The sequence below is a fragment of the Ovis canadensis genome, chromosome 9 (genome assembly GCF_042477335.2).
Source record: "Ovis canadensis isolate MfBH-ARS-UI-01 breed Bighorn chromosome 9, ARS-UI_OviCan_v2, whole genome shotgun sequence".
In the NCBI taxonomy this organism is placed as follows: Eukaryota; Metazoa; Chordata; class Mammalia; order Artiodactyla; family Bovidae; genus Ovis; species Ovis canadensis.
The window spans coordinates 77,485,558-77,557,646 of NC_091253.1; the positions used below are offsets into that span (position 1 = coordinate 77,485,558).

Consider the following 72,089-nt stretch of genomic DNA (forward strand, 5'->3'; position numbering starts at 1 on the left):
AACCAAGGGAATGAATAATATGCATTACTAAGTGATTAATATAACAATTTTAAATATGTAAGTAGTAAATCATAACATGAGTATAGCTGGTGTTTAATCCTATAATTATCTAGAATTGGAAGCCTTAGTATTTGCAATTGCCTCATTCTTATATCCTTGGGATTAAGCACCTTAAATATGATAGAGGACAGCAAGGTAACAATACAGAAGGAATCTGAGCCCTTTAGTGATTTTATGATACAGAGCTATCTCTGCATGCTGCTGGACCTACCTACATAATGTGACAAAAGAGAGATAAATTTTCCTCTCATTTGAGCTTCTGTACCTACTAAATATATCTTAGTCAATAAATTAGTACACAGAGGTGGAATACAGCAGTAACAAAACCTATCCCTGGGTCAGGAAGATGCCCTGGAGAAGGAAATGACAACCCACTCCAATATTCTTGCCTGGGAATCCCATGGACAGAGGAGCTTGGAAGGCTACAGTCCATGGGACCACAAAGAGTTGGACAAGACTGAGCACACACACACACACACACACACACACACACTCACAATATGTAGCACAAATACAGATGTTGGACAACACAGTGAGGAAACAGCTACTGTAGGCTGGAGACCTGTTAAACTGACTTTGACATGGCAAACTATTCGATAAAATGGTCCTCCACAGATACCTGAAAAGCCAGTAATGTATTTCCTGAGTCTCAACATGTAGGAAACAGTGTTGGAATATTTCGGGGAATTGGTTTATGATACTTGCTGTTGCTTTTCACAACATACTGAAGGGATAAGGTGAAACTAAGCAAGAATTAGCCAGCTTACAAGCAAAAAGGGAGTTCTGCTAAAAGCAGTTTTCTAAGTATTAATACTAAGTGCAATAGATATAAAGGCTTCAGTAACAAAGGGCTTTGGAAGACTGGAAAAGTCAACTGCTTCTATAGCTTAAATATAAGATAAGGCTCGAGAGTGACCTTTCTTAATCATCTTACATTAGGATGTCTCTGTCAGACTGTGAAAACTAGGCTTCTAATTAACTAATACTAAATTATTTCTGCTGAAAGAGAACTGCTGAAAGGTTAACTGCTGAAAGAGTGACAGGCCAAGCATCAAAACAAGGACACAAATAAGAGATTTTCTAGTCTCACGGTCACCAGATAAGATCCTTGGTTATTGTGGTTACTTTTTCACATAATTGACAAGAACTGAATAGACCGAATGTTCTGTGTTTTTCAGGAAATTATATTATAAAGGAACACACAAGCCTCACTTGCAAAAGCAAGTAATAACTAAACTTTAAAGCAACCTCATATTCTAAACCAGTCTAACAGAAAGGGATTTCTAATACTTCTCCAGATTCTCTATACCAAGTGTGGCATAATTCTATTGTCAAAGAATAAGTGAAAAGAATTTGCTTGTGTTTACTTAAATAAAGGGCTTTTCTGGTGGCTCAGTGGTAAAGAAACCGCCTGCCAATGGAGGAGACATGGATTCAATCCCTGGATCAGGAGGATCCCCTGGAGAAGGAAATGGCAACTCACTCCAGTATTCTTGCCTGGGAAACCCCATAGACAGAGAAGCCTGGTGAGCTACAGTCCATGGGGTCACAAAAAAGTCAGACATGACTTAGCTACTAAACAACAACAGGAACTTAAGTAAATATAAATACTCAAAAATCACTGATGTCTGAAATTATTAGTAATAGTAAACAGTAATTCCTTAAGCCTTGCTTCAATAAAGCCAGAGGACAATTGCTTCAAGAAGCACAGTCTATGACAAGTAATGCATATTAACAACTGAGCATATAAGCTGTAATAATTGCTCCAAGAGAAGTATGTAGGAAATGGTTTGAGAGCTTTCTAAGTGAAAAAGCTGAATGAAAGAGTTTCTTTTTAGAAGAAACAGCATGAAGAAAATCAGAAGAAATGTATATATATTAGGGGAAAACTAAAGATAGGAACTAGCCAGGATGAGATTATAACAAATCCAGCAGGTCTTGAAATGGGAGTCTGGGTTTTATCTTTTAAGCCAGTGTGTCCCAACATGCAATCAACATCCCGGGGATGGTACACAGAAATCTTTATGTGTGATATAACAATTTTAATGATGATTTATTTTAATAAATATTATAAAAACTTAACCAGAACTTATAATGCTGTAACTTTGTACATATTGATACTTAGGATAGCATTAAATTGGCTACTGCTATTATAATCCATTGCATGCAGAAATAAAGGCTGTGGGAAGCAACCTAGATGTCCATCAGCAGATGAATGGATAAGAAAGCTGTGGTACATATCACAATGGAGTATTACTCAGCCATTAAAAAGAATACATTTGAATCAGTTTTAACGAGGTGGATGAAACTGGAGCCTATTATACAGAGTGAAGTAAGCCAGAAAGAAAAACACCAATACATATATATACTAACGCATATATATGAAATTTAGAAAGATGGTAATGATAATCCTGTATGCGAGACAGCAAAAGAGACACAGATGTAGAAAACAGTCTTTCGGACTCTGTGGGAGATGGAGAGGGAGAGGGTGGGATTATTTGGGAGAATGGCATTGAAACATGTATAATATCATATATGAAATGAATCACCAGTCCAGGTTCGCTGCATGATACTGGATGCTTGGGGCTGGTGCACTGGGACGACCCAGAGGGATGGTACGGGGAGGGAGAAGGGAGAGGGGTTCAGGATGGGGAACACATGTAAACCTGTGGCAGATTCATGTTGATATATGGCAAAACCAATACAATATTGTAAAGTAATTAACATCCAATTAAAATAAATTAATATATAGAAAAAAAAGAAAGGCTGTGTTCACATACACTTAGAAATATTTCACATTTTCAGTAATTAAAACATCCACCGCAACTACGTGGAAACTATTACTAGCTAATCAGTTACTAGATTGTGAAGAGGTAATTTCTATATAAACTGATCAATTCAAAATTTTCAGAGCGTAATGGTAATTTTGACAAGAAAATTTTAAATTCTGATGTGTCTCTCTCTGTATTCAGTAATGTCCAACTCTTTACAATCCCATGGACTGTAGCCTGCCAGGCTCCATTATCCATGGAGTTTTCCAGGCCAGAATATTGGAGTAGGTCACCATTTCCTACACCAAGGGATCTTCTCAACCCAGGGATCAAACCAGAGTCTCCTGCATCTCCTTCGTTGGCAGGCGAATTCTTTACCACTGCACCACCTGGGAAGCCCTCTGATAAGGATAAAGGCAATTAAATAGATGACATAAAAAAAAGAAAAATTATTTACCATTTACCATTTACCATTTGTCAAAATCAATGAATACTGTACGTAGATTAATTCTAAAACCCAGAATCATAAAAAGAAACAAAGATGGGCAACTGAATCATTCAGTTGTGTACAAAAAAGTGAAAGAGTTTGTCACTCAGTCATGTCTGACTCTTTGTGACCCCATGGACTGTAGCCCACCAGGCTCCTCTGTCCATGGGATTCTCTCGGCAAGAATACTGGAGTGGGTAGCCGTTACCGTCTTGGGATCTTCCCGACCCAGGGATCAAACCCGGGTCTTCTGCATTGCCGGCAGATTCTTTACTGTCTGAGCCACCAGGGAAGCCCAGAAAGCACATTTAAATAATCCAGCTCTCAAAAGCAATGCAAGGGAATTACATGACAGTGACAAAAAAAAAGAAGTTGCTTTACTGATTAACTGGATTTTAAATGCCATAAAGTTTCAATTGTCAATAAAAAGTTTCTATGTCAAATATCCATATGGAAAAGAAATAAGAAGTAGTTCCCTAAAAGGCTGAAAATTTGACATCATGCAGGAAAACACTATTTTTCCAAATGACTAAACATTTCACACAGAGACGAAACAACTATCTTAGCTGTAATTCATTTAACTCAATGTTTTGTTCATTTGAGGGGGGATAGATTGTACAGCTTGGAATGAAATCTTACCTTGCCAATAAATTTCTTTATATCTTGACTAAATATAAAATTTAAACTGAGAAGTTCCTGGTTGCAACTGTGCTTTCAGTTCTGCAAAAGCTTACAAATCTTCCAGCCTTAAGGGAATAAAGCCATATCATTTTAGGAATATGCAAAGCCAAGTAAATATTAGGGAAAACAGAATCCTCTCTTCTGAATCTAATCTTTGAAGGCTACAGATATAAATATATCTTTTAATTTACTATTCCAATAAAATGATGTAATGCAATTGTATATAATTGAATGTTCTCTGTATTCATGGAAATTAAGCAATATCTTAAAATAAAATGTCTAACTTGCAGTTTATGCTGCTAGAAAATCTATGCTGGGTTTCTGGATGAAGATGAGCATATGAGACCATTGCCACAGCAACCAAATCTGTAAATAATATTGTGTTAGTCACAGGGAACACAATGTATGCTGTTTTTAATATTCTGCCTTTACCCTTTGTCACTGCTAATTTATGCGCAAGCTAACTCTAAATTTAATATGGGAACATTGTCCTCTTTGAATTAAAAATTAAATATAAGACAATTCTTTTTCAAATAAACTTTCCCCAAGTTTATTCCACAAGAAGCCACCTAGTGACCTTCACTGATTATGATAGTTTATTAACACCGTAATTCAAGCTCACAAATCATCATTGAGATGCAACTTGGTACACTGGAAAGCAACAGTCTTGAAGTCAAGATAAATCTGGATTTTGATTATGATTTTGCCATGATGACATTTTTCCTCCTCTTAAAATAGGAATAAAAATGGAATCCACTAGGTTTGTTGGGAAGGATAATATATACAAAAGGCAGGACACATAATAGATGTTTCAGTTCAGTTCAGTTCAGTCTTTCAGTCGTGTCCGACTCTGCGACCCCATGAATCACAGCACGCCAGGCCTCCCTGTCCATCACCATCTCCCGGAGTTCACTCAGGCTCACGTCCATCGAGTCAGTGATGCCATCCAGCCATCTCATCCTCTGTTGTCCCCTTCTCCTCCTGCCCCCAATCCCTCCCAGCATCAGAGTCTTTTCCAATGAGTCAACTCTTCGCATGATGTGGCCAAAGTACTGGAGTTTCAGCTTTAGCATCATTCCTTCCAAAGAAATCCCAGGGCTGATCTCCTTCAGAATGGACTGGATGGCTCTCCTTGCAGTCCAAGGGACTCTCAAGAGTCTTCTCCAACACCACAGTTCAAAAGCATCAATTCTTTAGTGACACAATATATCCCATGATATTGAAGAAAATAGGTCTGTATATTTTAAAAATTACATGAAACATTTTGCTGGTGTTATGATTCAATTATGTTGTTCTGATATAGGATTTATAAGTCTTGAACTAAAATTTTAATTTTTCTATTTTCTTTTTAAACCTGAATGGTTGGTGTTGCTTCCCTAGAAAAGAGGAACCACTCTCCCACTTTTTACATCATCCCTATGGAACAATCACAAGTCCTGTCTCCATGGGAACATAGTTTAGGCTGAGCCTGACAAGGTCCTTCCCTCAAAGACATCACTATGGATGCATGAGTCAAACCTAACAGTTAGTACCCAAAAAGTCCATCTCTTCTCAGTGGAGTTGCCAATATCTGGCACTGCTGGGGGCCATCTTGTCCACTTGGAGGAGACCTCCTGTAATCAGGCTGTTCCTAGGAGATATCGTGGGTTCGGTTCCGAAGCAGTGCAATAAAAGGAGTCACCTCAATTTCTGGCTTTCCAGGGCATACAAAAGTTATGTGTACACTATACTGTGGTCTATTAAGTGTGTAATCACATATGTCTTTAAAAAAATAAATGTGCAAGCCTTAATGGAAAAATATAAAACAAAAAATTACAATAATAACATCCAAGATCACTGATCGCAGATCAGCAAAACAAATACAATAATAATAATAAAGTTTGAAATATTGCAAGAAACACCAAAATATGACACAGAGTCATATAGGGGTAGTGCTGATATACAAACCTTCAATTTGTAAAAATACACTATCTGCAAAGCACAATCAAACAAGGTTTGTCTGTACACAAGATGAAACCACGCATGGATTAGTAGAGCAGTCATGAACAGGAAGATAGTGCTTAGGGTACTTGAGGCCCATAATCCAGATTTTCCAATTAAATTAGCCAGTAAAGAGCTTTTGGCTCATGTTCATTTGAGTTGAATTTCTATCAGCCACAACGTGTGCTAAATCACTTTAGTTGTGTCTGTGCTATTACTTTTCTTTTGACATAGATACACAGCTAACTTGGAATTAATGTTTACATGGTGTAATGTAGCATGAGTGCCTGGTGGTTTCTTTCTTTAAAAAAAAAAGTACACAATCATTCAAAACCATTATTGAAAAGAATCCCGCTGCTCTGACTTTGTCCTAGAAGCATGACTTAGCTTCTCCACTCCCTCTTCCAAGCTGTGGGGCTAATTTGCCCATCTTGTGCCACGGTCACACTGTCTTAATTACAACAGGTTTGTAACAACTCGTTAAATCAGCTAGAGTAAGGCTACCCATTTTCTTCTCCCTTAAGATTATCTAAAAAGCCTCCTGATGAAAGTGAAAGAGGAGAGTGAAAAAGCTGGCTTAAAGCTCAACATTCAGAAAATGAAGATCATGGCATCCGGTCCCATCACTTCATGGAAAATAGATGGGGAAACAGTAGAAACAGTGTCAGACTTTATTTTGGGGGGCTCCAAAATCACTGCAGATGGTGACTGCAATGAAATTAAAAGACGCTTACTCCTTGGAAGAAAAGTTATGACCAACCTAGAGAGCATATTCAAAAGCAGAGACATTACTTTGCTGACTAAGGTTCGTCTAGTCAAGGCTATGGTTTTTCCTGTGGTCATGTATGGATGTGAGAGTTGGACTGTGAAGAAGGCTGAGCACCAAAAAATTGATGCTTTTGAACTGTGGTGTTGGAGAAGACTCTTGAGAGTCCCTTGGACTGCAAGGAGAGCCAACCAGCCCATTCTAAAGGAGATCAGCCCTGGGATTTCTTTGGAAGGAAAGATGCTAAAGCTGAAGCTCCAGTACTTTGGCCACCTCATGCGAAGAGTGACTCACTGGACAAGACTCTGATGCTGGGAGGGATTGGGGGCAGGAGGAGAAGGGGATGACAGAGGATGAGATGGCTGGATGGCATCACGGACTCGATGGACGTGAGTCTGAGTGAACTCCAGGAGATAGTGATGGACAGGGAAGCCTGGCATGCTGTGATTCATGGGGTCACAAAGAGTTGGACACGACTGAGCGACTGAACTGAACTGAACTAAGATTATCTAAGCTATTCTTGGCATTTGGTATAACCATAAAATGTTTTGGAATTGGCTTGTCAACTTAAGTATTTTCATTTCTTGGATTTAATGAGTATTACACTGAATTACCATATCAGTTTGTAGAGAGATCCTTCAAATGTTGAGTTTTGAATCCATGCACAATCTCTCCAATTATTTAGATCATTTTTAAAAATTTATACAAATTTTGTTCCATTGTTTTCTAAGAGGAAGTCTTAGATTTACTCTTCAGTTCAGTTCAGTCGCTCAGTCATGTCTGACTCTTAGTGACAACATGAACCATAGCAGGCCAGGCCTTCCTGTCCATCACCAACTCCCAAAGTTCACCCAAACCCATGTCCATCAAGTTGGTGATGCCATCCAACCATCTCATCCTCTGTCGTCCCCTTCTTCTCCTATCCTCAATATTTTCCAGCATCAGGGTCTTTTCCAATGAGTCAGCTCTTCACATCAGGTGGCCAAAGTACTGGAGCTTCAGCTTTAGCATCATTCCTTCCAAAGAAATCCCAGGGCTGATCTCCTTTAGAATGGGCTGGTTGGCTCTCCTTGCAGTCCAAGGGACTCTCAAGAGTCTTCTCCAACACCACAGTTCAAAAGCATCAATTCTTTGGCGCTCAGCCTTCTTCACAGTCCAAATCTCACACCCATACATGACCACAGGAAAAACTATAGCCTTGACTAGACGAACCTTAGTCGGCAAAGTAATGTCTCTGCTTTTCAATATGCTATCTAGGTTGGTCATAACTTTTCTTCCAAGGAGTAAGCGTCTTTTAATTTCATGGCTGCAGTCACCATCTGTAGTGATTTTGGAGCCCAAAAAATTAAAGTCTGACACTGTTTCCACTGTTTCCCCATCTATTTTCCATGAAGTGATGGGACCGGATGCCATGATCTTCGTTTTCTGAATGTTGAGCTTTAAGCCAACTTTTTCACTCTCCTCTTTTACTTTCATCAAGAGGCTTTTTAGTTCCTCTTCACTTTCTGCCATAAGGGTGGTGTCATCTGCATATCTGAGGTTATTGATATTTCTCCCGGCAATCTTGATTCCAGCTTGTACTTCCTCCAGCCCAGTGTTTCTCATGATGTACTCTGCATATAAGTTAAATAAGCAGGGTGATAATATACAGCCTTGACGTACTCCTTTTCCTATTTGAAATCATTCTGTTGTTCCATGTCCAGTTCTAACTGTTGCTCCCTGACCTGAGTACAGGTTTCTCATGAGGCAAGTCAGGTGGTCTGGTATTCCCAGCTCTTTTAGAATTTTCCACAGTTTATTGTGATCCACACAGTCAAAGGCTTTGGCATAGTCAATAAAGCAGAAATAGATGTTTCCTGGAACTCTCTTGCTTTTTCCATGATCCAGCGGATGTTGGCAATTTGATCTCTGGTTCCTCTGCCTTTTCTAAAACCAGCTTGAACATCTGGAAGTTCACGGTTCACGTATTGTTGAAGCCTGGCTTGGAGAATTTTGAGCATTACTTTACCAGCGTGTGAGATGAGTGCAATTGTGTGGCAGTTTGAGCATTCTTTGGCATTGCCTTTCTTTGGGATTGGAATGAAAACTGACCTTTTCCAGTGCTGTGGCCCCTGCTGAGTTTTCCAAATTTGCTGGCATTAAAAAAAAAAAAGGAAAATATGGTGGGGAAACTGGAGAAGGAAATGGCAACTCACTCCAGTATTCCTGCCTGGAGAATCCCATGGACAGAGGACCCTGGAGGGCAAGAGTCCACGGGATTGCAAAGAGTAGGACATGGCTGAGGCAACTTAGCACATACACACGGTGGGCAAAGTGTGAAGGAAAAGGAGTGAAACATTTGAAAAAAAAGAAGAAGAAGAAGAAGAAGGAATAAAGAACCAATTTAGATTAGGTATAACTGGAAGTCAACAATTTAAAGTCATTACCAATTCTCTTGAACATTTTAATACTGATAACTTTATAGTTGTCAGGTGCAGTGATTTAGAAAACATAACATGTCTCCATGCAGCTTTCATCAACTGTCTCTAAGCAAAGATTTTTGATCATTTCAATTACTACATTCCAAAATATGTAGTAGGGTCCATATAATCCATCCAAATAGGTTTATGAATATACTTAAAGTCACAAAATCAATCATTTTTTCCTAATATTTTTCATCTTCATTTATCTGAATCACATTTTCAACGGTAAATTTTTCAACTAATTTCTCTCCACAAATTAGGCTAAGTAACTGTGGTAGCCAGTTTCCCAGATGGTCACCCATGATCCTCACCTCCTGGGTATTTATACATTTGAATGAGGCTGACCCACTTGCCCCACTTACCCACCCACATTAAAAAAAGCTGATGTATATAATGAATAAGATATTTTAGGAACTAATGGTAAGTCATAAAAGATATCCATGCCGCCTCTTCTCTCCCATTAAATCACTCACTCGGAGGGAAGCCAAGCACCCGACTGTAAGGTGGATGAAGCAGCCTATGGAGAGACCAGGGCCTTTGAAGCATCTTGCCAAAAGCCACCACCAATTTGCCAGCCATGTGAGTAAACCATTCTGGATGTGGCTCCCCCAGACTCACTGAAGCCTTCTGAAGATTCCAGCCCCATCCAACATTTCGATCATAATTTTATGAGAGACTCCGAGCCAGAACCACAAAGCCAATCTGCTCCCTTCTTTCTGATACACAGAAACTGAGATAATGAATGCTGTTTTAAAGTCACTAAATTTTGAGGCAATTTGTTACAGAGCAACAGATAACTACTACAACATCCTTACTATCTCCTACCATCAGTTCAGTTCAGTTCAGCCGCTCACATGTCCAACTCTTTGTGACCCCATGGACTGCAGCACGCCAGGCCTCCCTGTAGATCACCAACTCCCAGAGTTTACCCAAACTCATGTCAATTGAGTCACTGACGCCATCCAACCATCTCATCCTCTGTCATCCCCTTCTCCTCCTGCCCTCAATCTTTCCCAGCATCAGGGTCTTTTCCATTGAGTCAGCTTTTCACACCAGGTGGCCAAAGTTTTGGAGTTTCAGCTTCAACATCAGTCCTTCCAATGAACACCCAGGACTGATCTCCTTTAGGATGGACTGGATGGGTCTCCTTGCAGTCCACGGGACTCTTAAAGAGTCTTCTTCAACATCAAAGTTCAAAAGCATCAATTGTTAGGCACTCAGCTTTCTTTATAGTCCAACTCTCACATCCATACATGACCACTGGAAAAACCATAGCTTGACTAGAAGGACCTTTGTTGGCAAAGCAATGTCTCTGCTTTTTAACATGCTGTCTAGGTTGGTCATAACTTTCCTTCCAAGGAGTAAGCATCTTTTAATTTCATGGCTGCAGTTACCATCTGTACTGACTTTGGCCCCCCAAAAATAAAGTCAGCCACTGTTTCCAATGATTTCCCATCTATTTCCCATGAAGTGATGGGACTGGATGCCATGATCTTCAGCTCAGTTCAGTTCAGTTCAGTTGCTCAGTCGTGTCCGACTCTTTGTGACCCCATGAAACGTAGCACACCAGGCCTCCCTGTCCATCACCAACTCCCAGAGTTCACTCAGACTCACGTCCATCGAGTCAGTGATGCCATCCAGCCATCTCATCCTCAGTCATCCCCTTCTCCTCCTGCCCTCAATCCCTCCCAGCATCAGAGTCTTGTCCAGTGAGTCAACTCTTCGCATGAGGTGGCCAAAGTACTGGAGCTTCAGCTTTAGCATCTTTCCTTCCAAAGAAATCCCAGGGCTGATCTCCTTCAGAATGGACTGGTTGGATCTCCTTGCAGTCCAAGGGACTCTCAAGAGTCTTCTTCAACACCACAGTTCAAAAGCATCAATTCTTTGGTGCTCAGCCTTCTTCACAGTCCAACTCTCACATCCATACATGACCACTGGAAAAACCATAGCCTTGACTAGACGGACCTTTGTTGGCAAAGTAATGTCTCAGCTTTTCAACATGCTCTCTAGGTTGGTCATAACTTTTCTTCCAAGGAGTAAGCGTCTTTTAATTTCATTGCACTCACCATCTGCAGTGATTTTGGAGCCCCCCAAAAAATAAAGTCTGACACTGCCTCCACTGTTTCCCCATCTATTTCCCACGAAATGATGGAACCAGATGCCATATCTTTGTTTTCTGAATGTTGAGCTTTAAGCCAACTTTTTCACTCTCCACTTTCACTTTCATCAAGAGGCTTTTTAGGTCCTCTTCACTTTCTGCCATAAGGGTGGTGTCATCTGCATATCTGAGGTTACTGATATTTTTCCCAGCAATCTTGATTCCAGCTTGTGCTTCCTCCAGCCCAGCGTTTCTCATGATGTACTCTGCATAGAAGTTAAGTAAGCAGGGTGGGAACATATAGCCTTGATGTACTCCTTTTCCTATTTGGAACAGTCTGTTGTTCCATGTCCAGTTCTAACTGTTGCTTCCTGACCTGCATATAGGTTTCTCAAGAGGCAGGTCAGGTAGTCTGGTATTCCCATCTCTTTTAGAATTTTCCAGTTTAGTGTGATCCACAGTGCCAAAGGCTTTGGCATAGTCAATAAAGCAGAAATAGATGTTTTTCTGGAACTCTCTTGCTTTTTCCATGATCCAGTAGATGTCGGCAATTTGATCTCTGGTTCCTCTGCCTTTTCTAAAACCAGCTTGAACATATGGAAGTTGACAGTTCATGTGTTGCTGAAGCCTGGCTTGGAAAATTTTGAGCATTACTTTATTAACGTGTCAGATGAGTGCAATTGTGCGGTAGTTTTAGCATTCTTTGGCATTGCCTTTCTTTGGAATTGGAATGAAAACTGATCTTTTCCAGTGCTGTGGCCACTGCTTAGTTTTCCAAACTTGCTCCTACCATATATACTAGCAATGTCTTTATTAAAACATTTTCTTTTTCCATTTTTTAACTGTATTTTCCCCACAGACTTAAAGCTATATGAGAACATTCTTTTTTTTTTAACAATTATAAACCTGGGGTTATTATGATGGCTGTCTCTTGCACGCTTGCCTGATAAGCTTCTCCAGCCATTTGTGACTCTTTGTGACCCTATGGACTGTAGCCCACCAGGCTCCTCTGTTTATGGGATAGAATACTGAAGTGGGTTACCATGCCCTCCTCCAGGCAATCTTCTCAACCCAAGCATCCAATCTGAGTCTCCCACATTAGGAGCCAGGTTCTTCACCCCTAACACCACCTGGGCTTACTCTGTTTAAGTTCTGTCTACAAGTATCAAATAGCCAAATTTTAAAGGAAGATTACCTTTTTCTATAATAAAAAAGAGAAGTTCCAAGCAATTGAAACAATCAAACATTAAACCCAGGAATGCATTTGATTTGTAGCTTTGGGAACAAGTTTTCATATGCTCTTCTTTCATTGTAAGCAACAATCCACATTATTAAAAGGATTGTAATCACACCAAGTTCTAGCTAGTATGCCTGTGGATTTCAAAGTTGTCCTGGAGTATAAACAATCTAAGAGCCAAGATATTTGATTGCCATAGTGCTCTGATTTCATGAAAAACTCTTCTTTAAAAAATATACTTTATCCTGTAAGATATTCTAAATTCCATTAATTCCCTTCACATTTGTTTCTTTTATCTTCACAATTTTTATGTTAAACCATTATTCATTTTCATTTGATGTTCAGAATAATGCTTTCTATGGAGACAAAAGAATAAATATTTTAATCCAAAGGTTAGCTTTGCATCTGACAGACAGACACAGTGGTGTATGGAATTTTCTAAGGAGAATTTTATCATTATAAAAAATAAGGGCAAAATAGCTGAATTATCTTTACATTAGAAAACCTGACATTCTGATCTGATTTTGCTCAAATCCCTGTTATTACCGTCTTGCTTTGTGTGATTAGGATCCTTGCTGTAACTCAGCAAGGGTATTTGAACACACTCCTGAAAATGAAGAGACCCTGGTCAAATGAAATAAAGAATATAAAAATAATTCTACTTCTGTTTTACTTAGCGTGCCCTTAACTAACACATTTCCATAAAGTCGATTTCTGTTTTTCTAACGAAGTGCCTTCTCATCATTTCCCTTTTACATGTGAGAGCTTTAGGGGAGAAATCAGGAAGGGAAAAAATAAATAAATAAACTACATTAGAGGAACAAAAGTAAAAATGAGAAACTAACAAAAATGCTTCTTTGCTGTCTGAAAGTCTAGAAATTTATATTATAATCATGCTAAGCATTTTACTCTACTTGCTTTTTGAGAAAGTTGTAACCTTATCTCTGCTGCTGCTGCTGCTAAGTCGATTCAGTCTCTAGATCATGACAATTAAGACTCTCTTTTTTGATGAAGGAAAGCAATTTACATGCAAATAATGATTCTAAAATATCAATCTTACTTCCTGCTCACATCTAGTAATTAAAGACATGATTTCTCCCTCTTCTATACTCTGTAATACATTCTTTTTGGTGGGTTGTTTTTCCGTTTTTTGACATTTTGTCCTTCCTCTCTTAAACTAAAAAGGCTTTGACCTAATTACTTCTAAGGACTGAACATAAAGCTATCTCCTCACAGAGTTGACTTTCTGCTGGAATCCCAGAAATTCATTTCTAACCCTCTCTAGACCATTTGACCTCCTGTAAGTTTCGTGCATGCATCAGGGTTCTTCCCACCTTAGGGCCTTTGTATGGAATAGTCTCCCAAGCCTCGCTCAAGGGTCTCCTCAGTGAGTCCTTCTCTAGCTTCACTGTCTAAAAGTGCACACCCTCCCTTTCCTCTACCCCACCTCAGCACTCATTACTCTCATTCCTTGTTTTCTTATTCTTTCTGGTACTTCATTTTCTGTGATTTGCCATAATATATTCTATTCACTTAGCTGGCTAACGACCTGTAGTCTACCACCAGTGTGTGGTCCCATGGCAGCGAGTTTGTCCTTTTTGTCACATATGCTTTCTCAGTTCTTAGAATGGTGCCTGACACATAGTAGGTGCCCAATTAATGTCTGTTCTATGGATGAGGACCATGGAAGCACTAAAATGTTATTACAAATAGTTCTGAAGTCTATGTGTCCTCCCTGGATTTTCTGTGAACTGAATAATCATTTTATCATCACATGGGAGTTTGTGAGATTGTTTAATACTAAAATGATTTTCTCACAGTGAAAAGTTTGGACTCGAAAACTCTCAGGCAGAAATCACACTCTTAAGTGTTTATGAGGACCAGGCATGTAAATAAGCTGAGGTTATGTGGGTCAGGTTTGGACTGTGGGTAACTAGATGGAGTGTGTCTAAGACAAACAAACAAACAAAAAATTGAATAAAAATAAAATTATTATATCAATTTGAAAAAAGACAAATGAGTTGCAGCTTTTCCATATCATCAGGTACTTCCCATGGGACTTATTGCCCAGAGCCACTCAACTATCTAGTTCTTTCAAAGTAGAAAATTTGAAATTTTACTTGCAATTGCCTGGCTCTTGGAAGTTAGCCATTAAGCCAGTTATGAGATATGCCTGGTGGACTGCAGAATGCTACACAAAATCCTGTCCCCCTAGAGTTGCTGCTGTTGAGTTTGCTAGGTCTCCTCCCTTGGAGGATTAAGTTGAATGACATTAAAACTTAATTAGAACACAGTTCAGAGCCTTGAGCATACACTCTAAAATCTAGAGCGAAGCAGAGTCAATCCTAAATAGCCATTCCATGCTCCTTTTATCCTCCATCCTATTCTACCCCTGCTTTGGTTTTCTAAGAATATGGATACTTTCCAAACAGAAAACACTTACCACACCATCTTATAATGCAAATAATGAGAAAAATAGGAAGTTCTTTGACATCTCTAGATTGTCAACATCCTGCACTTTAAAAGTGAAATAAGGTGACTTGAACAAGGACTGTGATATGGTGACTGTTGATCTTATAGCTGCAGACCCTGCTGCAAACCAGGGTCTCCTGAAAGAAGGGATGATTCATATCAGATGGGTCATGTGTGGATTTAGATTCATACTTAACAGATAAAGTAATGTTCCTTCTTTTTTAGTTCTTTCAGAGCCGATTCACTGTTACCTCGTTGTACCATCTCAACCACTCCATTAGACTTCATATCACCTTCTTAGAATTCCTTTATTCCAATTATCAGAACTGTGCCAGGCTATTTATAGTAAGAAACTGTGTGTAAAGTCTTTCTTTTTGCTGCACTCCCCCCTTGAATGATCTGAAAATTGTCACTCCACTGAAATGAAGTCATGTCTTCTTTCAATGTACAGCTTACCTACTCTGATATTTTCACTTGAAAATTAGTAACACTGACTCCTTGTTCCTACAAACATGAAAAATAGAAAACAGCAAATAAAGGGATATTTAAATAAGAAAGCAAACTCATTCATCTGAGCATTTTACTGACAACTTGTAAAAAGAAGTTGAACAAATGCAGTCATTTCTTGCCTAAAGACTGTGTTTTAAAACTAATGGCACCAATAGATGTCAATATAAATGAGTAAGAGTTAGGAAAATTGGACAGATAATAAGCAATTCTGTGAACAAAAGGATGTGGCAAAATGCTGACTGTTTAAGAGTATGGTCCAAGAAATTACACAATCAATAGAATTGCCAGGCATTTTCCATCTTTGGATCAATTAGGTTAAGAACTAAAAGTATCCACATTATGCTAATTTCAAAAGGCAATTAAGAGAAAGGATATCAAAAGAATAGAATTAAAGCTTCCATAGAAAAGAAAACAGAAAGAAAGTATAGCAAATTGTAATTCAAGCTGCAAAAAAGGCAAGAAACATTCTAGGTGACTTGCTTGGACAAAGAAATCAAACAGTCTAGTAAAATAAAGACAGGGAGACAAATGTAGTTACCATGAATAACACAACTGGTGGCGGAAAGTTTTCTGCATATGAAACTAAAAAGAGACAGATTAACAAATGGAAACAGAGGAGAGGAAACTGAAGCCACCCATGAAATGAAACCCAGTGAAAAACTCTTTGATATTTTTAAAGGTAATAAAATCAGAAAAATATCTTTGGTATTTTTAAAGGTAGTAAAATCATACCTTTAAGTATACAAACCACTTTACTTAAAAGTGGAAGTCGCTCAGTTGTGTCTGACTCTTTGTGACCCCAAGGACTATATAGAATTCTCCAGGGCAGAATACTGGAGTGGGTATCCTTTCCCTTCTCCAGGGGATCTTCCCAACCCAGGGATAGAACCTAGGTCTCCTGTACTGTGGATGGATTCTTTTCCAGTTGAGCCACCAGGGAAGCCCAAGATTACTGGAGTAGGTATCCTATCCTTTCTCCAAGGGAGCTTCCTGACCCATGAATCAAACCAGGGTTTCCTGCATTGCAGGAGGATTCTTTACCAGCTGAGCTATCAGGGAAGCCCAAGTTTTACTTAAATTTTCTCATTTTAGCCTCATGAGAAATTGGGTAGATAAAAACTCTCATTTTGTATGTGAGCAAAAATAAGTTTAAGTGACTTTATGATTTTCCCAAAGTCTTCCAGGAATTTAAAGAGTCAGAGCTCAAACCCAAACTTGTGTATATTATTTCATAACCCACAAAAAGTTAATTTTTCCATATTGAGTTTTTCAGATACAATATTACATGCTAAAGTAAGTGTTAAAAATATAGCCCAAATCTTTCCATCTAACCTAGACTTGGCCAACCATTTCCATTCTTTCTGCTCTGGGAACTACCATAGGAGAAACCTAGATTACCAGGATGATTGACTGCAGTACAAATTTATGATTTCCAACCTCAGCTGGGCCTCTCTTGCAAGCACAACAACCATTTTGCTCATCTCTAGTTGGCTCCTTGGGGCTTCCCCAGTGGTTCAGTGGTAAAGAATCCACCTGCAGCGCAGGAGTAGCAGGTTTGATCCCTGGGTTGGGAAGATCCCCTGGAGAAAGAAATGTCAACCCACTCCAGTATTCTTGTATGGGAAATGCCATAGACAGAGGAGCTTGGCGGGCTACAGTTCATGGGGTCACAAAAGAGTTGGACATGATTTAGCAGCTAAATAATGTTAGCTTCTTATCCCATTTCTCAACGTATTAACCAGAGTAGTTAACAACTTTTCTCCCTCCTCAGCCCTCCCTCTCCACTGCCTGCTCTACTTTCAGCAAATTAGTTCTCTCTCTGCTCAGTTGGGACAATGGGTACTGTTTGATATCAACTGTTTCTCCACTAAAAACTTAGTAATCTTTCCCCTATTCTTTCATCTTGTTTTCCACCTACCTCAGAGGAAGGGAAACTCTTTCCATCTATGCCTCTGATTTTTATTTTTCAACTTGTTCCTTTAACTAAAAACACCCTTTAATTTTTTTTATTTTATTTATTTGGCTATGCCAGGTCTTAGTTGTAGCACTTGGGATATTTAGTTATGGTACAGGAACTATTAGTTACCGCTTGTAGGATTTAGTTCCCTGACCAGGGATCGAACCTGGGCCCTCTGTATAGGGCACATAGATTCTTAGCCACTGGACCACCAGGGAAGTTCCTATTTCCTGCATAGAAGCACCATTCTTCTGTCTTGCAGATCCATTCTATTTCCCTCCAATTTGCCTCCATTTCACAGCCATCTCAATTTTCTCCTTCGCCTTACCATTGTTCTCACTGAACAGACAGACAGTGAAGTCACTCAGTCGTATCCGACTCTTTGTGACCCCATGGACTGTAGCCTACCAGGTAGCCTACCAGGCTTCTCCATCCATGGGATTTTCCAGGCAAGGGTCCTGGAGTGGGTTGCCATTTCCTCCTCCAGGGGATCTTCCTGACCCAGGAAACGAACCTGGGTCTCCCGCATTGCGGGCAGACGCTTTTACCCTCTGAGCTATCAGGGAAGCTGATGACGATCCTAGCTCAGCTTCCTCATGGGTACTACTCACATCTGGCCCAGAGAATTGGACCTTGTAGCCATTATGCAAAACTTTCTCAAATGAATAAATGAATGAATGAGTGAACTTCTACTTTTTAGTTTCCCTAAAAGGATTTATGAGCAGATTCCTTTGAGGAAAGTGGTGATTAGAAGCAACTTTGCTGTTCAAAAGGATTTCTTACATGAAGAAGTGTCATTTACTGCTTTGTGCTGTGTGCTAAATTGCTTCAGTCACTTCCAACTCTTTGCTACCCTATGGACTATAGCCCGCCAGGCTCCTCTGAGTGGGTGGCCATGCTCTCCTTCAGGGGCTCTTCCTGACTCAGGGATCGAACATGCACCCCTTATGTCTCCTGCATTGGTAGGCCTGTTGTTTATCACTAGCACCACCTGAGAAATCTATTTACTGCTACTTGTTTTTATAAATTACGCATACTTTCCATGCCTCCCTTCCTTCTTCTCACTCTACACCATCTCCACCCTCTCCCACCCCAGATGGGAACTGGCATTCTGTACTCATCACACTATAGTATACTGTTACATTGTCTGTTACTGCATAACAACTAACCTCAAAGCTTAGAGGCTCAGCTAGACAATCCCTGCATGGGCTCCTGTACACAGCTGGGTCAAATGATAACTGAAAGCTAGAAAAACTAAGGCAGAGCTGCAAGTGTCCTTCTGACCTGGACTTGTAGGATATACAGCATCATTTCTGCTGTATTCTGCTGGTTACAAGTAAGTCAAGGCCAGTTGTAATTTAAAGGGAGGAAACTATACAAGCACATGAATACTGGGAGGAAAAGTTCACTGGGAAACTATGCTAGATGAGAAGCTATCTTTGGAGTTTGACTGCTACATATATTCAATTGTGTATGTGTAAACCTTCGAACTTAGCTATTAAAGTACAAGAACTGTGTTTTTGAGTTCCTGCTGCTGCTGCTGCTGCTGCTGCTGCTGCTGCTGCTGCTGCTGCTGCTGCTGCTGCTGCTAAGCCGCTTCAGTCATGTCCGACTCTGTGCGACCCCAGAGATGGCACCCCACCAGGCTCCCCCGTCCCTGGAATTCTCCAGGCAAGAACACTGGAGTGGGTTGCCATTTCCTCTTCCAATGCATGAAAGTGAAAAGTGAAAGTGAAATCACTCAGTCGTGTCCGACTCTTCAAGACCCTATGGACTGCAGCCCACCAGGCTCCTCTGCCCATGGGATTTTCCAGGCAAGAGCACTGGAGTGAGTTCCTACTGAATAGTAAATGATTGCTGAAGACATCATTATGTCAGTCATGCACCAAAAATACAACTGACCAAATTTATACAAAACCATTTCTAGAGGTTCAAGACCATTTTAAGCAATGATGAAATGTGTTGTATATGTAGAACAGTTATGTTAAGTAGGACTTTCCAGGTGGCACTAGTGGTAAAGAATCCACTTGCCAACACAGGAGACATAAGAGAAGCAGATTCGATCCCAGGGCAAGAAGATCGCCTTTAGGAGGGCATGGCAACTCACTCCAGTATCCTTGCCTGGAGATGCCATGGACAGAGAAGTCTGGCAAGCTACAGTCCATAGGGTCGCAGAGTCAGACACAACTGAAGCTACTTAACATGCAGGCAATGTTAGGTAAGCCTGTAAAGCAAACAATCCGGATTGAGCACAGTTTAGCAAACATTAATTAATATCATCCATGGGCCCAGCACTGTGCTTGCCATTGGACCCAGGTGCCTTAAGAATGAATTACAGGACTTCCCTGGTGGTCCCGTGGTTAAGAATCCACCTGCCAATGCAGGGGACACAGGTTTGATCCCTAGCCTGGGAGGATCCAACATGCCTCAGGGCAATTAAGCCCATGGGCCACAATTGTTGAGCCTGAGTGTCACAACTACTGAAGCCCACACGCCCTAGAGCCTGTGCTCCACAACAAGAGGTGCCTCCAAAGTGAGACGCACACACGCTGCAACTAGAGAGTAGCCCCCTATCGCCTCATCTAGAGGAATCCTGAGAGCAGCAACAGAGAATCAGCACAGCCAAATATAAAAAGAAGCGAATGAATTAATTTTTAAAAAGAATTAATTACAGTTGGCCCTTCTGTCTTTAGGTTCCACATCAACAATTCAACCAACCATGAATTAATTTCATGTTGGCTGATTCTGCAGATGAAGGCTCCACCTACGGCAGAGGGCCGCTCTACTATGCATTTTATGCCGTGCTGTGTTAAGTCGCCTTAGCTGTGTCTGACTCTCTGTGACCCTATAGACTTTAGCCCACCAGGCTCCTCGGTCCATGGGATTCCAGAGGCAACAATACTGGAGTGAGTTGCCGTGCCCTCCTGACCCAGGGATCAAACCCATGTCTCCAGTGGCTCCCCCACTGTAGACAGGTTCTTTACCACTGAGCCACCAGGGAAGTCCACACATTTCATACAAGGAGCTTAAGCATCTGTGGGTTTTGGTTTCTGCTGAGGTCCCTGAAACAAATTCCCCATGGATCCCAAGGGACAACTGTAAATGCAAATTAACCCCTTATATGCATATGCTCTCTATTAGCTAGCCGTGCTGTGCTCAATTGTGTCTGACTCTTTGCGACCCCATGGACTGCACTTTGCCAGGCTCCTCTGTCCATGGGATTCTCCAGGGAAGAATACTGGAGTAGGTTGCCATTCCTTCTCCAGGGGATCTTTCTGACCCAGGGATTGAACCTAGGTCTCCTGAACTGCAAGAGGATTCTTTACCACTAGCACGATCTATTAGAGCAATAAAATATTTATCATTGAAACACATCTACAACTTTAATTTTAAAGGTAAAAGTTTATTACCAAGATTACAGTAGAATCTAAAGTCAAAACCACACAGAGAATTATAAAAGAAATACAGTCATCCCTCAGTGTCCATGGGGTAGCGGCTCCAGAACGCATAAAGTCCCATTGTCAACCTTCCCTACCCTCTCTTCCACAAATCGTGTAGTACTGTATTCATTTATTGAAAAAAAATCCATATATAAGTGGACTCCTATAGCTGACACCTCTGTTGTTCAAGGGTCAACTGTATATGTACGTGTCAGAGAGGAAAAGAGAGAGAGAAAACAAAAGAAAGGAAGGAAGGGCAGATTCACATGCTCATTCCTTCAGGAAACCTGTTCTACATATTTACAGAATAATTATTCAGCAGAGATGCTTAAAGAACCCTTGTGAAATCCAAAAAAATTTTAATCCATTTATCAAAGAAAAGATTATAGGGCTTTCAAGGTTCTTAAGATAACTAAAATGATACTGTAATATTGAGCAAAAAAAGCTAATCTTAAGAACTTGATAAATTGTATAATAAACTATTAAAAACCAATAGGGTTTTTTAATTGATATGAATATGCCATCTGCATATTTCCAATATGTATGATATGTAAACTTAAACTACATTTTATGTTTTATAAATGTGTTACTTAAACAAAATCATATTCGCAGAAAGGATTTCCACTTGCTTTGAAATATTGTTATTTCAAAGCTGAAAAGCCTGAGTATAATGTTATAGAAGAAACACCAGCTGGTTACCATATCACGCTATAATGAAATTTGCAAATGAAAACTGGAGAGGGAAATAATATTCCCAATGGTTGATATGCTAAGATAATTGTGTTGCTAAAGAGAAAAGATTAAATCCAATCTGTATATTAAAGCTAGACTGCATCATAAAAATATTTCACAAAATAATAATCTACATTTATCCTAAAAAGTTACGTATTTAAAATAAAATTTATTAAAAGTCTTACAGATATTCTGAAATTGAAATGCCACTTCAAGAACAATAAAATGTCAAAATTATTCATTTTCTTCACTGTTTCCCATACCCCATAAGAAATAAAATATTTATTTGTGTGTGCGTATGTATATATGTAACAGCCTCAGTTCCCCACTTCCTCTGTAGGTCTACACTGGACACAAACTCAAGTGCTCAAATGAATAAAGTTATATAATAATGGTTGTTCAGTTTTTCAGTCATGTCTGACTCTTTGCAACCCCATGGACTACAGCACACCAGGCTTTCCTGTCCTTCACTGTCTCCCAGAGTTTGCTCAAACTCATGTCCACTGAGTCCCTGATGCCATCCAATCATCTCATCCTCTGTCACCCCTTCTAAACTAATATAACAATTAATTCGCTAATGAAATAAAATGTTTAAAGTTACATTTGCCAATTTTTCATCACCAAGGTATTTTTGCATTGCCTTTATCTTTGGCATGCCCTTGGTTTATTTCTTTTCTTCCAGTCTATGTCTTACTGTCCCTTCCCAAATCTCCAACAACTCCTTCTCATGACAAATTTTAAAAGTTTGATAGTCAATTGATTCCCCCTTGGTCATATCACACCCCTTTGCATTCCCCATTAAAATATTGTCAGCCCTCTATAGCTGTGGGTTCTGCATCCAGAAATTCAAACAATCTAGGATCAAAAATATTCAGAAAGTTTTTCAGAAAGTTCCAAAAGGCAAAACTTAAATGTGCTGTGCTCTGGAAATTATTTACATATCATTTACATTGTATTTATAGCTATTTACATAGCATTTACATTGTACTAGGTATTGTATGGAATCTAGGGATGATTTTAACCATAGGGAGGATGTGTGTAGGTGATATGCAAATACTATGCCATTTTATATAAGGGACTTGAACCTCCACAAATTTTGTTATTTTCTGGGATCCTGGAGCAAAACTCCTGCAGATATTTAAGGGATGACAGTAATTGAACAAGGGATGATTCAAAGGCCTACTTTACTCAGTCTAATTTAAATGGGTTATAACCCAGAAGCTTTGACAACTTGTTACACAATACAGGTTATGATGGCCATGCTTAGTCACTCAGTCATGTGCAACTCTTTGTGACCCCATGGACTGTAGCCCACCAGGCTCCTCTGTCCATGGGGATTCTCCAGACAAGAACACTGAAATGGGTTGCCATGCTCTCCTCCAAGGGATCTTCCCAACCCAGTGATCAAACCCCAGTCTCCCACATTGCAGGCAGATTCTTTACCATATGAGCCACCAGGGAAGCCCAATACAAGTTAATAAAATGATAACTGAAATTGCGGATATAAAGTTAAAATTCAGAATTTTTATTTTTAAAAATATATATGGTCCTTTTACGTAAAATTTTATTCAGATATCTTAAATATACGTGCTGGCACCAGACATACATACAGGGTTTCCCTGGTGGCTCAGAGGTTAAAGCGTCTGCCTCCAATGATTAACTCTGATTTTAATAAATATTTCCTGACAATGATTGGCATATTTTCTCTATATGAATGTTTGTCTGTTGATTACTGATTTTTACTAATTTTCCCACTTTCTATCAACCATATGACATTGACCATTTCTAACAGTTCTCCTAATGATAATTTTCAGTAGAAATTGAAATAAATGTATATACCAAGATTACTGTTTATGTACATATGTTCCTTTATCATGTTATTTACAACAAACAGAATTTGCTGGAGTTTATTTCCCCCCATTTCTATCAGAGTAGTATCTGTCTACCTTACAATAAATTTAGCATCTTTAATAAATACCCATTAACTTGAATGGAATATGAATTTATTAATATTATGTCATCTATAAATTTTAAACAAAGCCTCATCCAGTGATCCATTTAACTGTGTTGTATTTACAATATCTGAATTCTTAATGCTTTAAGAACTGTTGTGTTTGATTAGAAGGAAGTCTAATTTTCCCAGAATCATTCTAATTTTTCTCTTCCTGTTCTATGGGGCATGTGGGATGGAAGGAGGTGATTCTTAGATATAATTAGAGCTGTGGGAGGTATCTCTGAGCTCCAGGACCAACTGTTGTTGCTGCCGTCTGCTCTGCTGACCTAGTTGATTTGTGGCCCATGCTGCTGCTGATTTTCTCTAATAGCTAACCTCTGCTCTTCTCTCTCTCTGAGCAATGAGGTTCTGTCTTCTTCTCATAGTCAGCTCTCTTAAAGAGGTCTCCCAGGACTTCCTTGGTGGTCCAGAAGTTAAGAATTCATCTGCCAATGCAGGAGACATAGGCTCAGTCCCTGGTCCAGGAAGATTCCACATGCCGCGGAGCAACTAAGCCCATATTCCAAAGCTACTGAAGCCTGTGAGCTCTAGAACCCACACTCTGCAACAAGAGAAGCTACTCCAATGAGAAGTCTACCCACTGCAAAAGCCCTGGCTCTCTGCAACTAGAGAAAGCATGTAAGAACAATGAAGACACAGAACTACCAAAACTAATAAATTAATTCAAATTTTTTGGGAAAAAAAATAAAGAAGTGTCCCAGAGCAGGGCTTTTAGGACATCTAATAATAGTTCTTTCCTTTAACAAGGATCACAGATTTGAGGGTTAGGCCAGATAAGCCCTGTAAAGACACTTAGTTTGACCAATGTTCAAGCAAAAAATCAACAATGAAGATCCTTAATTGTGGTGTGTACCCTTTATTCTGCCAGTCCACCTTTCCATGTCAGACTGTCATACATGTTTTCATCCTGTTTCCTCCTTTTGAGCCTCAAAGCATCCCCCTAGCAGCCCGACTGGTGTGTCTTCCTGAGAGCTGGGCTTCCGAAGTGGCTCGGTGGTAAAGAATCTGCCTGCCAGTGCAGGAGACACAGGAAATTCAGGTTCCATCTCCAGGTCAGGAGGATCCCCTGGAAAAGGAAATGGCAACCCGCTCCAGTATTCTCACCTGGAAAATCCCATGGACAGAGGAGCCTGGTGAGCTACAGTCCATGAGGGTTGCAAAAAGTTGGACACAACTGAGCAACTGACCACACAAGCATCAGAGAGCCAACTGCAAAGGAAAAATGTGGTTTGTAAAGTCAACACTGCTGCTTAAACATGCCTTTTTTAAAGTGGGAACGGTCGACACCAAGATCATCAGCCAATTGCCTAAAGCTGAAAAGCGTTAAGTCCAACTCGATGACAAATTTTAAACATTCTGATCTTAGCCTTTTGTGATTCCTGGAGTTACTTTCATTTTCATATACAGCATTTCACTGCAAATATAAACTAGTTAATAAACATTGCTTCTTTTCAAGTTGGGTATATAATTTCTTTTTTATGCAAGAATATTTTTTTAATTAATTTACTTTTTATTGAAGGATAATTGCTTTACAGAATTTTGCTGTTTTCTGTCAAACCTCAACATGAATCAGCTGTAGGTATACATATATCCCCGCCCTTTGAACCTCCCTCCTATTTCCCTCCCCATCCCACCCCTCTAGGTTGATATAGAGCCCTTGTTTGAGTTTCCTAAGCCAAACAGCAAATTTGATAGTCAAAAGTATTGCAGAGTCTTAGCCTATAATTTAGTTGAATGAATTCAAACTCAATACTTCCCCTAAAGGATAGGGAAACGAAATAATACTTACAAAAATGATGGTTAAGCATAGTTGTAAAGGAACTTGACACCACTAAAAAAACTATTCAGAAATCTGAGGTTGAGAAGAATAATGATTTAAGACTAACAACTTGGATAGAAAATAGAGGCAACGAGTTCATTGTGAGAGAAAGCAGCTTATCTTAGGGTATTCTGAGCTTCTCAGTTAAAACAAATATCTCTGATTTCCTTCAATGGTTCCCACTGACAACATGAAAATCACAGTGATGAAAGTGCTACTGCTTATCCTGTGTTCTTAAAATCTACAATTGCATGTTGAAATGAAAGAACTTTCTGCTGGAGCAGCTATAAATGTAGCATTCACATAAACATAAATAGAAATTAATTAAGAGTAAATATCCTTTCAGATAGTCTTTTTAAAAAATTTTTATTCATTCATCAGTTAATGGACATTTTCTACTGTGAACATTTATATACCAGTATTTGTTGTTGCTTTTATTTGGCTGTGCTAGGTCTTAAGTTGCGACATGTGGGATCTAGTTTGGGCTTCCCTGATGGCTGATGGTAAAGAATCTGCCTGCAGTGTGAGAGACCTGGTTTTGATTCCTGGGTCGGGAAGATCCCTGGGGATCTAGTTATCTGACCAGGGATCAAACCTGGGCTCTTTGCATTAGGAGTGCAGAGTCATAACCACTGGATCACCTGGGAACTCCCCAGATAACCATTTATTTTATATGATTATATTAATATAAATACTACTAAATAACTTTTGTCATTTATACTAACAGCATCCACAACATGTATAGTTAGTCTAACTATAACAAATCTCCAGGCATCAGTGAATTAAATGACCATCATTAAGTATGTAGAAATTGTTACAGGAACATAATGGAAGGGTAAAGTGCATTAGTATTTATTTTAGCACCTACTGCTAAGTCTTTGGTGCTTTACCTAGCCTTTCTTATTTAATTTTCACACTTCAATTATTTTGTTGTTATTCAAAGATCCATTCTATAGGTTGAAAAATAAGTCAGACCCATGGATTCGAGTAACTTTCTGAATGCCATGCCTTGTGTACACCATAGAACCTAATTCTATACTCATGATTCGAATTGTAAAGAGAGTTCCTTCTCACCATAGTACTGACTTTCAGATAGGACTGCCACCTCCTCAGAGGTCCCTTTGCTTTAATACTTACAGGGCATAGTGACTATTATTGTACCTTAACTCTCTCCCGTTGATAGTAGTCATATCATATTTCTTTCCCCCTCTTTGTTATCTTTCTTCTTGATCTAGTAGATTTATATGAAGGTGAATCTGTGAGGCAGTACCCACACACACAGACACTTCCATCAAGAAAAAAAAAAAAATCTGAACATCACAAAACAATCTTCAGAGGACTTGAAACATCACGGAAAACCTTGTCTGTGTGCTGCGTGCTAAGTCGCTTCCGTTGTGCCAGACTCTGCGACCCCACGGACTGTAGCCCGCTGGGCTCCTCTGTCCATGGGCTTCTCCAGGCAAGAATACTGGTGGGTTGCCATGCCCTCCTCCTCCTCAAACCAGAGTCTGCTACCGTGACTAACTACACTGGCAGGCTGGTTCTTTTCCATGCACGCCACCTGGGAAGCCCAGGTAAAACCTTGACCAGCTTAAACTAGTTTTGCCTCCTTGAATGGGTTGTTGATTAATCAGACTTTCTTTTACAGAGACAGCACTGCGCATGTGCAAGACTGGAACCGCTCCCCCCGACCTCCGCCCCCCATGTCTCTGGTATGACTCCCGAAACAAGAATCTTTAGGCTACAGAGCTTTAAGAATAAAATTTTACCACAAAGAGGTAAGTCCTTCAACAAAGGAATGCTCGCTTCCAGTAACACTTAGAGCTTCTATGGACTGATTTGAGACTAAGCAATCAGCACCCAAGTTTGAAATTTTCCTGACCCCTTTAAATTCTTCCTGAACCCGGGATGGAGGGGAAAGATTTGAGACTGCTGCCTCCTTGCCAGTTGACCTTGCAATAAAGCTCATGCTTTTGTCAAAACCTGGTGCCATAGTTTTGGCTGCTGTGCCTGTCGGGCATTGAACCTTTGCTTAGTTAACAGATTGACTGGGGTCATACAAATCTTTACAGATCCTCTTTAGATGTTCAGATTAATTCATACAGAGCACCTTCATGTAAAAACAACAAATCTCATTATTAATTTGATATATCCCATGATAATTTTTATAATTATTAAACTTTTAATTGCACTCTAGTTGCCCCCAACACCATTAAATTCTGTTATATTATCTACTGTTCTGTTTGTATAACTAGTTGAAACTATAATCATTATGTCCATACCAGACTCATGTCTCTCTGTATCTATAGTTAACTGAAACTACCCCAGTTATTTGAACAGACAGTTTCATATATTTTTTTCAGATGTGATTGGGCGTGTTCAGAGTGGTATGGCTGTAGACCATATACTTTCTGCAGTTGACTAACTTATAAATAGATACTATAGCGGTTAATTAGTTGGAGGAACAAACAGAAAATGTTGAAATTATAAAGACTTGCCAGAAATTGGTCTATTTTATTAATCTTTTCAAAGAACCAGTTGTTTATGCCACTATATTTATATAATCAATTTATTCTTTTCTTTTTCTTAAGAGTGAAAGCATATTTATTCAGGGACATATACATGCCATAGACAAAATGTTGGCTGTATCATAAGGAGAGTGGGCTCCAGGGTATCCAATATTTATTCTTTATATTATTATCTTCTTTTATTTCTGTTTGGTGTATTATTCTTTTCTTAAATTCTTGTGTTAGATGTGTAAGCCACTAATTTCTCAGTCTTTCTTTTCTAATATTTGCATTCATGAAATTTTCCTTATCACTTAAGCTACATTCCATTCATTTTTATGCATAGTTTTTCAAAATAGTATCAAATATTATCTAGATTCAAATAGACAGAAGTATCTAAATTCAAATAGATCAAAATATTATCTAAATTCTACTTTTTTTCTTTGATCCCAAAAGGCGTTTTCTAATTTTTCACTGGGGTGTGACTAATATTTTTTAATTGAGTTCTAATATTATTTTTTATAATCAGAGAATGTGATCAGCTTAAACTCAAGTTTTCAATCTTTGTTGAGTGTAGTTTGTTGCATATGTACTCTAATTATTATGCATAAAGTTTCAATCATATATGCATTAAATAGGCTGATTAACAGTGTTATTTGGCTTTTCACCACTTTCTTACTATTTTTTTGCCAAATGTGCCTGTTAATTTTAAGAGATGTCTATTACAATTTCCCCACTATGACAGTGGATTTGTTTATTTCAGGATGTAACTCTACCAGATTTTTATCTTTATTTTGTTTGTGTTTAGATATACACAGGTTCAGAATTGTTATATCTTCTTGCATGCTGCATGCTAAGTCACTCTTTGCAACCCTGTGGACTGTAGCCTCCCCAGGCTTCTCTGTCCATGGGATTCTCCAGGAAAGAATATTCTCCAGGAGTGAGTTGCCATTTCCTCCTCCAGGGGGTTCTTCCCAACTAGGGATGGAACCAGTGTCTCTTACATCCCCTGCCTTGGCAGACATGTTCTTTACCTTTAGCACCACCTGGGAAGCCTTGTTATATCTTCTAACTACAACAATAAGTTGTTCCTTCTATGAGATGTTTACCTTAAAGTTTATTTCATCTTATACAACTTGATGAAGTTATATCAACTTTTTTCAATTTAATATTAACCTGGCATTTATTCTTTATGCCTTTCCTTTAAAACGTTACTTGTTTTTATATTTTAGGCATGTCTTACAAATAACTTGATATTGTTTTTGTTTTTTTCATTTTAATCCAGTCTGAAAAAATACTTGCAGGTAAATTAGAGCATTTATATTAATTCTAATTGCTAATACATTCAGATATATTGCTATCATTCTTGTTTACTGCCTTCTATTTAACAACATTTTCTTTACTTTTTTCTATTGATTGCCATATTTTAAATGAATTAATAAATAACTTTTTTAATTTCTCAGTTTTAATTTTAGTAAAGTAAATATCATATGTAACACACAAATTAAGGGTTTGGGAGGCCCTCAATAGCTTTTAAGGCTGTAAACAGTTCTTGAGACCAAAAATACTCGAGAATCCCTATTCTAAGAAAAATACTGACCTCTGGAGAAAAGGAAAAGTCAGTTTATCATTAAACTTTTAAACAGCAATTCTTTAGTCTAAAAAAGAATATAAAAACATATTTAAAATATTCAAGAAAGGAAAATATAAACCAAGCTTTTCTATCCAGTCAAACTGATCCCCAAGTATAAAGACTGCAGAGAAAATGGAAAGAATGTATAAGTTAGAAAATAATGTTTCTGTGAGCTGTTCCTGAGGAATCTATAAGAAAAATTTGAGACAATCAAAAAAGACTGATGAAAAACATTAAAAACACATTTACCTTTACAATTTTTGCTATATGATGATCATGAAGGGGCAATTATAATATCAGTTCAGTTCAGTTCAGTCGCTCAGTCGTGTCCGACTCTTTGCGACCCCATGAATCTCAGCACGCCAGGCCTCCCTGTTCATCACCATCTCCCTGAGTTCACTCAGACTCACGTCCATCGAGTCAGTGATGCCATCCAGCCATCTCATCCTCAGTCGTCCCCTTCTCCTCCTGCCCCCATAATATATGATGTATATATACTCTGAGAATATAGATACATTTCAACCACCCATTTCAAAACACATCACAGGGCAGGAATGGGGAGTATATTAAAAACTAAAATGAATTCACTGATTACTTCACTATTAACTTAGATTGGGTATTAACTGGGTATTGAAAGTGAAAGTGAAGTTGCTCAGTCGTGTCCGACTCTTTGCGACCCCACGGACTGTAGTTACCTCTGTCCATGGGATTTTCCAGGCAAGAGTACTGGAGTGGGTTGCCATTAATGGGAAGTAAAAGAGTATTATCTCAAATAAGAAATGAAGGGAGGAAAAGGAATTTATTAGGTAATACCAGTATTGCTTATAGTAGGCAACCATTAAACAATAGTAAGAGAGAGAAAGGAGAAGGAAATGGCTGGCTCCAGTATTCTTGACTGGAAAATCCCATGGACAGAGGAGCCTGGTGGGCTACAGTCCATGGGATCGCAAATAGTCAAACAAAACTAAAGCAACTGAGCAAACACGACAGAAATGAGGTTTGGGGAGCAGGAAGAGGGATACAGGAAGACAAAAAGAGAAATTAAGATGTTCTATAAAGGTATTAGTACAGTGCTCGCTTCAGCAGCACATATACTAAAATTGAAAACATACTAGTACAAAGGTAATTGTGAGGGAAAGATGTAAACCTTCACAAAAGAGAAAATGAGTAAATAAATCATATAACGACTACTTGGCAGACAGAGACCAAACATTTACCGTATCAGTAATTATAAATGAACTAACTCATCTTTTAAAGAGAAATAGAAAATAATCTTGATTGACAAAATAACAATAAAATAACTAACAGAATAAAATCCAATACTCTACTGACATTACAGACCACTCAGCCTTCGCTGAACTTGCCCAGTACTTGCACGATTTTGTGCCTAGATTCAGGCACTTTCCAATCCATCCCTTTGTTTCTAAAGATTCTACTGAGTTTTCTATTGAGTAATGCCACGTCGTCCATGAAGCCCTTTGTAGTTGCTTTCAGCAGAAATTAGTCTCAAAACATCTTTGCATATATATTAGAGTAGTTAAATAAATATGGCATATTGTAGACAGTTGTTTATATACTGTTTTCCCCACTAGAATATAAACTCCTTAAAGACAAGAACAAATGAGTGGGATATTAGAGCAGCTCAATAATGGAAGGAATAACCAAAGACAGAAGGATATGCCATTCATTTAATGTACTATAGAATTTGTATAATTATCTATAACTCTATTTGTAATTATAACTGATTACTTCCTTTAAAATTTTAAATTCACTTACATCATTTTAGATTGCCTCTAGGCATTTAATTAAAGTTCTACCTCACTGGATACTTGCTGCTTCTAGGTTGTTACATGTTTATAAATAGATCTGCCCATTTTGGAATCTCTCCTCTCATAATTGTGAAAGTTTCTGAATTAATGAATGCTTTTTATGGCAGGTTTTTTCATATACACTAGCAAGCTTAAATCTTTAACTCTTTTGTGTTTTTCTTGCTCCCTCATTCCCAGTTCTGGTTTTTTGTTAGCATTTTTCAGCATTTTGTGTTTGTTCATGTACATTTTTATGCTAGAATATTTGATGTAACAGTTGAAGGATTAAACCACACAAGTCAGCAGTGACTGCAGTACCATGACTGTTACGACTAACTGCGTCTTCACAGCGCTATGAAAACAACTTACAGTTATTTCATTACTCACTTGACTGCCCTTGAATATCTGTTAGTTGAACAGAACAATTTAGTCTCTTTTATATGTATAACCATATCTCCCAGTGTCTATAAAAGTATTTTACTTTTACTGTGTTATTCACTTGGTTGTCCTTCAACACACTGTTACTTTTTGAATAGAGTTACTGACTTTTATATATGTATGAGTGAAATTTCCTAAGTGCTCCAGTAAGCATTCAATCTTTCTTTGGTGTCAGCTTTGCATTTTACCTGTTTCACCCAAGCAAGTATTACCCTGAGATCCAGTGCTTTAAATGACCTACCTAACTCAAAAAACATGTTTACTGTGGGTGCAGGAATGTTTGTTCAGTGTGACAAAATATTACATTTATAAATTCACTGGAACATGAGAGTCACTTTACCTTAAAATGTTATAATATTTTCCATTTTAGCCTTCATTTTGGTAGGCTGGCTACTGTTTACAGATGATTCCTTGGACACCATTCAACCTTTATGTAAGACTTTATTTGTCCACTGAGCACAGCTTTTACGAAGGAGGCATCAATTTTCAAGAACTGGGAAGCATGTGAGATTTGACCCAGCTTGCAAGCTAACAGTTTAATTTACTGCAGTGTTATGGGCAAGAGTCATGATGACAGAAGCCATGAGATTCCTGGGTCAGAGACAAAGGACTTTATTACTCACACAGCACAGAAACATGAGCTTCAACTTGCACGCCCCAGTTCATAAAAAGGAACGAGAAAAGCTAGACGCACATCCACGCACAGTGGGTTGCATCTCAGGAGAGAGGCCAAGGACCTCAGCACTTTTTGAGTGAGCAGCAAACATCGTAGCAAGCACTAATAAGCCAATCTGCTTTTCCTGGAAGAGCGTCTAGTTACATGTAAGTCATGTAGCAGTTACCTTGATCTACTCTGTTGTCTGAGTGACTAGCTACAAAGATGGTGCAGAATCAGAAGACAGATCAGCCTTCAGATAATACTGACAGACCATACTCAGCAAAAACTTTAAGATTTGCTCAGAGTCTATGGCTGACTGCCTCATTCAATATCACAAATCTAATATTTCCATCTTGTATCCTGATGCCATTGATGATGACCTTATACCAAAATATATTGCAGCAAAGCAGAACTTTCTAAAGCATATCAAAACGTGGCCTTACTCACAAGCATAATGCACTTTCTATATCCTTGCTTGTGTGGTAGTCTTCAGCTGCCCTTTATACAATTCTCATTGCTTTCACATAGCAATGATGAGGTGTCATCAAAGTCACAGAGGACACCTGGGTGTCCTTTATAACCAAAAACATCGGCTACCACCTACTTACCATTTCTTCCTCTTTTGAGTTATTGTCTATTTCCAAATATTCAAATATTCTCTCAAAATTCAACTTTAACTCACTTTGTTTTCTTTCAAATGAATATTTTCCCATATTCCCCCCAAATGTCATTAAATCTCATATGAAAGTTTACAGATAAATCTGTCTTTATAAAATAAACAGTTGACATTAAACAGATTGAATTATAGTAATAAATTCCATTTATCAAAATTTAGCAAGTGTTTATCAAATGCCATTCAAGTCCCTGGACTATAAAGATGAAGACAAGTTACTTGCCTTTCATGAGGTCACAAATTGGTAGGGAAAGATACTATGAGGTCGTAGTTAATGTAATAACAGATGTACATGCAAGGTAGAGAATAATAGTAAGGTAGGTGTTAGGAAGACATCACATTGTGGGTAAATTGAGCCATGTTTTAAAATAAGAATAATAATGTGCTAGACCAAGTTGGTAAGAATATCCCTGGTAAAACTAGTCATTTGTTTCTAAGGTGTAACATAACTGAGCATCAGATCAGTAATTATAATAAGGCAATAATACTTCCCATTACATATGTACACCCATGGCTGATACATGCTGATGTATGGCAAAAACCACCACAAGATTGTAAAGTAATTAGCCTCCAATTAAAATAAATTAATTAATTTAAAAGAAAAAAAAAGTATGTTTTGGGGAGGGGGGACTTCCCTGCCAGTCCAGTGGTTGAAACCCCATGCTTCCACGGTAGAGGGCTTGGCTTTGATCCCTGGTTGGGGAATTAGAATCCCACATGCTGCATGGAACAGCCAAAAAGTGAACATCAAAATATTTTTTTAAAGCCACCTGCAAAGAAGGTTACTAAATTCAAAATATTCTTTGTTCAATGAATATTTTGGGGGTGCCTCTGAATGCTGGGAGCAACGCCAGGTATTTGAACATTAAACCTGTGCTGCTGCTGCTGCTAAGTTGTTTCAGTCGTGTCCAACGCTGCAACCCCATAGACGCCAGCCCACTAGGTTCCTCCATCCCTGGGATTCTCCAGGCAAGAACACTGGAGTGGGTTGCCATTTCCCTCTCCAATGCATGAAAGTGAAGTCTCTCAGTCGTGTCCGACTCCTAGCGACCCCATGGACTGCAGCCTACCAGGCTCCACCATCCATGGGATTTTCCAGGCAAGAGTACTGGAGTGGGGTGCCATTGCCTGGCCAATTAAACCTGTATTTATACACAAAACATTGGTGACTTTAGAAATAACAGTTTAATTAATTTATTCATTATAGTATTTCCTCATTCACCAACTTAATTAATCATATCTGAATTTTATTAATTGTCCAGGAGACAGAGATGCACTTTTAGAATTATTGTGAGTATGCATGTACGCATGTTACAAGTTATTAGCATGGTACTTAACCAACTAGGGTGAACTGTATGAAATGGCCACTGGCTATCCTAAGTGATTCAGCCTAATATATGTGCTGTGCTGTGCTGATTCGCTCAGTTGTGTCTGACTGTCTGCTACCCCATGGACTCTGCCAGGCTCCTCTGTCTATGGGGATTCTCCAAGCCGGAATACTGGAGTGGGTTGTCATGCCCTCCTCCAGGGCCTCTTTCCAACCCAGGGATCAAACCCAGGTCTCCCACATTGCAGGTGGTGGATTCTTTACTCTCTGAGCCACCAGGGAAACCCAAGAATACTGGAATGGGTAACCTATCCCTTCTCCAGGAAGTGAAAGTCACCCACTCTTGTCCAACTCTTTGCAACCCCATGGACTATAGCCTGTCAGTCTCCTCTGTCCATGGAATTCTCCAGACCAGAATACTGCAATGGGTTGCCGTTTCCTTTTCCAGGGTATATTCCCAAATTAGGAATCAAACCAGAGTCTCCTGCATTGCAGGTGGATTCTTTACCAGGAAAGCCCAGCCTAATATTTATGTATGTATGAAATTCTATAGTGTAAAGAAAATCAGCTTCAGATTCTGATAGTTTGAATCTCACAAAAAGTACTTACAAAGTGGGCAACTTTGGGAAAGTTATAAAACCTTCCTAATCCTCCATTTCATCATCTGTAAAATAGAAAGAGTAGAATCAATCTGAATTAGTTATGCTTGTGTTGAGTGTATAAGGAAACTCCCACCACAGCAGCCTAACTAAATAGGGGCTTTCGTTTTTCTCATATAACTAAAAATACAGAAGTTGTGAATCCAAGAGTAATGTAGTTTCATGAAGTTATCAGTGCAAAGAAGCAGCTGCTTTCCAGAAAAGGAGGGCATATAAAAATCCAGGCCAGGGACTTCCCAGTGGTCTAGTGGTTAAGAGTTCACCTTCCAATGCAGGGGATGTGAGTTCAGTCCCTGGTTAGGGCACGAAGATTCCACATACCACGGCAACTAAGCCCAAGCACCACGACTAGAGAAAAGCCACACCACAGCAGTGAAGGACCTGCATGCAGTGACAGAGATGCTGCCTGCCACAATTAAGACTCAGGGCAGCCAAATAAAGAATGTTTTTTAAAAGGACATATTTGTTATTCATTAAAAAAAAGTCAGCCCACTGACAGCAGGAAGGTAGAGGAGGACAAATTTTTGAAAAATTATCAAGAGATCAAATCTATAGAATTCTGATTAAATTGACTTGTTATTCTCATTCACCAGAGCAGTAGTTTGATTTTGGACAACCTTACTTCCTAACAGTCTATTTAAGGTCCTTATGACTCTTCTTGCTTCCCTAGTCTCATCCTTTTCCCTCATGTTTTCAGTGTCTGCTGTACTTCTAGGCTTCGGGTCAGGTTTTAGATAAACAAAGGGAAGAATGAAGGGTAAATCTTCTCCTTGAAATTTTTTGAGGAAAGATTCTATTCCAGAGATGTCCACCTATATGCCATTGGTCAGAATTGTATCACATGGGCACATCTACTTGCAGGAGAGACTGGGAATTCTGATATTTCACTTTCTAAAAGGAGTACCTCAAGGCTGTATATTGTCACCCTGCTTATTTAACTTATATGCAGAGTACATCATGAGAAACGCTGGGCTGGAAGAAGCACAAGCTGGAATCAAGATTGCCGAGAGAAATATCAATAACCTCAGATATGCAGATGACACCACCCTTATGGCAGAAAGTGAAGAGGAACTAAAAAGCCTCTTGATGAAAGTGAAAGTGGAGAGTGAAAAAGTTGGCCTAAAGCTCAACATTCAGAAAATGAAGATCATGGCATCCGGTCCCATCACTTCATGGGAAATAGATGGGGAAACAGTAGAAACAGTGTCAGACTTTATGTTTGGGGGGCTCCAAAATCACTGCAGATGGTGACTGCAGCCATGAAATTAAAAGACGCTTACTCCTTGGAAGAAAAGTTATGACCAACCCAGATAGTATATTCAAAAGCAGAGACATTACTTTGCCAACTAAGGTCCGTCTAGTCAAGGCTATGGTTTTTCCTGTGGTCATGTATGGATGTGAGAGTTGGACTGTGAAAAAGGCTGAGCACCAAAGAATTGATGCTTTTGAACTGTGGTGTTGGAGAAGACTCTTGAGAGTCCCTTGGACTGCAAGAAGATCCAGGTAGTCCATTCTAAAGGAGATCAGCCCTGGGATTTCTTTGGAAGGAATGATGCTAAAGCTGAAGCTCCAGTACTTTGGCCACCTCATGCGAAGAGTTGACTCATTGGAAAAGACTCTGATGCTGGGAGGGATTGGGGGCAGGAGGAGAAAGGAACGACAGAGGGTGAGATGGCTGGATGGCATCACTGACTCGATGGATGTGAGTCTGAGTGAACTCCGGGAGATGGTGATGGACAGGGAGGCCTGGCGTGCTGCGATTCATGGGGTCACAAAGATTTGGACACGACTGAGCGACTGAACTGAACTGAACTGAACTGAACTGAACCTCTGTAATATACAAAGGTAAGGGAGAAGGGTATTACAGGAGATATAAAGTGAATTACACATTGAGTCTTCAGTGTCTGCCTTACTATCTTTATGAAACTCTAAAGATTAAATGAGGGAAAATATGTTAAGTGCTTTGTAAACAGTACATTCTTAATAATTGCACACTGGACATAATGAACATGATGATAATATAATGCTGATGATGAATCAAAAGCTTAAACTGTAAACCTATGTGAATAATTGTACTGCCGAGTGCATTTTCTTTTTAAATCTTGAATCCAGTGATACTTTTCTCCTGTAAATGACAAAGTCAAATAATCTCTGGTTACCTCACATCTATAACCTCATTGGGGTTGAAGTGTATTTTTAGGCAGAGAAATCTCATGTTTGACTTCTTTCCAAAGTTTATTTTCTTGGAAAGTTTGAAGACCATCTGGGGAGTTATTTTGAGATATGAATATAAAAAACTGCTATTTTATTCATTTTGAATGCAGCATTTTTTTAGCAGTCAGAATATTCCCACAGAAAAGTAAATGAAAGTTGGCAATGTAAGTAACTTTTTAGAAACACCAAAAAAAAAAAAAGGATTATAAATCAATTTGTTTGGTTTCACCTAACCTATATGCCCTCTGGAGAAGAAAATGTCAATCCACTCCGGAATTCTTGCCTGGAAAATCCTATGGACAGAGGAACCTGACAGTCTGTAGTCCATTGGGTCACAAAAGAGTCAGACACAACTTAGCGACTAAACAACAACAAACCTATATGCCTCTAGTGATGATGACTGATTTTCAACTCTCCATATCCTTTGGTCCTATATGTTTTGTCTTGAACATAGTTTTTGAGGCACCTCTATAATTCTGGATACATACAAATTTCTTTATACATTTATAACCTCTTTGATCTTCATAATTTAACAGGCTATATGGAGACACTGCAGAGGTGATGGAAAGAACAAGATGACGACCAAGATCGGTCTCTACATTTCAGTCATCTTGCAGGGCAAAAATACACATAACCAAATATTAATTGCAATAAAATATAATTACGAAATGACAAGGTACTAACCAAATGCCATAGGAAGATTGAGGAGGGAGTAATTGACTCTGTCTAGAAAACATGAGAAATTAAGAATTTAAAGGACTGGTAAATTTTTACAAAGGTAGTAAAGAAAGAGAGGAGCATTTTAAATAAAGTGGCCAATAAATTAAAAAGCCAAAGACAATAAAGAGCCAGCGTGGTAAAGGAATGTCAGCCGGGCTGGTGACATTTTATGCCCGAGGGGCATAAAACAGAGTTTAGCAACAAATTAGACAGGTTCAGGTTTCAGGGCTGTGAATGCCCCAGACCCTGTTATGGGGCCACAAGGGGTCATAGAAGGCTTTCAAGAGGTAGATGAAATGAATCGTTTGTGTTTTAAACTGCCAGCTCTGTTGTGAGTGTGGAATTCAGCTCCTAGAGCAAGAAGCTGCCTTCACGAAGAGAAATCGGCAGGCTTATAAAAGGCTCACTCAAAGGCAGTGAGGATAAATGAGGGCAAAGGTTTGAGAAATATTCAAGAGATCAACTCTATAAAATTCAGATTAAATGGACATGGTGGTTTAATTGTTATTGCTGATGGTCGCTGTTTACCATGTTACTGGTTTTTGAATGAAACTATTTTCTATATCTATTTAAACAATTGACTCTGCTTTTAAACACATCTCCCCTCTCCCATATTCTTCCGCTTAACCATTTCTTAACCACATATTGAGATTCTGAGCATTCTTCACACTCATTTTTAGCCCTTAATTCCCTCTTGATGTTCTCATTCTCCTTTATTTCTTCCCACACAGACACCAATACACACCCTGGCTGTGATGTTTAGAAAGTGCAGTGGTAAAGTTTATCCCATCTATAAGAGTGATTGTGGTTTTTTACTTTTAGTTATAGTCCATTATAGATACTCAACCATTTAATGCCAAAGGAAATTGCTGTTCTGTTAAGAATTAATGAATATCTTAAAACACCATATTTCCAGGATATCACCTATTTTCTCTATTGAAAGAATTTCATTTTAATGCTACTTTAGTGGAGGAAAGTATCAGCTTAGTTAATTGCCACTGGAGTTAAAACAGTCAGTACGCTGATTTGGAGTTCTTTTTTTTACAGTTCAATTAGCTGCTGATGTTTTATGTAAACATCATTTAATTCCCACCACAACATGTTCATATTAAGGAAAAGAAGGAAAAAAAAAAAAAACTCTTGTCCTGCAGGTAATCATGGGAGGGCGTTATTTCTATTCTGATTGTGAACTTCAAACTTTTCCCCAACCTAACTTGACTGAGCCTTGAGGAACATTTGTAGTCCCTTAATTAATTTTAAATTTTACTTCTGTCAGCAGTTTCTCCAGCGGACCCCAACCAAACATTACTGAATCAATCAGATGACACACTCACAGGGCAGCCTTTCAGAAAGGAAACATGTCTTCAACGAACTGGCAAAATGGTAATCTCATACTTACAGAGAATTTTAAATAAGAAACCTTATCTCCTTTTTGTACAGAATAATATATTGCAAAACCATGTTGAAAATTTCAGTTCCATTATTATTCACATGCCTGCCAATCATTGTCCATGATCTTTCAATGATGCACTTGATCCGAATCCTTCTACAAATGAATAACAATAAAGTCTTTACAGAAAATATTATAACCAATATGCCAAGTTAATTTAAAATTTCATGTATGAAATAAGGATACCGTTAGCAATTTTATCTTCAAATGACTTATCTAATAACGCTTGCATCTGAAAGTAATAATGGCTTTCACGTTTACTGAGAGACAAAGAGATGAAATCGCATAGTTTCTCCAGATACAAAGGCAGCTGTGCGCATTGTGAAAAAGTCACTATTATAAAATTGTTTTGCACTTCAATTAAAATGTCCAGATGCATATTTTCCTTTGAGATAATGGTACTGATATCATTTGTCAGTCAAATAAAACCAATACCACATCAATATCACTTGAAAGTGATAAAGTGTTAACACTTGAACGTGTTAACTGTTATGGATAAGACAAAATTGGCAAAAGAATGAAACTAATCATTAAGTGTTTGAAAAAAATCTCTTGATTAAAATAAAGAGTAAAAACTAGCAGTTCTAATTCTGACTCCACATCTTGCTTTTCCACGTTAGTTTACCTCAAGGATTCCCTGGTGGCTCAGACTGTAAAGCATCTGCCTGCAATGTGGGAGACCCAGGTTCGATCCCCGGGTCAGGAAGACCCCCTGGAGAAGGAAATGGCAACCCACTCCAGTACTCTTGCCTAAAAAATTCCATGGATGGAGGAGTCTGGTGGGCTACAGTCCATGGGGTCGCAAAGAGTCAGACATGACTGAGTGACTTCGTTTCGTTTACCTCAATTAGAGGTAAGCTCTCCCTTCCACATCTTAGGCTACTGAATAAATGCTTTAACCAGTTCACAACAGCCTGTGGGATGCTTAGCATAATGTATGTAGAAGTTGCCATATTTTGGGTCTAATTCTTGCACAAATTTTAATAGCCATTATTCTGATTTAATCTAACTGGTAAAGACTTCAGAAAGGCTTCAAATGAAACTTTCCTGCAACAGCAAACTCTCATAAGGTGATGTCTGTTTTATTATATATTCTTTTTAACATCTTCTTGGGCTTCCCAGGTGGCACTAGTGGTAAAGAACTTGGCTGCCAATGTAGGTTAGACGTAACAGATGTGGGTTTGATCCCTGGGTCGGGAAGATCCCCTGGAGGAGGACACGGCAACCCATTCCAGTATTCTTGCCTGGAGAATCCCATGGACAGAGGAGCCTGGCGGGCTACCATCCATAGGGTTGCACAGTCCGACACAACTGAAGTGACTTAGCATGCACACACAAGATCTTTAATCTTCATAAACTCTCACTGAAAGAAAAGAAAAATAGACAAAAACTTTTAAGTCTATTGTCTTAATCTGTTTACACTGCCATAACAAAATACCAGAGTCTGAGTGGCTTATAAACAGCATTTATTTCTCAAGGTTCTGGAAGCTGGGAAGTCCAAGATCATGGTACTGGCTTGTTAGGAGTTAGGAGGACCCACTTCTACACATCTTTTTACTATAATCTCATATGGTTAAAGCTGCAAGGGATCTCTCTGGAGTCTCTTTTACGAAGACATTAAAGGGCCTCACCTTTCTCACCAGATCACCTCCCAGGGGCTTCACCTCCTACTACCATCACATTGAGAGGACAGGCCTCAACATATGAATTAGAGGAGAATACTCGGTTCACTGCCTCTGTGTTAGGCAGGATTCTTGTACTTGGCCAAAGCACCACACTGTCTGCTCCATTATTTGGACCTTGGTGGCCATTTGCTCTGTGTGTGCCCATGTCCATATTTATTTTAGACCAAGTGGTCCATCTGTATACCTAAAGGCAACTCACTGCATTCCATGAACACATACGACAGTGAAAAATGAGCACAAATGCCCCATCTTTTGCCAGTTACTCCTTTTGATTTGACTTGATAATGTTTCCCAAAGACTTCACCTCGGCATTTTCAGCAGCTTGCAGTTATATATAGCTGGCTTTTTCTTTTTAGTAAGTTCACTCAGAAAAATCATCTAACAAATAAAACTTGATCAAAATATAAAGTGAACTATTTGATTTTATTGAGCTCGTGGTGTTCTGCAAAATCTATTTTTAGCATCTGATAATTTCACGGGTGAGGACAGAATGTTATTTAAGAGGTGAATCTGCTTTGAACAGCATAAAATTAATCATGCAGTGATTTCTTTTCCTTCCATCTGATTCCACTGTCATTTGAAAAATAAAACCAGGAAACATGTGTTCCTGTTAGCTTGACAGCAGGTAATGGAGCATGTCAGGAAACCCTCATTTGGGTCAGCTGAGGAATATGCTTCAGAGCAAATGTGGTTAGTACAAGGGATTGCTGTGTAAATTTCCTTTGGGGAATTCATTCCATTCTCATTTAAAAATGACAGTTCTAGATACATGATAGAGGATTATTTTCTGACAGTTGCTTTGAGTGAAATAGTCTATTATCTTTAGTAATTCATGCTTTTCCATAAATCATCAGGTAGTGGGCTCATGACCTTTCTGAGCTTCCACAAACTCAAAAGGCAACCAATAAAAGGTTGTGATGGGAGCAAAGACACAATTTGCAACAGCAATGCAAAGGATCAAATTTCTAGAATAAAGAAAATTCCCAACATTTGCAAGACCTATATGAAAAGCCTTGCAAGTTGCTAAAAAATACAAAAGAAGCTTTGATCAATTGGAAAGACCTGTCAGTTTACTAGAGAACACATTATAAAGATGTTAATTTTCATGAAAATAAGTTATAATTTAAGTTAATTTAAAGTTCTGATAAAAATTACAAAGGAATTTTTTGAACCGAGATAATTGTGAAATTTCATATATACAAAGTGAACAAGCAAGAATAGATAATAAAAGTCTGGAAAAGATGGATATTAAATGGTGCTGACATTACTAAATACTAAGACATGTAATTAAAACCCAGTGGTTTTCAAGACAAGTATACCAATGGAACAGATAAAAAATCTTAATATTATCTCAAAGACATCTAAGAATTAATACTATAAATCAAGCATTATTTTCATCAGAGAAGCTGGGATAAAATTTATAAAGCTAACAATTCAATTCCATTTTCTTGCCAAAGATATTTATTATGAAGGAAAATATTCTCTTAAAAAATTAAAAAAGAAAAAAACAACTACCCAAAGGACAATTAACTACTTCCTTGAGGCAACTTTAATTTCTAATATGGGGACACAGAAATGATCCAGCCTGAGCCAATTTCTTAAAACATTCAATAAACAGAAGTCGTCAAAATTCTTTAGCCTTTAGGAGAAGGTGGGGGCTAGGGTATGGGAAGAGAACAAATGCTTATCAAAAAGCTAATGATCTTTTCAACTTCAAGATCTATGAGATAGATATGTGTAGCCCCATTTTAAAAGAAAAATATAGCTTGTCCAAAGTCATATTGTTAACAAATAGTGTAGGTAGTATTGGAAATTAGTTACCTAATTCCAGATTCTTTTTTAAGTAATAATACAAACTTTAAACTTCAGAAAACTTCAAAGACTTTATGATAAAATAGAATCACACTCCCCCTGCAAAGTAACATATGTCTATAAGATTATTTTAATGGAAAAATAGTGCCAAGACTCAAAGAAGAAAGGTACAAGAAGACCAAACGAGGAGTTTCCTGGGTGAAGCAGAAGATGCTACCACAGGCATTCTTGCCCATCAGCATAGCTTACAGTCCTGAAAGTCTCAGAAGTTCATAAGTAAGAAGTGTGAAACAGAAAAAACAAATCGGAAGGTTTGATGCCTGCATAATAAAGTAAACTGAGAGACAACAAGAGGAAGGCAAGAAAGAACACACAGGTTCCATGGAGCCCCGCTGTTAGTTACAGAAGACAGCAGCAGGAAAATCTTAATTCTAAAGAAGCGATTCAAGTTAAATAAGGCATATGTGTTCATTTAATACAATTAGAATCAATAAGAATCACGTCCTCATGCATACTCAGTCGTGTCCTATTTTGGAGTTATTTAACTCATGCACTAGCCCACGTACCGTAGTTAGCAGAGAATCTCCATCCACAATCCATCCACTTTAGTGTCTACTTGCCACACATATTAGGCAGAATTCCAAAGACAGTTTTCCCAAGATTCTTTTCCCTTAAGATTTATTTATTTATTTATCTTTGGCTGTGCTGGGTCTTCAGTTGCTGTGCACAGGCTTTTTCTAGTTGCAGCAAGCCAGGGCTACCCTTCCTTGGGATGCACAGGCTTCTCATTGCGGTGGCTTGTCTTGTCGCGGGGCTCTAAGGCACTCGGGCTTCCGTAGTTGTGGCAAGTGGACTCAGTAGTCACGGCTTCCAGGATTCTAGAGGACAGGCTCAAAAATTGTGCTGCATGGGCTTAGTTGCTCCAAGGTATGTGGGATCCTCCCAGACAAGGGATCAAACCTATGTCTCCTGCATTGGCAGGCCGATTTTTTTTTACCACTGAGCCTCTATGGAAGCCCCCTCCCAAGATTCTTGACATCTGGTTATATAATCCAACATTAAACCTAGTAGCTGCTGGAAAGGTATGTTGCAGGTATAACTAGGTTATGAGCCTGAAGATAAGGAGGTGATCCTGTACTTTCCCAAGGGGGGCCATATCATCACTGGAACCCTCTAAAGCAGAGAAATTTCTCCAGTGGGACTCAGAAGGGAGATTCAGCAGAAGAGGGAGGCAGAAGAGAGAAGGGGCAGAAGGGGAGATCAGGGTGAACTGAAGCATAAACTGCACACATCCCTCCACTGATGACATTAAAGTTGAAAAGGGGCGGAGCTACACATCAGGGAACAGAAGCAGCCTCTAGAACTGGGAACCCAGGCCACCAGCCAACAAGGAAACGTGACCTCAGTCCTAAAACTCAGTAGAACTAAACACTTCCAACTATACCAATGACCTTGGAAACAAATTCATCCCTAGACCCTCTAGAAAAGAACACACCTGGCTAACACCTTGATTTTGGCCTTGTGAAACCCAGATCAGAGAACCAGCTGAGCCACACCACACCTGCCCATCTGACCTACAGAACCATGAGAAAATGAATGGATGTTGTTTGGATATCCCTTTGCTGCTAAATGTGTTCTGATTTGTTATGGCAATGATAGCAAATGACCACACCCCCATGAAAACAAGAAGTGTTAGAATTCACTAAGGGAAGCGGGTGTAACCTTTGACTATTTCTTACTGAATCTGACCTCCACGTGTGGTTAATGTTATCAGAGTGACACAGAAATCCCCCTCTCCGTGAAACTATTAATAATGAGGCCTAAAAAGATAATTACATGGTGTCCTCCTTTCATCTTCACCAGTCCACTAATGTAGAGAAAGAAATCTAATCTCTAAATGGGTTTGTTGTTACATTGAATTTTTAATATGATCTATTATCTCAGCAGATGAATTTCAGCATCCCCAGATTTTCAGGAAACAGAAGGCAATTTTTACAGCTATATTTGATGGACATTTTCAGTCACATTATTAGGAAGCCAGCTTTGGTATCTGCAAACAACAGGCACAGCAATTCCTATGTGTGCTGAACAGGGAAAATTAACACAAATGTTCCTGACAGCTGAGACTGAACTATTAAAAACTGTGGGAATGCTCGGCGGAGACACTACCAAAATAGAATGTAATCTTTAATTGAAGAATGACAACTTGTAAGAAGCCTCTCTGTTCCCCTCTCCCCCTGCCTCTAGTAGCCCAATTCTTATTTTGTACTAAATGTAGCAATCATTCTCCCTCTGATTTTCCTGTTTAGTATTGATTTTTAAATAAATATCTTGCAGGATTTGTTGACGATTTGCCATTTTCTTATTAAAAAAAAAAAACACTCATTGATGATCTTAGCCACCAAGCTAAGAAAAAAAATCTCATTTTATGAGATTTCCCTGGTGGTCCAGTGGTTGAGAATCCACCTTGCAAGGCAGGGGACATGAGTTTGATCCCTGCTTGAGGAACTAGGATCCCACATGCCACAGAGCAACTAAGCAGCATCCAGGATTTTATCAGAGCTGGTCCCATAGTTGTGGCTGACCTTACTCTCCAGACTCTCAACCTGATACTGCCTGGCCCAAGGTCCTCATCCTAAATCACACTGCTAACGTGGAGGGTCTGGCATGCTCAAGACCCTCAGGTATGCAAATATAACCTTTACCAGGTAGGATATTCCAGCCTACAGCCCTAGGCTGAATGTACCAGATCTCCTCTGATCTCAGAAACTAAGCAGGGTCAGCCCTGGTTAATACATGGATGAGAGGTAGAATATTCCAGAGACTTAATGGGTTATCTCTCAGAAGCTAGTCAAGGGTCAAACCATTCTTTGGACAAGGTTAATCTTTTATTAGGCATTAAGCATGTGAGCAAGTGAGGTAGTGTTAAAAAAAAAAAACACTTTTTTTTTTTTTAGTATTGTTTAATTCAGGTATGAAAGAAAGTGAAAGTGTTAATCATTCAGACGGTCCATGGGATTCTCTAAGCAAGAATAGTGGAGTGGGTGCTGCTGCTGCTGCTGCTAAGTCACTTCAGTCGTGTCCGACTCTGTGCGACCCCATAGACGGCAGCCCACCAGGCTCCCCCGTCCCTGGGATTCTCAAGGCAAGAACGCTGGAGTGGGTTGCCATTTCCTTCTCCAATGCATGATAGTGAAGAGTGAAAGTGAAGTAGCTCAGTCGTGGACTCCAGCCTACCAGGCTCCTCCATCTATGGGATTTCCCAGGCAAGACTACTGGAGTGGGGTGCCATTGCCTTCCCTGAGTGGAGTGGGTAGCTATTACCCTCTCCAGAGCATCTTCCCAACCCAGGGATCAAACCCAGGTGTCCTGCACTGCAGGCAGATTGTTTACCGTCTGAACCACCAGGAAAGCCCTATTTGAGCAAACTCCAGGGGATAGTGGAAGACAGAGGATCCCTGCATGCTGCAATCCATGGGGTCTCAAAGAATCAAACGTGACTTAGTGACTGAACAACAGCAGCATAATTCCTTTACGTAGTTGTGTTAGTTTCTTCTGTACAATGAGGTGAATCAGCTGTATGTATACATATATCCCTTCCCTCTTGAGTCTCCCACCCCCCTCCCACTCTTCGAGGTCACCGCACAGCACTGAGCTAAGCTCCCTCTGCTGTGAATTTCATCTTAGCCCTCGCATTAAGTAGCTTGACAAGACTTCAAGTTTTAAGTGTTTTAAACAACACCCTGTTACTTTTAGCCTCAATTGTAATGTGATTAGTACACTGCCATTTTAAGAATCTCACACAGGTCTCCAAAGAGTTTCACACATTTGTAAGGCTGCGATCTGGCCATAGACCTCCCGGATGTCAGAGTGGATCCTGGCAGACCCAGTGTCTGATTCCATTCTCTAAGTGACCAGTGCCTTTCTATCGTCTATTGTTAACTAGTAGACCAAAGGAGATGCTGGAAAGAATGTCTGATGTTCAGGACCCTGGAGCCTCCCCTGAGTGCCTCACTGAAGTGAAGCCACTGCAGAGTGAACCAGAAACACATCTTTAAAAATCATAACCTTGTAGGTCAAGCAGAGTGAGGAATTGGCAGCTTCAGCCCAAACTTTCTTATATCAGAATCAAGCCCTAAGGGAAAAACAGAGCTCTGAACATTACCAGGCTCGGGACATTTCTATATTATTTAAGATCTTCAAGGAACTAACAAAGTGACTAGTAACTAGATTTTCAAACCAAATCAAAGGACAATCCTCAAATTTAGGAAAAACTGTTGCTTAAATGCCTACCTTCTCCACACCACCCCCATACATATGCTGAGCACATTATACCGTCAAGGAGGATTTTAACATTATAAAAAGCAACACTGATTTTGTATAATGTACATCAAGAAGTCCAAATTAAAAATGGAGCTCTTCTAAAAAAGGGCATGCCATTTTAAAGACATTTATTTTAAAAAAGAAGAAGGAGGACAAGGGCAGTACATGTGATTTCCCAAAAATGGAAAATATGAAAGAAAGTGAAAGTATAGTAATTGGATATAACACTCAGCAACCCTAGTTATCTATAGGATATTAGAACATAGCTCCAGTCAATTTTATGTCTCCAAAAGATCACTAAAGTTTATAAAACATCTAGAGTCACGATTTCTTGAGTCTTCGAAAATATATATGAATCACTTTAACGTCTTTGAGAGGAAGAATATCACGAGCACATCAATCTAATTCTCCTCCAGACCAAAATGAAGTGCCTTGTATATGAGAAAAAGTGACAGAACTGATACAGCTTGCCTCAGATTCTTTTTTGTTTTAACTAAAATCCATATGATTGTATAATCTGGGAAGTGGGGATTGGTTCATAAAATGTATGGGTTGACGTACAGAGTGGTGCAGAGAATTACTCCAAAGGTAGTTTTCGGTAGTTCATCGGTTACCTAAAACAGGGTTGCTTTTTTTTTTTAAGTTTGTCTCACTGGAGTTTGGCCTCATTGCGGTATCCACTGTTCTTCTTATTTTGGAAAAAGGCACTTTTCCCATGGTGATGCCCTTGTGGTGGCATACACACATCATTTCTCCCTTCTTCCCAAGTTCTGTGGGGTCACACTGTGCCCACTTCCACAGCTCTCTCATGTCTAATGGGTGCCATCTAACCCAGTTTCCTTGGCCAAAGAGATGAAGAGGAAGTCTTCTGAAAAGCTTCTCAGAAGGTCTCTTTTTCTTTCTTTCTTTCTTTTTTTGCATTCTCAGGCGAAAAAACATGATTTGCCTGATACCACGCCTCTTCACTTCTTCTTCCTGCTTTGAACACACTGAAATGATTCCGAAGGCTGTAGCAGCCGTCTTGAGAATACAGAGTGATAAGCATGAGGATGAAAACAGAAGATGGCAAACAGAAAAAGGTAAAGCTTGTGTCTTTAATGGCATCTGTATCAATAAGGATATTCATCAGCTAGATATGCAGCAATAAGGTTCTGTTCCATTCAGCTGTCATCTGTCACCAGTCACAGTTGCAGGGTGAAAGGAACATGGCAGAAACACTCTTGTTTTTAAACTTTTTATTTTGCATTGGGGTATAGCTGATTAACAATGTTATGACAGTTTCAGGTGAACAGTGAAAGGACTCAGCCATGCATATACATGTATCCATTTTCCCCCAAACTCCCCTCTCATCCAGGCTGCCACATAACACTGAGCAGAGTTCCATACAGTAGATCTTGTTGGTTATCCATTTTAAACACAGCAATGTATACATGTGGAACTTATATTTGCCAGGGGGAAGGATGGGGGAAAGGGTAGTTAGGGAGTTTGAAATGAACTAACTCTTAAAGACTCCTACTCAGAAATAACACAGGTCACATCTTCCCCTTCAGGGAAGGTTCATGCTCTTTGAGATCACTTTCCAAATTAAGTACATGCAGGGACTTCCCTATCTGTACAGTGGTTAAGATTCTGTGCTCCCAATGCAGGGACACAGGTTTGATCCCTGGTCAGGGAACTAAGAGCCCACATGGGGTAGAATCTTTTAAAAAATGAAAGAAAGGGGTGGGGGAAGAGTCCTCTGGGCTTCCCTGGTGGTCCAGTGCTTAAGAATCTGCCTTGAAATGCAAGGGACACCAGTTTGATCCCTGGTTCAGGAAGATCCCACATGCCAAGGAGCAAATAATCTGTACACCACAACTACTGATCCTGAGCTCTAGAGCCTTTGAGCTGCAACTACTGAAGCCTGTGCACCTGGAGACCATGCTCCACAACATGAGAAAAGCCACCACAAGGAGAAGCCCTCACATTGCAACAGAGTAGCCGCCACTTGCCGCAACTAGAGAAATTCTGAGTGCAGTAATGAAAGACCCACCACAGTCAAAAAATAAAACTAAATAAATAAATAAATCTTTTATTAAGAAAAAAAAGAATCCTCCAAATGAAGTACATGCAGGAAGGGCTCTGTCTTAGACTATTTTCTAGTGAACCTAGACTAACATAGCATGCTTAGGATCCCAAATTTTCTTCCTCTAAACAATTTACAGTCCTGGAAGAATTCTGAACAGAAAAGTGACATAATCACTTTTCCAAGTAAGAAAAGTCATTTTGATAATAGCGTGAAGGAAGAATCAAAGAAGTCAAGGCTGGTGTTAGAAAAGCCAGCCAGCAGGTAAACCCAATAAGCTAGATAAGGATGAATGTTTAAACTCCAGCAATGAAGCTGGAGAGAAAAAAAAAAAAACAGTATGGAAAGAATAGTGATTCTGAAATGCACGGTGAAAATGTCATAAAATGTCTGAAGTAGGAGAGGTAAGCTTTTGTTACCATAGGACCTATAGGTGCTAGAATGGCTATGGGGAAAATATCACCCATTTTATTGTAGTGTGCTGTGATACATAGTATATATCACTTCTCAAAGAGCAGTGCTAAGCCGCTTCAGTCGCGTCCTGTTGGACTGTTTGCGACCCTGTGGACTGTAGCCTACCAGGCTTCTCTGTCCATGGGATTCTCCAGGCAAGAATAGTGGAGTGGGTTGTTATTTCCTCCGCAAGGGGATCTTCCTGACCCAGGGATCGAACCCACGACTCTTACATCTCCGGCGTTGGCAAGCGGGATTCTTTACCACTAGCCACCTGGGGGAGACATGACAAAATCCAGACAGACTGCAGCACTTGCTTCTCTTGAAATTAGTACCCATTTTCTGGCATGCTTTAAACACAGACTTTGTGGAGATAAACTGAAACCTCTAGAAAACCCTTTTAAATTGGGGACTGTATAATGAGACTACACCCTTCCCAATTTTAAAAGTATTTCCCTATTAAGTTTTTTGTTTGCTGTTCAGTGCCATATATTATAGGAAGAATATAAGTTTTGATTATCCATTTCACTTGTTAAGAAGCTGGAGGGTAATAGAGTGATCATGGTTTAAATGTAACACAGTATCTGTAGATTGACATGTGCAAGTGAGTGTTGCAAGCTCAAAATGCCTGAATTTCAAAGCAGCCCAATCAGTAAGGGAGGATATGACAAAGGTATGATGGAAGTCCATGAAAATGGTTGTTTGGGTCACTGGGCAAGAGAAGAAGAAAGAAGACAGAAGAACATGAGCTAACAAGTAACTGCTGCTCATTAAATCTGAGATCAATAAGTGATGTCCCTTCCATTCACCCACACCAAGCAAGGGCACACTGGAAATAAATGAAAGTCTCTCCTGCTTAATGTAACTGGAAAAACACATTAAATGGAATTCTTAATGTGAATGAACACTGACTATTTCTTGCTAATACTCTCATTTCATTTTGGTAGGAATGGCCAAATCTCTAAATAATATTGAAAAGTCTGACAAGCAAACTTAATTATAAAGCATGGGGTGGTTTAGTGATGGATATAGTGTAATGCTAGCTGACCTTTACATTCCCTGATTATACTGAATTAATAGCCTCAATGCTAATGGTAATTATTTAAAATGGCATGGTAAAAAGGCCATTGTGTCACATAAAATCTCCATGGAAATGGAAACCCACTGTTTACCTTTTTTAATGTTGTGAAGGTGTTGATCTGTCACTGTAAACAACAATCCCATTCAATAAGCTCTTAACTTTGTCTGTGTAGATAAGTCCCTACACCAAGACAGTTACTTTCCTGCCACCAGCCCAGCCCCCTCTGCTGAGCTCCTGACTCTTGATTTTAGGAACAATAACTAATGCCATTGTACAACCAGATATGAGCCAGTGTGCTTTACATCTGAGCCAGAGGTCTGAAAAACACTGCCTGTGAGCCAGATCTACAGTCTGTTCTTGTAAATAAAGTTTTATTAGAGCACAGCCATGGCCACTATTAGCATATGGTCTACAGCTGTTTCTATACTACAAAAGTAGGTTTGAATAGTTCTGACAGAGCATATGGACCACAATAAAATATGTACCTCCTGGCTCTTTACAGAAACTGTTCTATGACCTTGCAATCTTCACTAATCATTTAAAGTCAACATTGATCACCCTGCCTTGCAATGGTAGGTGCAAAGATGGTAGCGCCGAGGATGGTAGCAAGATTTTGGCAACATACAAAATGTTCTTTTCTTGAATTCTAAAGCTCTTCTCAAATCTTCACACTTGAACATAGGTAAGTGGTATCTATACTTCAGAAGTGGAAACTCAGAACCTCTACAGTCTGAAGCATCATTGAGGGAAAATGATGATCTTTATTCCCCCAAATTCTTATTTTTTTCCTTCTTATTTTATCCACTTTTCTGCTTATCCTTCCATCAGCAATACCACTATGGTAGGGCATATTATGAGAAAAGAAGACATTTTTCAGACTTTGGTTTTAAAACATATGTCTACCTCATCTAAATATTAAATAAGTCAATCTATCCAAAGGAAACACAATTCCATTAGACCATTTGTACCTCCTATAAAGAGAAATTGCCATTAAATTACCATGTAAATTAGTGCCAGTAGCCAAAGAGTGGTAAGGATATCTGCAGAACAGATGGTGGAATCAACCTATTAGAGGAAGTATGGATTCCTGTGGAGATTTCTGGGAAGACTCTAATCCAGCTTCCTGAAGTATAGAAAAGAATTACCCAATACCAGAGGGAATTTATATAGGGCCGGCGTGGGACTAGGGATCTGCATTTTAAACCGATTAACCAGGTTCTGATGAAGAGAATTCTTGACTCACACATTAAGAAACATCATGTCTGTTTTCTCCATTGGTTATACATTTATAAGGCTTCCTTGGTGGCTCAGATAGTAAAGAATCCGCCTGCAATGCAGGAGACCCAGGTTAAGTCTGTGGGTCGGGAGATCCCCTGCAGAAGGGAATGGCTACCCACTCCAGTATTCTTGCCTGGAGAATTCCATAGACAGAGGAGCCTGGCTGGCTACAGTCCATGGGATTGCAAGAGTCAGACATGACTGAAAGACTCACACACACACACACACACACACACAATTTATAAACCCTACCTGACAATAATTATTTTTTTAAATTATGAAAGCAACATACACAGATAGTAAGAAAATTCAGTTCTAGTATTTTAAATGACTAAGAAATCATAAAACCTTGGTAGGTTTAAACAATATAAATCTCTTTGTGATAGGGACAGTATATTATCTATCTCTTAACTTTTGTCCATGGTATCCCATTTTGAACAGAATGTTTTATTTGGATGTAATTCAGTTCATCTATTCCTTTCCTTATGGTTAATACTTTGAAAGTTTAATCTTTTCTTTTACCATAGGAGACTGTCTTTTCCTATTAACTGTTATTGTTTTGGCCTTCACAATCATATTTAACTCAAATAAAGAATCTCTTTGTACTTAGTAGAAATGAAGTTTGTGTATGTGTGGGTTTTAACATAGAATTAGGCAGTTTACATATAATACATCCATTTCCCATTGATTTGTGGTGGTGTTATTGATGTATGTGTGTGTGTGTATCCACAAATTACCTATATATACAGAAGAATTAAGTCCAGGTAAAGTAGAAAAAACAGATTCTACTAAATCCAGACAAGGTAGAAAAAACAAATTCTACTAACAGATTCTACTAATTCTGTTATTTCTAGATTAGTAGAAATAATAGAAGAATAGGAAAAAAGAAGTTTTGTTCTGGTATTCTCAAGGAGAAAATCAGGGAATAATACCCATAAAGAAGAATAAGGAATTATGAAATATGCATTCAGAAATCACATAAAAATAGATCTGAAAACAATCAATTAAAATCATTTATTTAAGGTATTAATAATCATTAATTCTTTAATTAAAACTATTGGATTTATCAGAATAATACTTGTTAATGAAGGAGACAAAAATGTAATGTAGCCAAAGCAATGCGAAAATTAAAGGGAGAAATTCAAGAGTAAAAAGCCAGAATAGAAAATGGGAGGGAAACTGAAGATTGCCCTCAGAAGGACATTTCTGAAGCTCCTAGAGAATCCCCTGGAGAATTTAGCAGCTCAGGTTGATTCTTTCAACTGTCTTTCTCACTTGGAAGTTCACAACCTGTTCCAGGACCCAGAATTCCTATTTAAGTACCAGCAAGCTGACTGTCTGTTCACACTCGCAGGCTGAAACACCAGTCATCTCCATGCATCATGTGTGCACATGCTTGTGCTCACACACACACCATTACAAACACATTCATAATAAGGGGTTTCCTTATGTGTTTTCTGAGTTGCTTGAGGGTTTCCTGGTTTAGACACAAGCTGGTTCTGAATTAGACACATTTCAAGAATCCAGGCCTACCTTCAAACCATTGTAATTTTTGAACTTGAAAGCTTCCATTGTGCTTGGTTCAGATTGGCGCATCAGAAAGACTTTGCCAAAACTGGTTACAAAGGAGAATATCTATTTGTTTTGAACTCCAGTACAAGGAGGCCAGGAAATGCTTGCCTTGATAGGAAGCTGTCTGCTGGTATATTCCGGATTCAAGTTGCCTTTCCTATAAAAGTGGAATCAGTGACTGACTCCTTTGTTCCACTATGGGTTTGTTTTTTGTTTTGTTTTGTTTTTTTTTGCATTCCTAATTTAGCCCCTATAAAACACTTGAGGAGAATGTTTCCAGATCTGTCTCTCTCTCTCTAACCTCTGAGATAATAGTGAGCAAGGATAGTATCTTTTTCATCTTTACTTCTCCATTACTTTCCATAGATACATAGACATTCTTTATAACTTTTGATAAAAGACTGAATTCAAGAATCTATAAAATGCTCTTTATGTAGTTTTGTAGAGCCTAAGGCTATGGAATTCCCATGCTATTACAATCACTGAGAAGAAATGTGCAGAAAAAAATTAAAGAGGACCAAAGTGCATTCTTGGGTGAAGCCACATTTAAGGCACAAGAGAAAGAGGCACCCATCTAAAAAGACATAAAAGGAGAAATATGAAAAGTCATTGTAATAAAAATCATGATACTTCTGGCTTCCAGAATGAAGAGGTGATTGATGTATTCAGTCAAAGTTGTAAAACTTAGAAAGAGAATTTAGTGAAACCAGAAGATTGTATATGAATCCACTACTTAGATTTATTCTTCACTCTTCAGATAACGTTTTCCAAAGTCAGTAAAAACCTATGTATTTAGTGCTATATTTTATACTACTCTAAACAATGAATGTTTATATCATGGTATTATAAAAGTATAATCTCCCCAGATACAAAGAGTATATAAATATCCCCCTATAATAATCAAAACCCACATACCTCTCTAAAAATAACACATAGGAGAGAACTACATGCAATAGAATCTCAATAAATTACTTTTGCATGATTAAGACACTCACCAGAAAACATTTTCAATTTTTTCCATAAGAGTAAGTATAGATCCTGAAAGAATATCCTTGTTATTATAGCTGTGACAATTTTTGAAACAGTGAAATACTCAAGTTTCATCCATGCTTACCACATAACTTTGTAAATATTCTTTCCTCTTTTCTTCCTTTATCATTTCTTCTGAAAACAATTTTCCATAACTTGGAGTTTTAAAATACCCTGGTAAAAGTATTCTGATGTATGAGAATCCTAGCAGCAGCAACATCCTTACTGCTGATTCACTTTTATTTTTAAATTAAGGGTTGTTCTTCCTTTAAATTATTGGTGTTGAGACATTAATAATAATGTTGATTTTCATGATCTATGGAGTCTTGCCACATAAGAAACACTGTTTCTCAATAGCTTTAAATACAAACTATGGTTTTCATCTTTTGGGGAAAAGAAGGAGGTTGACAGGAGAGACATGGGGCTGAAATTAAGCACAAAGTAGACAAATCTAAAAGCCAAATGTTTTTAAATTGAAAGCATTTTCACTGGTTTCAAATCATTGAAAATACTGCTCCTGCAGCACCAAAGGTAGCTTTTAAATGATTGTTTCTGATAGACAACAAAATGAGTATCACATCCTAAAGAAGCATGTCTCTGGATCAAAAACATGGTTCATGAGTTGTGGAATAAAACAAGGATGAAGAAAATTAATTAATTCATGGTGTTTATCCTAAGTCGAATAATGACTTTCTCTTAAAAGATCAACATTTTATTTTTTTAATTTTTATTTTTACTTTATAATACTGTATTGGTTTTGGCATACATTGACATGAATCCGCCACGGGTGTACAGGAGCTCCCAAACATTTTTAAATAAATAAATTTAAATACTTCAATCTGAAAATTGTACTAATGTAAGGAATTACTAAGAAATGATAGGAATCTCTGTAACACTGGTAGAGATCATATTGTCTATGTGTCAAACTGACAGTATGCTTTTACAAGTAAAGCAAGCTAATGATACATTTTTCTTCAAAAATTCCTAAAACACAGAGCTTGGGATATCCAAAGTGTTTACTAGATGCCTACAGAAGACTTTTGTAAGCAGAACAGAGTGACTCATTCCCTGAGTATTCTAGGAAACCAAGGTTTTATCCTTCAGTAGCACCATTTGAAAAGTAGGCAATTATCTTACAGGGAAACAGATCTTCACAAATTAGGCTTAAAGGGTCCAAGGAGTAACTAGCAATATGCATAAAACTGAGAACTGCGGGGCAGAGAAGAGAAGGCAGCAAGCACTCTTTGGGGAAAATAGTGAAAAACAAAGGAAAGAAAGGGTCAAAATAAAACCAATACAGGAAAAAAATCTAAAAGCAACCAAGAAAACAATCAATGTGAATGCTGAAGGCTACAAGGAACACAGAATGCAGTAACCCCAATGCAGGACTATTCTTGGTACTTTCCATTTTCCACGTGTGTGTGCATTGGCAGGCAGATTCGTTATCAGCTGAGCCACAGGGGAAGCCCTTCCATTTTTAATATTTCCCACTAAGTGAGCTGTTCTATTAACAAATATTTCAAATTCATAGATTGTATTCAGGAGTGCCATGGACTAAATGTTAGTGCTTTTCCTAAATTCATATATTGAAATCTTAACTCCATTAGAAGGTAGGGACTTTGAAGAATAATTATATCATGAGGGTGCAGTTCTCATGAATAAGATTAGTGCCCTTATAAGAAAAGACCCAGACCCTAGCATATTCTCTCTGTCTCTCACACTCTCCCTCACTCTCTCTCTCTCCCTCATTCCCTCTGGATGCTGCCACACTAACTGGGATCTCATTATACCAATGTCGGTTCACTTGATCACCCAGAACAGTATTACAGAGCATATTTTATGAAGTACTTATTCTTCATTGACTTTTAGTGAACAAACTGAAAATATAAGGGCCTACTTCAAAGAGGCATTTATACTTCAAAGGGCATACTTCTTTAGATGGCATTTATAAATCTTAAAAGTGGCAGCAAACACGTGGGCTCCCTGAGAAGTCATGCATCCTATTTAAGAGCCTAGATTCTGAAGCCAGACTGCGTGCTGACTCTTGCATATTGTTATCCATCAGGCCATGTGCAGGGTCTCATATCGTTTGAGCAAGGATGTGCAAGTACTGTTCCAAGTGTTTTCCATCAATTAACCCATTTTAAGAGATGTGGCAGTTGAGGCATAGGAAGGTGAAATAATTTGCTCAAAGACACCCAGCTAAGTAAAGGCAGAGTTGGAATTCCAGTTAAGAATGACTCTAAGCCCAAACTTGATTTAAATTCTATACTATAAAGGGAAGGTGGGATGAACTGGGAGATTGGAATTGACATATATACCTTATCATGTGTAAAACTGATAGCTAAGTGGAAAGCTGTTACATAGCACAGGAAGCTCTGCTCTGCCTGGTGCTCTGTGGTGACCTGGGTGGGTGGGATGCAGGTGGGGTGAGGAAGTTACCAACAGGGAAAGGATGAATGTACACATATAGGTGATTCAATTCATTGTGCAGCATAAACTGACACAGCTTTGTAAAGCAATGATACCCCCATAAAAATAAACATTTAAAAGCAAAGTGTTCAATACCAGTTCTATACTATAACCTTCGGTTTAGTACCCTGACTACAATAACCATTTAGAAATGGGAAACTACACTTTCGGGGGTGGGGGGCAAAAAGCCAATTTTCTTTGAACAGAGAAGGGTCTGCTGAAGGGGCCTAGCTCTCTGCGTGGGGGATATGTCTACTATCATATCCTAACAGCCTTATTAGGAGAAAGCCTTGCTGAGGAAAATGCTGCAGTTTGGTATCAAAATAAACCATTAACTCTTATCTCAACAGACTCTCAAAACTGCATGACAATACCCTGCCACAATGAACAAATCTCTTCTCCTCTCATGAAACCATCATATGCATTCCACACCCATGCCCCATTAGATGAGGCACGAGCTTGAAGCTGTCTGATGGGAACTCTTTATCTTATTGATTCTAAGCATTGAGACCTGCCATCATCCTTCCATTCTCAAACAAGAAATCATCTGTTTTTCCTCCTCAATTATATCCCTCCACTAGCTTTCTGGATCCTACTCCATTGCATTTACTCAGAAAACCTGCATGTTGGTTATGCCTTTTCCATTTTGTGTTCTTAAGCTCAAGCCTCAATAATGCTCCCGCTATGCTCATAACCTTCTCCAGTTACCAATTTTTCCTCTCCCTGCTTACAAGCCAAACTTCTTGAAAGTGTCATCTGTATCTCTATTTCCTCCCTACCACTCATCCCTCAGCCCAGGATTCCACCAGTAACATTTCATGGAAACAGCTTTCACTAACATCAATAATCTACAGATGGCTAAGTCAAATCCTGCCTTACTTGATCTGTCAGCAGCATTTCACACACCCTGCTCCTGAAACACAAATTTCCATCTCCAGCTGAGAACTGTCCTAGACTTCCACATCAATATATCCAGCTGCCTACCCAATGCCCCTGCTGATGCCTCAAAGACATATCTGATTTAACTCATTCTTCCTCCAAACCCATCCCATTATAATGTTTCCTTTTTCAGTGAATGGCTTACAAATCTACGTAGGTATATAAATTACTAAACCGTGAGTCCCTCTTCAAGCCTCCCTCTCCTTCAGTTCATCCCAGCTTTCCATTACTACTGATTCTATCTCCTAAGTATTTAATTCATCCACATACAGTGTATATGCTATATATTATGAAATATCCAGCAGGATATGGACAGCATCCTATAATCAAATACATTGATATTTCTGCAGTGAAACATTAATTAATATGTCACCAAATGTGGCAAGTAGCTATAAATAGATTCATGGCAGTTTGTCTCAGGTTTTGTTGCCATTTGAATTCAGCTAGGTCGATCTGATTTTTCATCACATGTGTTCCGATTAGAGCTTTCAGTTATCAGAACTGAATTTCAAAATTGTGGCTACGCAATTGTGAATCTGTGCCACGATTTATCTGGAAGTAATGTGGGGACTTCTCTTGTGGTCCAGTGGCTTAGAATCTGCCTTTCAACACAGGAAACACGGGTTTGATCCCTGGCCAGGGAACTAAGTGTGTCCACATGCTGCGGCACAACTAGGCCTGAGAACCACAGCTACTGAGCCTGCTCACGCTGGAGCCCACTACCCACAACTAGAGAGAAGCCCATGCACCACAAAGAAAGATCCCTCTTGCTGCAACTAAAATCTCTTATACTGGAAATAAGATCCAAAGCAGACAAATTAAAAAAAAAAAAAAAGTAATGTGCATAGTGGTTAAGATCTTGGACACCAGAGCCAGACTATCTGGGTTCAATTTCATTTCCACCACTAACCAGACTTTGGACAAGTGACTTAACCTCTCTGTGCCTTAGTTTCCTCTCCTGTAAAGTTTCCTCACCTGTACCTACCTCGTAGGATTGCTGCAGGGATTAACAAGCTAATGCATGTAAGTTGCTTAGAACAATTTTTGACATAAAATGTTGTTCAGTCGCTAAGTCATGCCCAACTCTTTGCAACCGCATAAACTTGCAGCACACCAGGCTTCCTTGTCCTTCACTATCTCCCAGACTTTGCTTAAACTCCTGTCCATTGAGTTGGTGAAGCCACCCCACCATCTCAGCCTCTGTTGCCCGCTTCTCCTCCTGCCTTCAATCTTTCCCAGCATCAGGGTCTTTTCCAATGAGTCGACTCTTCTCATCAGGTGGCCAAAGTATTGGAGCTTCAGTTTCAGCATCAGTGCTTCCAATGAATATTCCAGTTGATTTCCTTTAGGATTGGCTGGTTTGATCTCTTTGCTATCCAAGGGACTCTCAAGAACCTTCTCCAGCACCACAGTTCAGAAGCATCAGTTCTTCAGCACTCAGCCTTCTTTATGGCATACCATAAGGATTCAATAAGTATTAGCTCCCAGGAAGTTTTTGCTTATCACAGACAATAGTGTAGTCCAATGTCCTTCTACTTATACTACTATGAACACTTCCTAACCATAGGATCATTGTCAGAGGAAATGTCATTTAAAATTTTCAATAAATGGTAAAAAAACTGTCCTCCACAAAACTTTCAATAATCAGTGATCAGAAGTAAACTCGCAAAAATGGTACATAAATTTACCCTCATCCCAATATCCTTAAAGGCACTAGGTTACTCAATCAATCACTGCAAACGTGAAAGGTGAGAAAATATCTCACTTTTACAATTCCTTTAATCATGAAAGATTCCTATAAAATTCTCTTAATGATGAAAGAAGAAAGAACAAACTTCATTTCCTGGCTATTTGTGTCTCATTTTCATGCCTTCTGTTCATTTTAATTGTGTGGTTCCTGAGGTTTCTTTTTTTTAAATTGAGATATAACTGACATATGTAATGTGTTGCTTTTAGGTTTACAACATAATGATTTAATGTTTGTATATATTATAAAATGATCACCATAGTCACCAAACCAAGAGACTGAGGTTTCTTAACATTTAAAAACTCTTAGCAATGAAATAATAAAAACTAAGATTTTTCTCTCATACGCATATGTATATAAATATGTGTACATATATATATAATATGTTAATGTCATATGTCATCCATCTGACTTTCCCACACCTCACTAGGATGAACCTGCCTTAAAACCCCTGCTATGCTCAGTCATTAAGTAGGAATAGCCATTAGGAAACACAGTCTCCATGCAAACATGGGGGTTGATTTCAGACTTAACAGCAGAGGCCATCAGTTAGTTATGCTCCCTGTAGCAGGAGAGTACAGCAATGTATTTCCACAGCTACACAGCCAACCTTTATGTCTTACAGATCTCCTACTTCATGAAAGTTTTGAGAGCAACTTCCCCATCATTCCTGTGGGTCCCTCTCCCCAGTCTTTGAAGGGGACATTGTAGAATGAACCAGAATTTCAGTCACTGTGGTTAGTCACCAGGCCCCAAGTGGAACTTATCGTCATGCTCCTCCACCTTCCATTCTAAACTGCCTGCATCTTCACTTGTGATCTCAGAAGGTGTGGGTGGCTTGTCTGGTGCATGTGTGAATGCTAGGTCTCTTCAGTCGCGTCCAACTCTGTGAGGCCCCATGGACTGTAGCCCACCAAGCTCCTCTGTCCATGGGATTTTCCAGGCAAGAATACTGGAGTGGGTTGCCATGCCCTCCTCCAGGAGATTTTCCCAACCCAGGGATCGAACTTGCATCTCTTATGTCTCTTGCATTGGCAAGAGGGTTCTTTAGCACTGGCACCACCTAGGAAGCCCCTGTCTTAGATGATGAACGTTCAAATGTCTCTAGAACTATGTGATTCTTTCAAATCTTCATTTTGTTCTGAACCTGGGCTGCTGCCTTCGTAAGCATCCTCCACCTCCCCCATTTATCTCTAAATCATCACACCTCTACAAGGGCATTTCCCTGCACTGGTGTGCTCCACCAGGTTTCCGTTAGTGAGATATTTAGCAATTGGGACACCGCATTTTTCCAGGGATGATCTGCTCAGGATGGCGTCTTCTCTGCCCACCAAGTGCTTAGCGAGATAGTCCCACACCTTCATCCTTCCACCTGTTCTGGACCACTCTCATAGCCACTTGTGTTAGCTTATTTCCTCGGAGAAGCACATACAATATGAGATTACGCATATACATGTATCTTTTCAAACTAGTGTTTTGAGGGTTTTTTTCGGCTATATACCCAGGAGTAGTCCTATTTTTAGTTTTTTTGAGAAACCGCCATAATGTTTACCGCAGTGGCCGCACAGTTTACATTCCCAGCAACAGTGTAGGAGGGTTCCGTTTTCCCCACATCCTCGCTAGCATTTGTTTTTTGTGCGTTCTTTTTGATAATCACCATTCTGACAGGTGTGAGATGACAGCTTGTTGTGGTTTTGATTTTCCTTTCCTTGATGGTTAGGATGTTCAGCATCTCTTCATTTGCCTGTTGGCCATCTGCATTTCCTCTCGAGAACAACAGCCTTCAGGCTTTCTTTATGTCTTTCCTCCACCAAACCTGGGACGATGTTGATCATTGAGCACTACAATAATGCTGCAAAACTGAATGGAAGTGAAATTTGGATTTGAATTTTGAATGGATGTATTACCAAATTTTCCCATATTCCCAAGTCCTTTCAGTCTTAGGACAGGTTGTATAATACATACAAGGCATATGAAGCACTATTTATAACAGCTCTTGTTTTTTTCTATTAATACTTTTTAAATTCACTTCTGTTTGTAGATTGACAACCACATTACAGTTCAGTTTGTTGGGGATTTGGATACAAAAGGAACTCAGGTGGATAATTAACATAGCCTACTACTTCTGAAAAGTTATATTTCTTATAAACACCCCTAAGTACAGGTTGTATATTCTTAGTACTTATTTTCTGTTAAACTTAAAATTAATTCATGTCATAGGAAGCACAGCTATTAAGAATTTTTGTTTTGTCAGATATCTTCTTTCAAACATAGCAGTTCTTTATAACCCTAGATGTTCGTTTACTCATCATTGAAAAGGCTACTTTAAGATCTGACGACCAGAAATATAAAGAGAAACTACATTTTCTTTCTAGTTGACCCTTGGAGCTATTGTAAATGCAGAAAACAATGTTGGTGCCCACCTAGCCCCCATCTGCCCATTCCACATCAGCTGTGAGTTGGTTGTTTGTTAATGGTTTATAACTATTCAACCAATGGGAGCAGACTCACCTAGACAGTTATACACTGCTTCCCAGCCTCCCAGCCCTATGGGAACCCATAGACAATGACTGACACAGGGTGCAAAACCCAGCCTCCTGTCCTCACCGCAGGTCAGTCTCAGTGATGTCATTCAGGCTTCAGCATTCCCCACCTCAGATTCTGCATCTGGGGAAGGCAAGCTAACACAGCACATAATATAATAATTTTAATAATTTCATAAGCTTGTACATATAAGCCATGCCTTCCTTTAAATAGCATGGTAAATTTCCCAGCAATAAAGTCCCGGGGGGAAAAAATAAGTTTGTAGAAAAATGATTGGAAAGAAATGCAAACTGTCACAGGTAAATTAATCTGCAGATCATAGCCAATAGCCTACTGACTTTGAAATCTGAAAAAAATAAAAATAAATTTATTATAAACATTTCAATTTTCCCTCTATCTGTGAAGGAAATATTTGAATAAAGACCTTCAAAACCTGGAATAGAATTCATCTCATCTCCAGTACTATGCAAACAACTTTCTATATGGATAGGAAAATGTAGGTGAAAAGAAGACACCAATCACCTGGGAAAACTCAATTGTTTGAACAAAAACAATGACAGGAGAACAAAAGTGAACTTTTATGAAACAACACTGAAGCAAGAATAAGACAACATTTAAAATCTCCAACTTATTAAAAAGACATATCATGCTAAGCTGCTTCAGTCGTGTCCGACTCTGTGCGACCCCATAGACGGCAGCCTACCAGACTCCCCCGTCCCTGGGATTCTCCAGGCAAGAACACTGGAGTAGGTTGCCATTTCCTTCTCCAGTGCATAAAAGTGAAGTGAAAGTGAAGTCACTCAGTTGAGGTATGCAAAGGAGTAAATCATGAAAACAAAATATTCTGAAATCAGAAAAGATTCTTTTTTCAAAATGAAAACCATGGTCACTAACTCCAAATCTAAATAGAGAGTCCCTTAGATCAATCATGAGAACTGTATTAACCATGATTTTTTATTCCTGCTTTCAGTGCGTTAACACTTTGGGGTTTTGCTGACCCTAGAGGGAGTGACCCTCCCAGGGTTAGCTAATTACTAGAGACAAAGAGAGGACTCATCTGCCAGTGCTCCTATCCTGTGCAAAGTAATTAATCAAGAACCTTTATCCCCACCCACCTCATTTATCAGGCTCTCACCCTCTGGACCACTATCCACTCCCTCTAATAACTACATGGCCAGCTATCAGACAATCCAAGACAGTCTCTACATGCCAGAGCCCACTGAAGTTGGAATCCTAAATCAAACCTGTTCCCCTTGCCTCATGACAAACTCTGGTGGTTCCCACATGGCCCTGTATGACTTGCCATACATTCTATTTCTAGGAGTCTAATAAACCTCTTTCCTCATGACTGTCCTTCCCAGGTCTGGATTGTCTTGTCATACTATATTTTTTAGTATTTATTTGGCTATTCCAGGTCTTAGTTGCAGCATATCATATCTTCCATCTTCCTTGAGGCAGGAGGGATCTTTAGTTGCATTTAGATACAGCATGTGGAATTTTTAGTCCTGACATGAGAAGTCTTAGTTGTGGCACATTGGATCTAGTTCCCTGGCCAGGAATCAAACTCAGGCCCCCTGCACTGGGTGCATGGAGTGTTATCCAGTGGACCACATGGGAAGTCCCTGTCTTGTCACACTATTAAAACAAATCTTGGGTACTCTCAAAACAAGAAAATATCAGAAAAATCCAATTTAAAGGACATTCTACAAAATACTATTCTACAAAGTACTCTTCAAAATTGTCAAGGTCAAGAAAGACAAATAAAGACCACTACTGTCAGGTTGTAGGTGCCTAAGGAGACATAGCAACTAAACGTAATGTGGTTCATCCTGAAATGAACCTACAAGCAGAAAAAAGACCTTAGTTTTAAAACTGGGACATTAAAATTGTCTATACCTAGTTAGTTAAATAAGTAGGGTGACAATATACAGCCTTGACATACTCCTTTTCCTATTTGGAACCAGTCTGTTGTTCCATGTCCAGTTCTAACTGTTGCTTCCTGACCTGAATACAGATTTCTCAAGAGGCAGGTCAGGTGGTCTGGTATTCCCATCTCTCTCAGAATTTTCCACAGTTTATTGTGATCCACACAGTCAAAGGCTTTGGCATTGTCAATAAAGCAGAAATAGATGTTTTTCTGGAACTCTCTTGCTTTTTCCATGATCCAGCAGATGTTGGCAATTTGATCTCTGGTTTCTCTGCCTTTCCTAAAACCAGCTTGAACATCTGGAAGTTCATGGTTCACATATTATTGAAGCCTGGCTTGGAGAATTTTGAGCATTACTTTATTAGCATGTGAGATGAGTGCAATTGTGCGGTAGTTTGAGCATTCTTTGGCATTGCCTTTCTTTGGGATTGGAATGAAAACTGACCTTTTCCAGTTCTGTGGCCATTGCTGAGTTTTCCAAATTTGCTTGCATATTGAGTGCGGCATATTCACAGCATCATCTTTCAGGATTTGAAATGGCTCAACTGGAATTCCATCACCTCCTCTAGCTTTGTTCGTAGAGATGCTTTCTAAGGCCCACTTGACTTCACATTCCAGGATGTATGGCTCTAGGTGGGTGATCACACCATCGTGATTATCTTGCTCTTGAAGATTTTTTTTGTACAGTTCTTCTGTGTAGCACAAGCTGGAATCAAGATTGCTGGGAGAAATATCAATAACCTCAGATATGCAGATGACACCACCCTTATGGCAGAAAGTGAAGAGGAACTAAAAAGCCTCTTGATGAAAGTGAAAGAGAAGAGTGAAAAAGTTAGCTTAAAGTTCAACATTCAGAAAACAAAGATCATGGCATCTGGTCCCATCACTTCATGGGAAATAGATGGGGAAACATTGGAGACAGTGTCAGACTTATTTTTTGGGGCTCCCAAATCACTGCAGATGGTGATTGCAGCCATAAAATTAAAAGGCACTTACTCCTTGGAAGGAAAGTTATGACCAACCTAGATAGCATATTGAAAAACAGAGTTGTTACTTTGCCAACAAAGGTCCATCTAGTCAAGGCTATGGTTTTCCAGTGGTCCTGTATGGATGTGAGAGTTGGACTGTGAAGAAAGCTGAGCACTGAAGAATTGATGCATTTGAACTGTGGTGTTGGAGAAGACTCTTAAGAGTCCCTTGGACTGCAAGGAGATCCAACCAGTCCATCCTAAAGGAGATCAGTCCTTGGGTATTCATTGGAAGGAATGATGCTAAAGCTGAAGCTCCAGGACTTTGGCCACCTCATGCGAAGAGTTGACTCATTGGAAAAGACTCTGATGCTGGGAGGGATTGGGGGCAGGAGGAGAAGGGGACAACAGAGGATGAGATGGCTGGATGGCATCACTGACTCGATGGACGTGAGTCTGAGTGAATTCCAGGATTTGGTGATGGACAGGGAGGCCTGGTGTGCTGTGATTCATGGGGTCGCAAAGAGTCAGACACGACTGAGTGACTGAACTGAACTGGACTGGACTGAACTGATACCTAGTTAATAGTATTTTATCAACAATATTGCCTTAGTTTTGATAAATGTACTATGTAAATGGTTATGTAAGCTGTTATTAGGAAATGTGTAAAGGCTACATAGAAACATCTTTTTGTGACTATCTCTGTAATGCTTCTGTAATCTAAAGTTATTTCAAAATAAAACTCTATAGAAATGAAAACAAACAAACAAAAAAAACTGTTTAAGTCAATAAACAGCGGAAGATCAGCCTAAATGATCCATTCAAAGGTCAAAGGAAAAGTATGCATATTAAAATAAGGTAAAAGCTAAAAGACATAAAAGATAAGAAAAAAGTAGTAAATGTATAATATTAACTACAAAAATACATATGAAGGAGGAAACAGATATAGTAGTGAAAATACTTACATTTCAAGGGATACATATAAGTAATTACCAAGTGAAATTAATGGAAAGAAACATCTTTGGGGAAAATCTTAATATTTCCCAATCAGGCAGAAAAAAAAATGTAGTAGATATAAAAAGGAACAATAGTCAGACTGACCTCAGAATTCCAAAGTGCTACAGTAAATGGCAATGACCAACCATTGTGAATATAAACTTTTATGGACTACAAATTCCATACCCATAGAGTTATATTAGGCATTAATAATATATGTCTACATAATTATGTATATATAATAGTATATATACATAGCACATAAAATATTATTTATATATGAAATCATATAAAATATTATTTTATGTTTTATATAAATATATATTTTTATATATCCCAACAGCCCCCAAAATATATATTTTATATGTGATATTCATTTTTCACACTCAATTTTTGAAATGCATGTTTTATACTTCTAGCACATCTCAGTTCAGATTAGCCACATTTCAAGTGCTCAATAACCACATGTGACTAGTGGCTACCATACTGGACAGAAAAATAGGTTGCAACATAGGAAGCTATGATGACCTTAGAGTAGAGAGACTTCTAAAATAAGGCTCAAGAAAACTAATCATGTCAGAAAGATACATAAATTACATTTAAATTATTTTTATTCATCAAATTTAACCATAAGGGTATAAACAGATAAGCGATGGAGTGGGAGAAGGTATTTGAAACACTTATAAATGATTAAGCATTAAAGAACTCTTAAAAATATAGCAAAAACTATATATATATATATATATATTTCTGGATACAAAAGAAAAAAGGAAGGGATTTTAAAGGATGGTATTAGTGTGCAAGAGAAGCCAGAACAAAACCCAACAGAACAGTGAACAACACAGGCTTCAGTGGTTACACTCCACTCTTCCAATGGGGCTTCCAAGGAACATGGGTTCATTCCCTGGTCAGGGAACTAAGATCCCACAGGTCACACAGCATAGCCCAGAAAAAAGTGTGGACAACAAAAATTTGTTTTCTCCCAGTTCTGGAGGCTAGAAAATCTAAGATCAAGGTGCTGGCCAATTCTGTTTAAGTGAAGTAAAGTCACTCAGTCGTGCCCGACTCTTTGCAACCCCATGGATAGTAGCCTGCACCAAGCTCCTCCGTCCATGGCATTTTCAAGGCAAGAAGTACTGGAGTGGGTTGCCATTTCCTTCTCCAGGGAATCTTCCCAACCCAGGGAACGAACCCAGGTCTCTCACATTGTAGACAGACACTTTACTGTCTGAGCCACCAGGGAAGTCCTATTCTGTTTAAGGTAGGGGCTTTTTTTCCTGGCTTTCAGACAGTGATTCTTTCACTGTGTTCTCACATGGTGGAGAAAGAGAGATGGAACCAGCTTAATCTTGTTTTTAAATTTTTTAAATAAACACTGTATATATTTAAGGTGTACATCATGATGACTTTATATATATATATATATATATATACACACACACATTAAGGAAATAATTACAACAGTCAAGTTAATTAACATATCATTTCACATAGTTCACTCTTGTCTCTTCCCATAAGGACACTATTCCTTTCAGATCAAGGCTTACCTTTATAACCTCATTTAACCTTGATTATTTACATAAAGTCCCTGTATTCTCCAAGTACAGTCACATTGGAAGTTGAGGCTTGAACAGATAAATTGAGGGTACACAAATCCGTCCATAGCATTCCATCCTTGGCTCCTCTAAATTCATATCTTTATCACATGCAAATACATTCATTCCATCTCAACAGCTTCCAAATTCTTAACTCATTCCAGGATCAATTCGGAAATCTAAAGTCAACAGTCTTATCTGAATGTCATCTAAATCGGATATGGGTGAGACCTGAGGTAGCATCATTCTAAGGCAAAAATCCTCTCTATGAACCTATAAAACCAGACAGGTTATGAGTTTCCAAAATAAGATGGTGAGACAGGCATAGAACAGCCATTCCCATTCCAAAATGGAGAAATAGGAAAGAAGGAAGGAAGAGCTGGAAGGTCCCAAATAAATCCAGAGTTTAGCGAATTCCATTAGAATGGAATGGAAACTTGAAGAAAACTGTAGATGAAAGCTTGTTTATCCCTCACCGTACAAAACGATTTCCTGATTATGATTCAGAAAGCCAGGAGTTCAATACAGAGGTATATCAGAAGCACAGTATGGAATATTGCAGATTGTATCAGTTACCTAATGGGAGAAAATGAAGATGCTTACAAGAAACAATTATTTCAATACATAAAGAGCAAAGAAACTCCAGATATCATGGAGGAGCTGTCTAAGAATGCTCATGCTGCTATAGGAGAGAATCTGGCCCATGAGAAGAAAGCACAAGAAAGAAGTTTAAAAAAAGAGGTGAAATTGCCCCAAAATGTCTCTTGCCCAGAAGAAAGATTAGGCAGCTCAGACAAAGACAGCCTTCCCCAGAGCTGGAGTGGGCTGCTAACGGCTAATAAGCCACATCGTGATAGTCTGTGAAGATTTTTGAGATGAAGACAATAAACTTATTGACCAAGCAGCTTTTTTAAAAAAAGCAAATTTCATCAGATCTTAGGCTGTAGAATAATCCAGTTTGGATCCATGTTCCATGTTCCAGGCTCACTGGGGGCAGCAGCATCACACCGATGGCTCCGTGGGATGCCTTGGCTCCATGAGAGCCCAGACACTGAGGCTCAGGGCAGCAGCCTCGCTTTCTGAAACAGGAGCAAACAGCCTTGCCCCTGGGTCTGTGGTGGCAGGGGCAGCTCAGAACTGCGTTGGGGGTCATTCTTCCCCTTCCTTGAAGAATAGGGCAGACACATTGCAACCAAATAACTCTACAGTCTGGTCCTTTAGAATCTGAGATGTCTGTCAGCCTTTCTTCATCCCATGCGACTTGCTCTCTCTCGTCTTTACTTCAGATTGATAGCTCTTCTGGTATAATTCCACCTCTATTCCTGGCTTCTGTTGAAATGGCTGATTAAGCCCATGAATCACATCCATGGTCTCCTTATCAAATAGTTGTTCATCCACAGACTTAGTGTTCTCTTCAGAGCAATCTTTCTCATTTTTGCAGTAAGGACAGACTGAGAATTTTCTAAATCCCAACGCTGGATTCATTTTCGCTCAGTAACTCCTTTTTCAATTCATCTCACGCTACTCTTGCATTTTAGTATAAGCAGTCAGAGGGATCCAGGCTGCACCTTCAACATTTTGCTTAAAATCATCAAATTTCATCATTGACAAGTTCTACCTTCCACAAAATGGTAGAACCCAACTCAGTTAAGTTCTTTGCCACTTTCAACAAGGATCACCTTTCCTCCCATTTCTAATAATCTGTTCCTCACTTCCATTTGATACTTCACCAGAAAGACCTTTAACATCCATATTTCTACCCAGATTTTGTTTGGGATTATTCATTTATTCTTAGCCACAGAATAAGTTTCCTCACAGCCGCCCCTCCTGACCTTGGACGTGGGGTTGCTCCTCTCAGCCCTTTCTGCTTTATTGACTACTCCAAAGCCTTTGACTATGTGGATCACAATAAACTGTGGAAAATTCTGAAAGAGATGGGAATACCAGACCACCAAACCTGCCTCTTGAGAAATCTGTATGCAGGTCAGGAAGCAACAGTTAGAACTGGACATGGAACAACAGACTGGTTCCAAATAGGTAAAGGAGTACGTCAAGGCTGTATATGGTCACCCTGCTTATTTAACTTATATGCAGACTACATCATGTGAAACGCTGGGCTGGAAGAAGCACAAGCTGGAATCAAGATTGCCGGGAGAAATATCAATAACCTCAGATGTGCAGATGACACCACCCTTATGGCAGAAAGTGAAGAGGAACTAAAAAGCCACTTGATGAAAGTGAAAGAGGAGAGTGAAAGAGTTGGCTTAAAGCTCAACATTCAGAAAACGAAGATCATGGCATCTGGTCCCATCACTTCATGGGAAATAGATGGGGAAACAGGGGAGACAGTGTCAGACTTTATTTTTGGGGGCTCCAAAATCACTGCAGATGGTGATTGCAGCCATAAGATTAAAAGGCACTTACTCCTTGGAAGGAAAGTTATGACCAACCTAGATAGCATATTCAAAAGCAGAGACATTACTTTGCCAACAAAGGTCCGTCTAGTCAAGGCTATGGTTTTTCCTGTGGTCACATATGGATGTGAGAGTTGGACTGTGAAGAAAGCTGAGCATCGAAGAATTGATGCGTTTGAACTGTGGTGTTGGAGAAGACTCTTGAGAGTCCCTTGGACTGCAAGGAGATCCAACCAGTCCATTCTGAAGGAGATCAGTCCTGGGTGTTCTTTGGAAGGAATGATGCTAAAGCTGAAGCTCCAGTACTTTGGCCACCTCATGTGAAGAGCTGACTCATTGGAAAAGACTCTGATGCTGGGAGGGGTTGGGGGCAGGAGAAGGGGACGACTGAGGATGAGATGGCTGGATGGCATCACTGACTCGATGCACATGAGTTTGGGTGAACTCCTGGAGTTGGTGATGGACAGGAAGGCCTGGCGTGCTGCAATTCATGGGGTTGCAAAGAGTCGGACACTACTGAGGGACTGAACTAAAGAATAAGTTTAATCAGAGAAGTCATAAAATATAGAAACAAAAGAAAACAATCCAACAAGACCAAATAATAATAGTTTAGTCAGTAAACATAGTCAAGGACCTTTAGTTCCTCCTCAAGGGCTATAGATACCACTCTGAACCACATTCTCTGAGCTGTCTTGTAGATAACGAAACCTCCATCAGGTGGAAGAAGTGAACCACGTGATGACCAGACTGTAGCCATGACATAGTTCATAGTTCCATCGCTCAGTCGTGTCTGACTCTTTGCGACCCCATGAATTGCAGCACGCCAGGCCTCCCTGTCCATCACCATTTCCCGGAGTTCACTCAGACTCATGTCCATGGAGTCAGTGATGCCATCCAGCCATCTCATCCTCTGTCGTCCCCTTCTCTTCCTGCCCCCAATTCCTCCCAGCATCAGAGTCTTTTCCAATGAGTCAGCTCTTCACATGAGGTGGCCAAAGTACTGGAGTTTCAGCTTTAGCATCAGTCCTTCCAAAGAACACCCAGGGCTGATCTCCTTCAGAATGGACTGGTTGCATCTCCTTGCAGTCCAAGGGACTCTCAAGAGTCTTCTCCAACACCACAGTTCAAAAGCATCAGTTCTTCGGCGCTCAGCCTTCCTCACAGTCCAACTCTCACATCCATACGTGACCACAGGAAAAACCATAGCCTTGACTAGACGGACCTTAGTCGGCAAAGTAATGTCTCTGCTTTTGAATATGCTGTCTAGGTTGGTCATAAGCTGCCACAATTCTAAGAACTGGCTTCAGAGAAATGGGAACAAATCATCCCAGACAGATACAACAGAATAACATGTAGAGATGGGAGACATTCAGGAGCTGGAATTTCATTAAGTAGCTACAGTAATTACATTTCTTAATTTTTAAAGGTTATCTGGCTTGACCTTCTTACAAACTCCCCAAATAAAGTATCTACTACACCTGGAGATAACTACATTCTGAAGTTAATCCTTTTGTCACTAATTTCCTGATTTTGCATTGCTTTCCTATCCTAAACAATGAAAGGATGACATAAATAAACTTCTTATGCAGTCATTCTTACTCTCCAAATACCAACTA

General features: G+C 39.2%; 1 long non-coding RNA gene across 1 annotated transcript; it reads left to right on the forward strand.

Annotated features, from left to right (window-relative positions):
* The first annotated feature begins 27,177 nt into the window (after nt 1–27,177).
* Nucleotides 27,178–45,417, forward strand: LOC138446268 (uncharacterized). Its single transcript, XR_011259249.1, has 4 exons — nt 27,178–27,264; nt 39,400–39,506; nt 40,194–40,426; nt 45,015–45,417. It is a non-coding gene; the product is annotated as an uncharacterized lncRNA (long non-coding RNA).
* Nucleotides 45,418–72,089: the final 26,672 nt, after the last annotated feature.